At 48.7% G+C, this 60,948-nt stretch overlaps 1 protein-coding gene, 1 long non-coding RNA gene and 1 other non-coding gene across 3 annotated transcripts; 1 reads left to right on the forward strand and 2 right to left on the reverse strand.

Moving 5' to 3' along the window:
- Positions 1-39,737: 39,737 nt before the first annotated feature.
- Positions 39,738-43,448, reverse strand: CAMK2N1 (calcium/calmodulin dependent protein kinase II inhibitor 1). Its single transcript, XM_029066764.2, has 2 exons — positions 42,887-43,448; positions 39,738-41,008 (listed from the first exon to the last, which is right to left on the reverse strand). The coding sequence occupies exons 1-2, from the start codon at positions 43,050-43,052 to the stop codon at positions 40,938-40,940; spliced, it is 237 nt and encodes a 78-aa protein (XP_028922597.1). The 5' UTR covers positions 43,053-43,448; the 3' UTR covers positions 39,738-40,937.
- An 87-nt stretch (positions 43,449-43,535) lies between these two features.
- LOC120638387 lies at positions 43,536-45,434 on the reverse strand. Its single transcript, XR_005660033.1, has 3 exons — positions 45,095-45,434; positions 44,561-44,656; positions 43,536-43,682 (listed from the first exon to the last, which is right to left on the reverse strand). It is a non-coding gene; the product is annotated as an uncharacterized LOC120638387 (long non-coding RNA).
- Positions 45,435-51,489: 6,055 nt separating this feature from the next.
- On the forward strand, positions 51,490-51,627 carry LOC114812308. Its single transcript, XR_003759964.1, has one exon. It is a non-coding gene; the product is annotated as a small nucleolar RNA SNORA7 (small nucleolar RNA).
- Positions 51,628-60,948: the final 9,321 nt, after the last annotated feature.

The raw sequence follows: 60,948 nt of genomic DNA on the forward strand, positions 1-60,948 counted from the left end.
TTCCTTCAGGGTAAGGAGCTCACCCACAGTCCTTTAAAGGAACACAACTCCTATGTAAATGAGGATAATAATAATAATGTTGGTATTTGTTAAGCGCAAACTGTGTGCCAGGCACTGTTCTAAGCGCTGGGGGAGATACAGGGTAATCAGATTGTCTCACCTGAGTCTCACAGCCTTAATCCCCATTTTACAGATGAGGTAACTGAGGCCCAGAGAAGTTAAGTGACTTGCCCAAAATCACACAGCTGACAGGTGGAGGAGCCGGGATTAGAACCCATGACCTCTGACTCCTAAACCCGGACTCTTTCCACTGAGCCACGCTGCTGGATTCCCCTACTACAGGGAATCTGTCCGATGTGGATCCGGGATCCCCAGAAAATCCAGACTTGTGCTCCAGAAATGCCCCAGTGGAAATTCCCAAAATTACCAATGCACTTACCTTATTAATAATAATAACAATAATAATAATTGTGGGGTTCAGCATTTACTGTGTACTGTACTAAGCGTTGGGGTAAATGCAAGCAAATTGGGTTGGACACAGTTCCTGTCCCACATGAGGCTCCTAGTCTTAATCTCCATTTTACAGACGAGGGAACTGAGGCATAGAAAAGTGAAGTGGCTTGCCCAAGGTCACACATCAGACAAGTGGCAGAGCCGGGATTAGAACCCAGGTCCTTCCAAGTACCAGGCCTGGACTCTATCCATTAGGCTGCACTGGGATACCAGGAAACATGGGAGCTTCAAGCCCTTCTCCTGTAACCCTGCCTCTCACGTTTACCATTGAAGGTAGGAAGTGACCCTGAAGGGCGTATTTCATTCATTCCTTCAACCGTATTTATTGAGCGCTTACTGTGTGCGGAGCACTGTACTAAGCACTTAGGAGAGTACAATACAACAATAAACAGGCACATTACCTGCCCACAACGAGTTCCTTAGTATGAGATCAGAGAGAGCGTTCAGCATTACATATGTTCAAACTTTACAATGTCCAACCTTTCAACTTATAGAAAAAATATTTTTTTGCTGCATAAAATTTCAAACTGTCCACACATTTACCTTTTCAGAATTTGAAAGCATTTATAACAATAATGTTATTTGTGAATCGCTGACTACGTGTCAAGCGCTGTTCTAAGCAGGGGGTTAGATACAAGGTGATCAGGTTTTACAAATGAGGTAAGAGGCTCAGAGAAGTTAAGTGACTTGCCGAAGATCACACGGCAAGACAAGTGGCAGAGTCGGGATTAGAACTCACATCCCCGACTCCCAAACCCGGGCTCATGCCACTAGGCCTCGAACCGGGACGTTATTTTTATTAATCCTTACTTTATTCTTTAAGTAATATACTAAGTCATTTCATTGGCAATATAATTTTCAAAAGCACTGCTGTTCAAATATAATACATGGCAGAAGAACACCTGGATGAAAAAAGGTATAAAATCCAATAACTGAGGTAAATGAATTCGCTTAAGTGTATTTCTAGGATCATGAAAGCACACCATGAAATCATTTGACTTTAATAGTAAACAGTCAATCAACCATATTTATTGAGCGCTGTGTGCACAGCATTCATTCAGTCGTATTTACTGAGCGCTTACTGTGTGCGGAGCACTGTGCTACGTGCTTGGCAAAGTACAATACAGTAATAAAGAGAGACAATCCCTGCTCACAGTGAGCTCACAGTCTTGAGGAGGAGCAGTGTACTATTCTCCATCATTTGTTCCATCACTACATATCATAATAATAATGATGACGATGGTATTTCTTAAGTACTTACTATGTGCCAAGCACTGTTCTAAGCTCTGGGGTAGATGCAAGGTAATCAGGTTGTCCCAAGTGGGGCTCACAGTCTTAATTCCCATTTTACAGATGAGGTAACTGTGGCCCAGAGAAGTGAAGTGACTTGTCCTAGTGAGAACTCACCTCCTCCAAGAGGCCTTTCCAGACTGAGCTCCCCCCTTTACCCTCCGCTCCCCTTCCACCCTCTGCTCCTCCCCCTTCCCCGTTCCCCTCCCCTCAGCTGAGCCCCCCTTTCCCTCTGCTTCCCCCTCCCCCCCCCCCCGCTCTCCCCCCTTCCTCCCCTCAGTACTGTGCTCATTTGTATATATTATTTATTACACTATTTATTTTGTTAATGAGGTATACATCCCCTTGATTCTATTTATCATGATAATGTCGTCCTCTTTTTGTTTCGTTCTGTTTTGCTCTGCGGTCTGTCTCGCCCGATTAAACTGTGAGCCTGTCGTCGGACAGCAATTGTCTCTATCTGTTGCCAAATGGTACATTCCAAGTGCTCAGTAAAGTGCTCTGTACATAATAAGCGCTCAATAAATACTACTGAATGAACGAATGAATTGTCCAAAGTCAAACAGATGATATGGCAGAACCAGGATTAGAACCCACAACCTCTGACTCCCAAGCTTCCTCTAGCTGTACAGTTTTGGGGTTTTTTTTGGTTTTTTGGATATTTGTCGAGCACCCGCTATATGCCGGGCACTGTACTAAGTGCTGGGGTAGATACAAGATAATTGGCTTGGACACAGTCCCTGCTTTAATCCCCCCCTGGATTGTAAATTCCCTAAGGATCATGTCTACTATCTCTATTGCGTTCTCCCAAGCACTTAGTAGAGTGATCAATAAACAATATTGATTGATTGACAAAGGAGTCTTTGTCATTTCTGCCTGGATCTTGTACACATCATCAAGAAATAAAACCAGAGAGGGTGTCAAAAGGTCATCTCGTTCAGCTCCCAGCTCCCAAGGCTAATGCAGCAGACATGGTTGTCCATCTTTCCCCTGAAGGCAGACTCTATAACAATAATAATAATAATAATGGAGTTTGTTAAGCGCTTACTATGTGCCAAGCACTGTTCTAAGCCCTGAGGTAGATTCAAGATAATCAGGTTGTCCCGCGTGGGGTTTACAGTCTTCATCCCCATTTAACAGATGAGGTCACTGAGGCCCGGAGGAGTGAAGTGACTTGCCCAAGGTCACACAGCAGACAAGTGGCGGAGCTGGGATTAGAACCCACGACCTCTGACTCCCAAGCCCGCAAAGATACGCTAAAAGCTGAACCACTCATTCCCTTAGCACCTAGGCTGTAGTTTCTGTTGCTACTGCTGTGGTTATTCGTTCAATTGTATTTACTGAGCGCTTACTGTGTGCAGAGCACTGTACTAAGAGCTTGGAAAGTACGATACAGTGATAAAGAGAGACAATCCCTGCCCACAATGGGTTCACAGTCTAGACAGGGGGTCGGAGGAGAGACAGACAGCAGTACAAGTAAAAGGGCATCAATATAAATAAATAGAATTATAGATATATAGATATATACATAAGTGCTGTGGGGCGGTGATGGGGAGAGCAGACCAAAGAGGGTGACGTGGAAGGGAAGGGAGATTCCTAGAGAAATTTTCAGGAAGATAGAAGTTTACCAGTTTGGACACAGTCCCCGTCCCACATGGAGCTCACGGTCTAGGTAGGAGGGAGTAGGATTTAACCCCCATCTTTCAGATGAGGAAACCGAGGCACGTGGAAGTTAAATGACTCGCCCAAGTGACTGAGGGAAGTAAGGGAAGCAGTGTGGCTTAGTGGATAGAGCATGGCCGGGAGTCAGAAGGACGTGGGTTCTAATCCCAGCTCCGCCACTTGTCTGCTGTGTCACCTTGGGCAAGTCAATTCTCTGTGCCTCAGTTCCCTCATCCGTAATATGGGGATAAAGAGTGTTAGCCCCACGTGGGACAGGGACTGCGTCCAAACTGATTAACTTGCCTTTATCCCAGCACTTCGTACAATGCCTGGCACGTAGTAAGTGCTTAACAAGTATCCTAATTATTATTATTACTTGCAGGCAAGTGGCCGAGCTGGGTTTGGAACCCAGGTCCTCTGTCTCCCAGCCCCATGCTTTTTCCACTAGGGCATGCTGCTTCTCGGGGTTGTTGTCGGAGACGGTCCGAGGCCCGCTCTGTAGGAGAAATCATTAATAATAGTGCTGTTGACCCAAAATTCCAGAGTCAGGCTGAGGCAAGGTTTACACGTATACACACACAAGCTCAGCAGCAGTAGCGGCAGCAAAAAGGGGAAATTAAAGTCAAAAGAGAAAAGGAACTAGGAGAGAGGGAGCTTGGCTAGGCAGAGGGCCAGGGGGAGAGCAAACGAGAAGCTTATTGTGCAATAATAATTGCATTTGCTATGGCCCTGGAATCAGGGACTGGAGCAATTTTCATGATCCTCTGCAATTATACAGCAGTGTGGGAATTCCTCAGCAGTTCGCTGAAATCTGGAGGGATGAGACTTGGGGCCAGGGAGCCGAAATGAGAGAGCGGGAGTCTGTGGTACAGGCGATGTGAAGTCGAAGACCCCTGGACAGGGCCCCCCTGGGAAGCTGCCTCTGGAAACCCCGAAGACCTTTCTGGAGCCCTGCTCGGTAGAGGCAGCTGGAGGACGATAAAGCCTAGAGCTTCCTGGACTCCCCGAGCTGCTGGAAGGAATAATGAGATAATGCCTGGAAAGTGGTTTGAGAGGCTCAGAGAAAAACATGGAGGTTGGGGGAGGTGGGGGAACCGGGACACCGCCATAGCCCTATTCCTCCCCTCCTCCACCCAGGCGGCGGAATGTAGCCGGTGGAACTCCAGGCTCTGGTCTGATTTCTGCCACTACAAACTCACTCTGTCGTGCTATAATCCAGCTCTGTTTCCTGCTAGACCTCTCTACCATTCCTCCCTCCATCTCCATTAGAGAAGCAGCGAGGCTCAGTGGAAAGAGCCCGGGCTTGGGAGCCAGAGGTCATGGGTTCGGATCCCGGCTCTGCCACCTGTCAGCTGTGGGACTGTGGGCAAGTCACTTCACTTCTCTGTGCCTCAGTGACCTCATCTGGAAAATGGGGATTAAGACTGTGAGCCCCACGTGGGACAACCCGATGGCTCTGTATCTACCCCAGTGTTTAGAACAGTGCTCTGCACATAGTAAGTGCTTAACAAATACCAACATAGGTAATATTATTATTATTATTATCTCACCCTCCCTCAACCCCCACCAACTTTTCCAAGCCTTAAACGCATGCTCTAGTGGATAGAGCTCAGGCCCCGGGAGTCAGAAGGATGTGGCCTTTAATCCCGGCTCCGCCATTTGTCTGCTGTGAGACCTTGGGCCGGTCACGTCACTTCTCTGGGCCAATCACCTCATCTATAAAATGGAGATTAAGACTGGGAGCCCCTTGTGGGACAGGGACTGTGTCCAACCTGATTACCTTGTATCTACCCCAGCGCTTAGAACAGTGTTAGGCACATAGTAAGCTCTTAACAAATACCATGATTTTATTATTATTATTATTGTTATTAAACTCCCCTCAATCTCCCTCCTTTGCCCTTGATAACCTCAGCAACTTCCTTGTTGGTAAAATTGAAGCGTTAGCTGGGAACTTCCCACAGGGTCCCTTCACTCTGCTGCTGCTTCCTTATCTTTCTCCTGCTTCCCAAAAATTTCTCAAAAGAAGGTGTCCCACCTATTCTCTAAATCCACCCCCACCCCCCACCTGCACCTCTGATTCTATCCCCTTCTCTCCTTCTAAAATCACTGTTTCTCCCTTCCGTCTCCGCTATTTCAACCTCACGCTCTCCGGTGAGCCCTTCCAAATCCACCTTCTCTCCACCCAAGTTATCCTCCTGGCTGTTCTTCATTTTCCACTCTCCCTTGATTTTGCTGTTCCCCCTTCTTGGAACTCCCTCCCTTCCCAAATTTCACAGACCACAGCTCTTCCCCCACAAAATCCCACCACCTCCAAAAAGCCTTCCTTAATTAGTTTCCCAGGGCCCTGTGCTGTATAAACCCATCAGCACCTCCGCCAAACTAATTCTCTTCCCCTCTTCAAAACCCTACTTAAAGCTCACCTCCTCCAAGAGGCCTTCCCACACTGAGCTCCCCTTTTCCCTCTGCTCCCTCTACCCCCCCCTTCACCTCTCCGCAGCTAAACCCTCTTCTCCCCCCTTTCCCTCTGCTCCTCCCCCCTCCCGTCCCATCCCCTCAGCACTGTACTCATCCGCTCAACTGTATATATCTTCATTACCTTATTTATTTTGTTAATGAGATGTACATCACCTTGATTCTATCTAATTGCTATTGTTTTAATGAGATGTTCTTCCCCTTGATTCTATTTATCGCCATTGTTCTTGTCTGTCCGTCTCCCCCGATTAAACCGTAAGCCCGTCAAAGGGCAGGGACTGTCTCTATCCGTTACCGATTTGTACATTCCAAGCGCTTAGTACGGTGCTCTGCACATAGTAATCGCTCAATAAATACTATTGAATGAATGAATGAATGAATGAATGAATGAACTTTAGTATGTGCTGACTTATTTACACCCATCCTCAGCCCTTTTGTATATGTTTGTTTATTTGTAAATGCAATTATTTTAATTACTCCTGTAAATATTTTTAGATTTTTCTCCTCCATTAGAATGTAAGCTCCTTGTGGGCAGGGAACATGTCACTTCCTCTAGACTGTAAGCTCATTGTGGGCAGGGAATGTGTCTATAATATTGTTATATAGTACTCTCCCAAGCCCTGAGTACAGTGCTCTGCATACAGTAAGTGCTCCATAAATACGATTGATTGATTGATTTGTTACATCTTCTTCAAGAAGCCTTCCCTTCTGAGCCCTCATTTCCTCTTTTCCCCCTCCCTTCTGCATCCACATTTAGATTTGCACTCTATATTCATCCATCCTTCAATCCCACAGCATTTCTGTAGGTATCCTTAATTTATTTATTTATTGTCTGTCTCCTCCTCTGGAGTGCAAACTCACTGTGGGCAGGGAACGTGTCTACCAACTCTGAGAAGCAGCGTGGCTCAGTGGAAAGAGCACGGGCTTTGGAGTCAGGGCTCATGAGTTCGAATCCCGGCTCTGCCACTTGTCGGCTGTGTGACTGTGGGCAAGTCACTTAACTTCTCTGTGCCTCAGTTCCCTCATCTGTAAAATGGGGATGAAGACTGTGAGCCCCACGTGGGACAGCCTGATTCCCCTATGTCTACCCCAGTGCTTAGAACAGTGCTCGGCACATAGTAAGCGCTTAACAAATACCAACATTATTATTATTAACTCTGTTATATTGTACTCTCCGTAGAGCTTAGGTCAGTGCCCTGAACACAGTAAGGGTTCAAAAAACACGGTTGGTTGATTAATTGATTGATTCTTCTGTCCTTCCCAAGGACCTAGAACAGTGCCCTCCACCAAGTAGGCATTCAATAAATAATAATACCACTCCTACCTGCTCCTCTCTTTTCAAATACGCTCATCTCCCCAAACTAAAAAAGGTCCCTTCAGCTATCTCCCCACCTCTCTGCTCCTATTCTACTAAAATGGGTCAGATACAGCCACTGCCTCAATCAATCAATTGATGGCATTTCTTGAGCACTTACTATGTGCAGAACACTGTACTAACAGCTTGGGAGAATACAGTCGAGCTGACGGACACGTTCCCTGCCCACAATGAGTTTACAATCTAGATGGGGAGACAGACATTAATATAAAGAAATAATTTGTAATACATAATTTGAAGATATGTACAAAAGTGCTGAGGGGATGAGAGTGGGGTGAGTAGAGAAGCAGCATGGCGTAGTGGATAGAGCACGGGCCTGGGGAGTCAGAAGGTCATAGGTTCTAATCCCGGCTCCGCCACTTGTCAGCTGTGGGACTTTGGGTATGTCACTTCACTTCTCTGTGCCTCAGTTACCTCATCTATAAAATGGGGATTAAGACTGTGAGCCCCATGTGGGACAACCTGATTACTTTGTATCTTCCACAGTGCTTAGAACAGTGCTTAGCACATAGTAAGCACTTAATGAATACCAGCATTATTAATCCCAAATTCCACCACTTGTCTTCCGAGTGACCCCGGGCTAGTCACTTCTCTTCTCTGTGCTTCAGTTACCTCGTCTATAAAATGGGGATTGAGACCGCGAACCCCACATGGGACAGGGACCGTGTCCAACTCGATTTGCTAGTATCTTTCCCAGCACTTAGTACAATGCCTGGCACATAGTAATCACTTCATAAATACCATTATCACCAACATTATCAAATGCCCAATGGTCAAAAATCGAAGATCACGGAGGACGCAGAAGAGAGAGAGAGCCGGGGAAAAGAGGGCTTAATCGGGGACAATGTTCTCAAACCACCAGAGTCAGGCTTTCGACCCCTTCATTCAACTGAGATAGCGCTCCCCAAAGTCACCAGTGACCTCCTCGGAGCCAAGTCGAAAAAGCTAGCATCCATCCTGATCCTCTTCGACCTGCCACAGCGGACCACTCCTTTTTCCTCAGTATATTATCCGGCCCCAGTTCTGTTGACACCCTACTAACCTGGTTCTCCACCTAGCTCTCTGATCGCTCCTTCTCAGTTTCGTTCACCGGCTCCTCCTCTGCCTCTCTCCGTAATAACAATAATAATCGTGGTATTTAAGTGCTTATTATGTGCCAGTCACTATACTAAGCACTGGGGCGGATACAAGCAAATCGGGTTGGACGCAGTCTCTCTCCCAAAAGAGGCTCAATCCCCATTTTACAGATGAGGTAACTGAGACCCAGAGAAGTAAAGTGATTTGCCCAAGGTCACACAGCAGCCAAGTGGCAGAGCCAGGATTAGAACCCATGATCTTCTGACTCACAGGCGCTTGCTCTATCCAAGACACCGTGCTGCTTATCACCGCTCTGTCTTACTGCGGACTCTGTTCTGGGTCTCCACTTCTCGCTCTACACCAACTCTCTCAGGGCGCTCACCCACAAACATGGCTTCAGCTGACACTTCTATTCCAGACTCTCCTAAATCGTTCTCTAGCCCTGAACCCCTTGTCTGACCAGCCCTCTCACTTCCCCTCATGCCTCCAAGACAGAACCCATTGTGGGCAGGGATTGTCTCTGTTGCTGAATTGTACTTTTCATTCAATAGCATTTATTGAGCGCTTACTCTGTGCAGAGCACTTTACCAAGCTCTTGGAATATACAAATCGGCAACAGATAGAGACAGTCCCTGCCCATTGACGACGGGTTTACAGTCTAATCGGGGGAGACAGAACGACAAAAACAATACTAATAATATTAACACGTGTGGAGCTAATGATAATGATAATAGTGTTAGCAGCTAATGATGATTGTTAGCAGCTAATGATGATACTTTCCAAGTGCTTAGTACGGGACTCTGCACACAGTAAGCGTTTAATAAACACGATTGAAGCAGTGAATGAATCTCCTCTTGGGTAGCTCCATGTACCTCAAACTCAATATGTTTTCATATTCCCTAACAAACCCACTCCTCCGCCTAACTCTCTCATCCCAATCAATAGCGCATTCAGCTTCCCTGTCCCAGAGATCTACAACCCCACGGTCTGCAGCCTAGACTCCTCGTTACCTTTCAACTCTCACATTTAATCTCTCACGAACTAGGTCTTCTTACCCAGCGTCTCCCAGATCCTCTCCTTTGCCTCCACCCAAACGGCTACCACCTTGTTACGAGCTCTGGTCGTAGGGCACCGAAGTGATCGTATCAGCCTCTTCTCTGTTCTCCCTGCCTCCACCCTCTCCCTTCTCCAATCTATACTACACTCCACCACACAGATCGTCTTCCTGAAGCGTCACCTCGCCCACTTCTCACCTCGCCTCAAAACCACCCACTGGCTTTCGATGTCCCTCCACATCAAACAAAAACTCTTGTTAATTGTCCACCAACTTGCCCCACCTACCTGTCTCTTCTCCTCACTCAGCATTTCCTTACTTGCTCTCTTCTCCCCTCCCAAACCAGATCTCTAGCTGCATTCTCACTCTTTACTCTCCGGCCTCCACCCACTTGCTCACAATGTTCCCCAAATTTGGAGCTCCCTCCTCCTCAGATATGACAGATCGCTACTCTCCTCACATCCCCACACTGAGAAGCTGTGTGGCTCTATGAAAAGAGCAGGGGCCTAAGAGTCAGAGGACCTGGGTTCTGATCCTAGCTCTGCCACTTGTCTGCTGTGTGACCTTGGGCAAGTCGTTTCATTTTTCTGGGCCTCGGTTATCTCATCTGTAAAATGGGGATTCTCTACCTGTTCTCCCGCCTACTTAGATTGGGAACCCCTTGAGGGCGTGATTATCTTGTGTATATACTCCAGTGCCTGGCATGTAGTAAGCGCTTACCAAATACCATGATTATTACTATTATCATTAATATTATCACTATTCTTCAAAGCCCTCCTGAAATTCTACCGCCTCCAGTCTTCCCCAGTTAATTCCCAGTCCTCCACATCTTATAAACCCATTAGTCACCTCCAACATTTAGGAGCATATTTATATCCATCCTCAGCTCTTTTGCATTTATTCAGTTGAAAAGTCAATTATTTCTTTGGACTCCTCTATCTGTAAATACTTTTACGTCTGTCTCCCCCAGTAGAGTGTAAGCTCCTGGTGGGCAGGTAATAACTCCTTTGTTATGTATTTTCCAAGTGCTTAGTACAGTGCATGGCACCCAGTGGGTGCTCAATAGCTACTTAGTATTAGGGGTTTGCAAACCTGAGCACTGAGGTTTTTTCTAAATCTCAGGGGCCTGTTTGGCTGAAATGTGGAAGAAAAATAGGCCCTCTCCACCTGGTGGATAGAGCGTCGGCCTGGGAGTCAGAAGGACCTGGGTTCTAATCTCTACTCCACCACTTGTCTGCTGTGTGACCTTAGGCGAGTCACTTCACTCTGTGCCTCAGTTCCTTCATCTGTAAAATGGGGATGTGACCTGGGGCAAGTCACTTCACTTCTCTGTGCCTCAGTTCCCTCATCTGTAAAGTGGGGATTAAGAGTGGTGAGCCCCATGGGGGACCGGGACTGCATCCAACCTGATTAAGTCGTCTCTACCCCAGCACTTAGAACAGTGCTTGACACATAGCGAGCATTTAACGAATACCATCATTATTATTATTTAGCCCGCAGGCCCGCTGGGACCATTTCTGACTGGTCTCCCCTTCTCTCTCTCTCCCCGATCAACCTCCTGCCCAGAGCTGTGTCTAGTTATTCCCGACCTGGAAGAAGGCTTTATTTCCCTTCCCTCTCCCGTCCTACTCCACTTCCATCCAGGACATCTGGTGTAAAAACCTCCCCGGGCAGACCCTAACCTCCCTCCGCCATCTCTGCCGCTCCTTCGGCGCTTTTGGAGGGGTGGGCGGGAGACCGAGCCGGCAGGAGGACGTGTTTTTCTCTCTCGCCAGCGGAGCTGCTGTAAATATCCCACCCACCCAGGAGTTTGACAGTTCTTTTCATGGCTTTGGCTAAAGCCACGCTGCTGCCTAACACTCCTCCTCTCTCCGCCACCACCCGCCTCGAGACTAGAACAACTAGTGGAGGAGGGGTTGACACCGGCCAACCGATACATCGAAATGAAGCTTCGAGAAAACCACAGTTATAGCATTCCCTATGGATCCTCCAGCCAGGAACTGCAGGGCGGGGGAGGAGGAGGTGGGCACAGAGGAGGTGGTTGGTGCTCCGGGAGCTGCAGGTTGGAAATAAACTCTAATCAAACAGAGGATCTCTCCCCCTACCTCCAAGGACAGCCTCTTTGGTGGGTATTACTCATAGGTTTCGGGAAGAAATCTTCTGAGACTTTTCTGAGCCAGAGGGAAACTTACAGGGTTGGAAGGATAAGAATCTCTTCTTTTTTTTTTCCTTTCCTCGGATGTCTTGGTTTTAGTATCATTTCTGTTATTGCGAGACTTTCGGGGGGCAGATTGCACCGGGCTTTCTTGTTGTTGTTTTGAAAGGGACAGGAAGCTCCGGGCCCTGAATCTGCCCGAGCTCCAGTGGCGGAGAGCCAGAGGCTGCGGAAGGGCCCGGGGAAATGTACCGGCTTCTCGGCATGTGGCCCTCGGTGGCAGGTCAGAGAGCGGGCCGCTGGTCAAGGGGGCATTTCTGGGAGGCAAGTACCAGATCGATGTCACTGAGGCAGAACCATGCCACGTGTGAGGGGCTCAGAGGACTCGGGCTGCTCAAAAGAGGAACTGGAGCATGGAGAGAATGAGGCCTCGGGGCCGGCAAGGATTCTGTTTAATTCCACGGGAGCCGATGAGCTGACGATGGACCCTTTAGGGCGGGAAGGCTGAGCAGTGGGGGACAGAGAGTTAATGTCGGGCAGCGATGACGAGGCATTTTATCCCAAGACGAAGTGGTCCGTCAATGGGGTTTCAGGCCATTTGTTCCCGTTGGCCATTCCCGGGGCTCTGTCCTTGAACATTTCAGTAGAGGGTGAGCTCTGGGCATTGGTTTTCAGGAGAGAATGCCTCAGGCTATCATTTTTTCCAACCCCCTTCACCCCCCATTTCTAAAGCCTCTTGAAAACCCCAGGGTAGCTGTCTTAGGGACCTGTTGTTATTCCCTGTGTTAGTTCTGGGAGATCCCACAACACAGCTGCAAAACATTGACTATTATTACCTGGGAAGCCCGGATCTGTAATGTGGAACGTGTTTGAACATTTTGGTCACCCATGGGTGAATTTCACCCCCAGTGCCTCTTTTTCAAGTACGAATATAGTTAGGGCTTTGTTGAATGGCCATGGCTAGGCCCCTTGGATTGTTAGAAAAACTCGGCCTTGGGGAGACCGTTGGGGATAATAAGATCCCCTGCGCTTCCTTGGAAGATCGCTCCCCGGAAAATAGACCTAATGGGCACTTGAGAAGGGAATTCGAAGCTTCTTTCGCAGATTGTAAGCTCCTTTTTTATAGTATTTGTCAAGCCTTGACTATGCGTCATACACTGTTCTAAGCACTGGGATCGTCTTGTCTTGTCTTATTGTCTTGTCTAATCTTGTCTTAATTCCCAGTCCTCCACATTTTATAAACCCATTAGTCACCTCCAACATTTAGGAGCTTATTTATATCCATCCTCGGCTCTTCTGTATTTATTCAATTGACAAGACATTTATTTCTTTCGACTCCTCTGTCTGTAAATACTTTTGTGTCTGTCTCCCCCAGTAGAGTGTAAGCTACTGCTACCGACCCATAGCGACACCACAGAAACATCTCTCCCACAACGCCCCGCTCGCCATCTGCAATTATTCTGGGAGTGAATCCATAGAGGTTTCTTGGTAAAAATATGGAAGTGGTTTCTCACTGCCTTCTTCTACACAGTCAACCTGGGTCTCCGCCCTCGACTCTCTCCCGTGCCGCTGCTGCCCAGCACCGGTGAGTTTCGACTTGTAGCAGATGGCCTGCCACTCGCTAGTCCTGGTCCAAGCTAGGAATGGAATGGACAGGCCTCTGCTCGACTCTCCCTCCTGTAGCCGAGACTGGTAGAGGACTGGAAACTCCCCAGTTGCGACCCTGAGAGGGGAAGCACTGGGATAGGCACAAGTTATTTAGGTCGGACACAGTCGCTGTCCCGTACGGGGCTCACAGTCCAAATAGGAGGGAGCACAGGTATTTAATCCCCATTTTCAGTTGAGGAAACTGAGGCACAGAGAAATTAAGTGACTTGCCCAAAGTCACACGGTAAGCAATTGGTAGAGCAGGGATTAGTACTCAGGTCCTCTGATCCAAGGCCCGTGATCTTGCCACTAGGCCATGTTGCTTCTCCTTATGGGTAGGGATCGCATCTCCCAACTCTACTGTATGGTACTCTCCCAAGTGCTCAGTACAGTGCTCTGCACACAGTAAGCCCTCAATAAATAGCATCGATTGATTGGGTCTTCACAGTCTGGGAAATTTCAGGTGGGCCTCTAAGGAATTTCAGGGCTGGGGGAAGCCCAAGCAGGAATTAGACATATCACTTGCGATGTGTCCAGAGAATAATAATGGCAATTATTAAATCTCCATTTTACAGATGAGGTCCAGAGAAGTGAAGTGACTTGTTCAAAGTCACCCTCCAGGCATGTGAAGCAGCGTGGCTTAGTGGAAAGAGCAAGACCTTGGGAGTCAGAGGACGTATGTTCTAATCCCAGGTCTGCCACTTGACTGCTGTGTGACCTTGGGCAAGCCACTTAACTCCTCTGTGCCTCAGTTACCTCATCTGTAAAATGGGAATTGAGACTCTGAGCCCCATGTGGGACAACTTGTTTACCTTGTATCTACCCTGGTGCTTAGGACAGTGCTTGACACATAGTAAGGGCTTAACAAATATCATTACTTTAGAGAAGCAGCACGGCCTAGTGGATAGAGCACAGTCCTGGGAGTCAGAAGGTCATGGGTTCTAATTCAGGCTCTGCCACTTGTCTGCTGGGTAACCTAGGACAAGTCACTTCATTTCTCTGGGCCTCGATTAATCTCATCTGTAAAATGGGGATTGAGACAGTGAGCCACATGTGGGACCGGGACTGTATCCAACCCGATTTGCTTGTCTCCACCTCGGTGCTTAGTAAAGTGTCTGGCACATATTAAGCGCTTAACAGATACCATAATTATTATTATTATGATTATTATTAAGCGGAAGAGCAGGGATTAGAAGCCAGCTCCCCTGCCTCCCACGCTCATGCTCTTCCCATTAGGCCACGCAACTTCTCAAGTCCACAGGAAGTAGAAAGCAGAGAGAGAAGCATCTTTTGGATCAAGCCATTCCTCAGCGTTGGCATGATTGGATCTCCATGGCTGTTCCGCAAACAGAGCAGGATTTGGTTAAGTGCCCTTCTAGCAGCTCTGAGAAACAAACTTAAGGGACCAATTGCTGATCTAGGAGGACTTCTGGGGTCACTGGTCAGAGAAAAAAAAAATCCCACAAAGAAGGAGGGTTTGGAAACCCTACCGGTGAAGTATTTCAAACAAACAAAAGAGTTGAATAAATAGCCTCCGTGAAACCCAGTCTCTTTCCCAAAGAACTTTATAATTTAACAAGCCTGAAGGGGCCAGCGGGGACTTACCCAGAAGAGAAGGCTATCGCCGCTGGAGTCATCTTACCGACTGTTTCATCCTGCAGAGGCAGGAATGGAAGAACGTGTGAGGGTGTTAAGTGATGCACCTTGATATACTCCCAAGTCAGTGTAGCAATAAAGGAGATATACTGAAAAAAAGGTAACCAAACCAACTAGAGGGCCCTTTATCACACTCCTGGATAACAAACACACCCACGAAAAGTGCAGTGACAGCATCGAAGCAGCTCTGTCACCGCGAGGAACCTTACCAATAAGGGCCGATTCAGAGGGGAGCTCTTCAAGATACTGGGGGTTTTTTCATTTGTTTCTTGTTTAATGGTATTTGATAAGACACACTATGTGCCAGGCACTGTACTACGCGCTGGCGTAGATACAGGCTAAACAGTTTGGACCCAGGCCGTGTCCCACCTGGGACTCGCAGTCTTAATCCCCATTTTCCAGGTGAAGTAACTGAGGCACAGAGAAGTGACTTGCCCAGCAGACAAGTGGAAGAACTGGGATTAGAACCCAGGTCTTCTGACTCCCGGGCCCAGGCTCTAACCGTTAGGCCACGCTACATCTCAGCCAGACATCAAGACCGAGCCCAGCTGACACCCCTGAGTTCGGTGTTCCAGAAATTAAGAAAATACAAAAAAGCAAGCAACCCATCATCGGCTCAGTTCAGCACTTCTTGATCGTGACCCAATAATATCAGTAATAATAGTATTTGTTAGGTGCTTAACTATGTGTCAAGCACTACACTCAAACGTTAAAGTCGATCCAAAATAAGCAGGTTGGACATAGTCCTTGTCCCACGTGGAGCTCACAGTCTTGAAGAACATATTTGCCATGAATTTCTGGAAACACAATCTAGCTTTACGCTGCAAAGTAGAACAGCAGACTTAATCTTTCCTGGATATCAGAAACAAGAGCAGGGCAGCATCTCCTAGTGGAGAGTATACGGGCCTGGGAGTCAGAAGGACCTGAGTTCTAATCCTGACTCCACCACTTGTCTGGTGTGTGATCCCGGGAGAGTCACGTCACTTCTCTGAGCCTCAGTTAACTCCTCTGTAAAATGGGGTTTAAGAATGTGAACCCTCTAGGGGACATGGACGGTGTCCAACGTGATTACGTTGTATCTACCTCAGTGTTTAGTTTAGTGCTGGCACGTAGTAAACATTTAGCAAGTATCATTAAAAACAAACCAGGACTAGAGCAATGTTTTGGGGGACCCTACGAAAGTACTTGACGGAAATGTGTTTGATGTTATATCGTACTCTCCCAAGGGCTTAGTACAGATCTTTGCACACAGTAAGTGCTCAATAAATGCGATTAATAATAATAATTAGCAACTCTTAAGGAAATTTGGCCGCCCCCAGAATTCCAACGAGATCTTACATCTACGCCCGGGAGTTGTGGCTGGAGCGTCAGAATTGAAGGTGCCTTTTCACTAATGAAATAAAGCAGGCTGGGTGGTAGGTGCAATCTTAGCCGATCTATTCTATTCAGCCACGGTTGAGGGCTCAACAAAAGAGCTGGAAACTGACGTTAGAATCCGTTTCCAATTCTCTGGGAAGCATCCAATTCCATGGACGACAAGCAGCACAACAAATCTTAGAGACCCTTCTTCGGGAGCAGCTGAATGTTGCCGAGAAACTCACGGAGAATGCAGAGGAGTTGAATTGTGGTATTTTTTAAGGCCAAACTATGTGGCTAGCGCTGTACTAAGTGCTAAGGCAGATACAAGATAATCAGTTCGGACACAGTCCCTGAACCACATGGGGCTTACGGTCTAAGGGGGAGGGGGAACTACCATTTAATCCTCATTTGACAGAAAAGGAAACTGAGGTGCAGAAAAGTTAAGCGATCTGCCCAAGATCTCACACCATGAAATCTTAAACGAATACAAATATTTCCATGGGTGAATCAAAGCTGAAGCTCTCCGTGAGTTCTGCTATTCTGGCGGCAGACGGATGAAAGAAATGGAAGAAATCGAGAAGGCAGCATATCCGGTGGGAAAATAATAAGCAGATATGGTGACCACGAGCATCAAACGCCAGACCTAACTGAAATCCAGTACGGCTAAAATAGCGTCCACGCTTTGAATGATTGTGAGACCGACTGCAGACATCACAAACGGTTTCCCCTGCAGGGTCATCAACATCACCGACAAGCTGGGAAAAGTCAGAATCGCAGCGCAGCGACCTTTGCAACACAACTTTGTTAGTGGGACATGTCTCAATAAAGAACAACAGCAGTGTTCCCAAACAGCTACTGTGGGATGAGTTGAAGTGGAATTCATTACAAGCTGAAAAGGCAGGATAAATATTTCAAAGGCTCAGCGAGGTGCCATACCAGCGGCCTCCTAAACAAAAAATTTCAATTGTGGTACTTTTTAAGCACTTACTATGTACCAGGGGTTGTTCTAAGCGCTGAACTGGATACAGGCTAATCCGGTTGGACACAGTCCCAGTCCCACCTAGGGCTCCCAGTCTTAATCCCCATTTTACAGATGAGGAACTGAGGCCCAGAGAAGTGAAATGACTTGTCCAAGGTCACATAGAAGACGAGTGGTGGAGCCGGGAGTAGAAGCCAGGTCCTTCTGACTCCCAGGCCTGTGTTCTATCCACTACGCAAGTGGCGGTCGGGACAACTCTCTCGGGGAAGATCATGAAAATAACGGGGAGGTTCTAAAACAGTGTCGGAGCCTGTAAAACAGCAGAAGACACATCATGTAAGAGCCCGTTGTTATGGGGATGCTGCAGTGGGGAGGGGGCAGGGGAGGCAGCATGGCCTAGTGGAAAGAGCAATAGTTTGGGAATAAGAATAAGAATAATAATAAGGGCATTTGTTAAGTGCTTACTGTGTGCAAAGCACTGTTCTCAGTGCTGGGGAGGATACAAGATAATCAGGTTGTCCCACGTGGGGCTCACAGTCTTAATGCCCATTTTACAGATGTGGTAACTGAGGCACAGAGGAGTTAAGTGACTTGCCCAAAGTCACACAGCTGACAAGCGGCAGAGCCGGGATTTGAACTCATGACCTCTGACTCCCCAGCCCGGGCTCTTTCCACTGAGCTACGCTGCTTCTCCTAATCAGGAAACCTGACTTGGAGTCCCATCTTTGCCTGCTGGGTGACCTTGGGCAAATCACTTAACTTCTCTGGGTTTCGGTGTTCTCATCTGCCAAACGGAGATAAAATACATTGTAAATCTTTCTTCCTTTTCTTTCTTTCAGTAGTATTTATTGAGCGCTTACTCTGTGCAGAGCACTGTACTAAGCTCTTGGAATGTACAGTTAGGCAACAGATAGAGACAATTCCTGCCCAATGATGGGCTCACAGTCTAATCCCACGTGGGATAGGGACTGTGTCTGATCTCCTCACCCTGTATCTACCCCAGGGCTTAGCGCGTAGTCCCCCTCCCCTCCCCATCACCCCGATTCGCTCCCTTTGCTCTACCCGCCCCCCCCCCGCCCCCCAGCACTTGTGCATATATGTACATATTTATAATTACGATTGTCTTTCTTTTTACAAATGATGTGCATATGTCTGTAATTCTTTTCATTAATAATAATGCTACTGATGCCTGTTTACTTGTTTTGATATCTGTCTACACCCTTCTAGACTGTGAGCCCGTTGTGGGCGGGATTGTCTATGTTGCTGAATTGTACTCTCCCAAGCGCTTAGTACCGTGCTCTGCACACAGAAAGCGCTCGATAAATATGACTTAACGAATGAATGAATTTAGTAAATGCCATAATTATTTTATTCTTATTTTCAACCACAATCATGCCCATGGATAAAGTTCACCAGCAGTATGATTGATTGATTGATTGATAGGAGTAGCATCAAGTTCTTACACAAAGGGAGCTCTAGAGACACAAATGCATGCTTTGTTTTATAAAGAGAAATCCAGTATAGGGTATTTTGGCCACATCAATCAATCATTGGTATTTATAGAACCCTTACTGTGTGCCGAGCACTAAACTGAGCACTTGAAAAGTACAATACAACAGAATTGGTAGATATGATCCCTGCCCACAAGGAGTTTACTGTCTACATCTGCCTTGATTCTGCAAGATGACATCCCCTACTCTCCCCCCAAAATTCTGCTTCCGCTTCCCGCTAGCCAATGGGCAAGAGAATTCACCCCGATCAGGCTCACCCATACTGATTGCAGTGGAGAAGACCGGTAGATAAGAGATTCCTTATTCTTGTCCCTTCACATAGAGAAAAGGGATAATTTTCCATCTTCAGTTGCTTCCTTAGATTTGCGTAAAAAAATGCGTAAAGGAAACTACTTGCTTTGCTCGTTATGGACAGGGAACCTGTCTGCTAATTCTGTTGTATCGGACTCTCCCAAGAGCTTAGTACGGTGCTCTGCACATAGTAAGTGCTCAATAAATATCATTGATTGATGGATCGACTGATTTACTTCTGTCCTATCTAACACACTCAGTGACCTTTCTCCCCTCTGGGTTCTGCATGACAGGATACTGCTTTGGAGGTTCCATGGATTAGTCTTTCAGGGTGTGGAAGCACTAAAATAATACGACTGACAGACCCTCTGCTCCTCCCCCTTCCCCCTTCCCCTCCCCTCAGCAGTGTGCTCATTTGTATATATTATTTATTACCCTATTTATTTTCTTAATGAGGTGTACATCCCCGTGATTCTATTTATCTTGATAATGTTGTCTTGTTTTTGTTTCGTTCTGTTTTGCTCTGCTGTCTGTCTCTCCCGATTAGACTGTGAGCCCGTCATTGGGCAGGGATTGTCTCTATCTGTTGTTGTATTGTACATGCCAAGCGCTTAGTACAATGCTCTGCACATAGAAAGCGCTCAATAAATACTACTGAATGAATGAATGAATGAATGAAAGGCTTTCAAAGAGGAGTGAAGCAGTGTGGCCTAATAGAAAGAGCACAAGACTGGAAGTCAGAGATCCTATCAATCAGTAAATGTTCAATAAATATCATTAATTATGTGCAGAGAACTGTACTAAGCACTTGGGAGACGTCAATACAACAAAGCAAGCAGACCCATTCCCTGTCTACAGTGAGTTACAGTCTAGATGGGGAGACAGAAACTAATGCGAATAAGTAATTTATAATGTGTAATAGAAAGATATGTACATAAGTGCTGTGGGGTTGTGGGTGGGGCATAGATCAAATGCCTAAAGGTCACAGATCCAAGTGCACAGATTTCAAGTCACAGATTCTGGGTTCTAATCCTGCTGCTTTGTGACCTTGGGCAAGTCACTTTACTTCTCTATGCCTCAGGTTCTTCTTCTGTAAAATGGAGATCCAATACCTGTTCTCCCTCCTACTTATGCTGGGAGGCCCATGTGTGATAGGGATTGTGTCCAATCTGATGATCTTGAATCTGCCCCAGTGCCTAATACCGTGCTCATCACATAGTAAGCACTTTATAAATACCACAATCATTATTAAAATCCTGATAAGGGGGAAAAGGAGTAGAAGAAGTACAGTTTTCATTAGCTCTCAAAGTCGGCCCTGGCCATATTTACGTACTCACCCAAGGGCTTAATTCATTACTCTGCACACAGTAAGCGTTCATTAAATAGGATTGATAGAATGAATACATCACCCTTCCCCTTCCCATCAAGTCCTCCAGCTTTGTCTGATTAGTCTTAAACATCGACAGGTGCTCATTTACGTAGCTGGGCTAATGGCCCCAATCCAAGGCCTAAAGTTCAGGACATGACAGGAAGGACTCCATCCATGCCCAAAATACCCACGTTTCCTCCACCTTCTCAAACAATCCATCAAGAGAATTAACTGAGCATCTATTGGGTTTGGAGCTCTGTACAAGTGCTTTGGAAACAGACAATAGCTACGTAAGCTCGTTATGAGCAGGGACTACTGTGTCCACAACTTCTGCTGTATTGTACTCTCCCAAGCTCTTAGTACAGTTCTCTGAACACAGCAAGTGCTCAATAACTGCCATTGATCGATCGATCGATCGATCGATAGGAAACAATCCCTGCCCACAGGGACCTCAGTATCAAGCAGATGGGAGGAAGACCCCGGCTCCACCACTTGTCTGCTGGGTGACCTTGGGCAAGTCATTTAACTTCTCTGTACATCAGTTACCTCATCTGTAAAATAGGGATTAATACTGTGAGCCCCACGTGGGACACGGACTGTGTCCAGCCTTGTATCTACCCCAGCACTAAATACAGTGCCTGGTAGTGCCTTGGCACTTAACAAATACCATAAAAAAGGGAAAAAAACACACTTAAATAACAGAGTATAGAAATAAAATTGTACCAAAGGGCAACAGGTAGCGGCGTGGCTCAGTGGAACGAGCCCAGACTTGGGAGTCAGAGGTCAGGGGTTCAAATCCCGGCTCTGCCACTTGTCAGCTGTGTGACTCTGGGCAAGTCACTTAACTTCTCTGTGCCTCAGTTCCCTCATCTGTAAAATGGGGATGATGACTGTGAGCCTCATGTGGGACAATCTGATTACCCTGTATCTACCCCGGCGCTTAGAACAGTGCGCTGCACATAGTAAGCACTTAACAAATACCAACATGATTATTATTATTATTATTATTATTATTATTAAGTGCTGAGTTGATGCAAACGTGCTGAGATGATAGTTGGCAGTTAAGAACTTGGGGAGAAGAAAAGGTAATTGGGGAAACTTCCTGGAGGAGGTGGGATTTCAAAAAAGGTTTCGAATGGGAAGAACTAAGGCCTTATAGAGAGTCCCAGACAGGAAAAGGGATGAGAGCAAGAGGTCAGAGGCCAGGAAATCAGGAAGGAGGCACAGGGAGGTGAGCTTGAGGGAACAGAGAATGTGAGCTGGAGAGTAGTATAGGAGAGAGTGGACAGGTAAGAGGGAATGAGTTGGCGGGGTGTCTTAAGTAATGTTGGTATTTGTTAAACGCTTACTATGTGCAGAGCACTGTTCTAAGCGCTGGGGTAGATATAGGGTCATCAGGTTGTTCCACGTGAGGCTCACAGTTAAGCCTCATTTTACAGATGAGGTCACTGAGGCACAGAGAAGAGAAGTGACTTGCCCACAGTCACACAGCTGACAAGTGGCAGAGCCAGGAGTCGAACCCATGACCTCTGAGTCCGAAGCCCAGGCTCTTTCCACTGAAGCACGCTGCTTCTTAAAGCCACTTCTCCTGTGCCTATGAAGAGACGGGGAGGAAAAGGGAAGGACAATTGTCAAAACAGGAGAAGAGGAGAGACCAGGAAAAATGTGGCAAGAGAGCAGTGCGGCCTAGTGGATAGAGCAAAGGCTGGAAGTCAGAAGGACCTGGGTTCTAATCCCTGATGTACCACGTGTCTGCTTTGTGACCTTGGGCAAGTCCCTTCACTTCGCTGTGCCTCAGTTACCTCATCTGTAAAATGGGGATTAAGACAGTTAGCCTCGTGTGGGACGTGGACTGTGTCCAACCTAATTAGCTTGTATCTACCCCAGCACTTAGTACAGTGCCTGGAACATAGGACGTAGTAAGCACTGAACAAATACCACGAAAAAGGAAACTCGATAGAATCCCAGATGGGGTACAGGAGGCAAGAGGGAAATACAAGAGAGCAGAAGCTGACCCTGGATGAGAATTGGGAAGGGGCTGGTGAGAAGATTCCCAAAGAAGCCCCCTAGTGCCAGGGACACTGACATTCCCAAGACTAAGGACATGGGAACGTGAAATGGACACCCCCAGGGTGGGTGACAGGGCACATTTCGTGCATGGCGTCATGAGGACACCGAGAAAGGGTAACACCGAGACCCCTTGGGAGAGTGACGCTAACGAAATTCAACCCCAGATCGACTTCGTAACTAGACTCCGGAGAGCAATATCGAGTGCCAGCCTCGGGCTGCTTCGCTGAGCCCTCTCGACACAGGGAAAGTGCCCTGTTCCTGTGAGGTATCACGGCATCATCGACTAGAGAGTTATTAATTATTATTAATCGTATTTATTGAGCGCTTTCTGTGTGCAAAGCATAGTACTAAGTGCTTGGGAGAGTACAGTTTAATATCAAACGCATTCCCTGCCCACAACGAGCTCACACTCTATAGTGTGGAATAGATCCATGGGGCATTGGTGAAATAATAATAATAATTACGGTACTTGTTAAGTGCTTACTACGTGCCGAGCACTGTTCTAAGTGCTGGGGTAGATACGAGTTACTGAGGTTGGACACAGTCCCCGTCCCCCGTGGAGCTCACAGTCTTAATCTCCATTTTACAGATGAGGTAAATGAGGCCTAGAGAAGTTAAGTGACTTGCCCAAGGTCACACTGCAGACAAGTGGTGGAACTGGGTTTAGAACCCAGGTCCCTCTGACTCCCAGGCCAGCGCTCAATCCATTAAGCCATGCTGCTTCAATTGCAGCTGAAATTACAAAGCCCCAGAGGAGAAAAGTAGTTCCATTGCCCAGCTACTTGGGACGCCAGCTTTTCCTATCAAGAACATTGTTATTGTTATTATTATCATTTTTAATGGTATTTGCTAAGCGCTTACTATGTACCAGACACTGTACTAAGCACTGGGATAGCACAAGATAATCGGGTTGGACACAGTCCCCATACCGCATAAGGCTTATAGTATCTGTAAGCGCCTCGTGGGCCGGGAATATGTCTGTTTATTGTTATGTTGTACTCTTCCAAGTCCTTAGTACAGTGCTTTGCCCATGGTAAGTGCTCAGTAAATGTGAGTGAATGAGTTAATTAATTAATGAATCCCCATTTTACAGATGAGGTAACTGAGGCCCAAATAAGTGAAGTGATTTGCCCCAGGTCACACAGCAGACAGGTGGCCGAGCTGGGATTAAAATTCAGATCCTCTGACTCTTTCCACTAATTCACTGCTTCTAGCCTTGGCTTTCAAAGCAAGAAGATGCATGAAACTCTTGAAGCAATTCAGAAGAAAGCGGCTCTGAAGGAATTAGTGCTCTGATCACCCTGATGACGATGGAGATGTGAGTCGGAATTAAGTGAGCTGGGTGGGTTCTCTAAAACTCCGAGAAACCCTGGAGGGAGGTGAAGCTGAGAAACCGCCTGCCTGCTCACCCAGCGTGCTCCCAAACCCTAGCTCCCCTTCGACTCCCAAAATGGATCAATCCATCAATGGAATTCGTCGAGCACTTATTGTGTACAGAGCACTGTACTAAGCGTTTGGGAGAGCACGACATGAGAGAGTCGGTAGACGGGTTTCCTGCCCACAACGAGCTTACAGACTAGAGTGAAGAGAAATCAGAAAGGATCAGAACGAGTAATCTCTGAGCACGAATGTGTTTATTTATTTGGTTGTACTGGAAGGAGGTCCTTCAACAGGGAAGACCAACTGGAACAGAGGAGCAGTTTAGGATCAGAGGCTGCAGGAAGATTGGGATTCTAAAAATCAGAATTAAAACCTGTAATAAATGCCACAGGACAGAAAAGGGCAGCATTTCCCTGCACATAGAATTCCTAGTCACTCGTTGAGCTGGTCTCTGTGTCCAACCGTGTCCAAAACACTCCTACGTCCTCAACCTTCTCCATCAAGAAATCATTCTGGTCACACATTGATCCCTTCGGCCATTTGGTTAAAGATCACTGTCAGGCGAACCATCAATCAATTATTATTCCGGCACTGATTAAGAGCTTACTATGGGTCAAGTACAGCTCTCAGATAATCAGTCCCTGTCCCACTTGAGGCTCACAACCTAAGTAGCTATCAGTGGTATTTATTGAGCTCTTACTGTGTAAAAAGCACTGTGCGAAGCATTTGCACCCCCTCTCCAATAAGGATGGAAATATTTTGGGCTGGGTTGTATACAGGGAGGCCTAAAGGTTAAATCAATCGATCATAATTATTGAGTGCTTACTGCTTGCAGAGCACTGTACTAAGCGCTTGAGAAGGTACAGTATAACAGAGTTGGTAGGCACTGCCCATAACAAGCTTAGAGTAAAGCACAGTAGATTTGGTAATGCCTGTTTAATCTTGGGCTAGCTTGGGGAATCCTCTTTCCACACTCCCAGCCGCACCTAGGTCTCGGGTCAATTCCCTTTCCAGCCTTCCTCCACTCTCCCTTTTGGGTCATTTCATGTCCACAGTGAGGAAGTGGATGGCTGGCTCAGTGGAAAGAGCCTGGGCTTTGGAGTCAGAGGTCATGAGTTCGACGCCACTTGTCAGCTGTGTGACTGTGGGCAAGTCACTTAACATCTCTGGGCCTCAGTTACCTCATCTGTAAAATGGGGATTAATTGTGAGCCTCACATGGGACAACCTTATTACCCTGTATCTACCCCAGCGCTTAGAACAGTGCTCTGCACATAGTAAGCGCTTAACAAATACCATCATTATTATACATTATTAGCATGCCTCTTCCTCCGCCTCCAATTCCTCCTCTGATTCCTCCTCCTCTTGATTCTTCCTCCTCCTCCTGCTGATTCCTCCTCCTTCTCTTCCTATTCCTCCTCCTCCTCCTCCTCTTCCCCCTTCCTTCTCCTCCTCCTCCTCCTCCTGGTCCCAGATTTCTCAGGCAGCTTCCTTCAGTTGTAACTGTCTCTTACAGTGAAGTTGGGATATCACAGCTCCCACCAGGGAAATAGAAGCAGTTGCTGTGCTTGGGGGCCAGAAAGTCTTTTAAAATGCCCCCCAAATGTTCCCAAGCTCACCAATGCCATCCTAATAGTACTCTAATTGGTAATGAGCACCAGGAATCTGAAGATATGCAGAACCACGTTTCGAGCTCAGGGGAGAGAGCCCGGGCTTGGGAATCAGAGGACATGGGTTCTAATCCCAGCTCCACCACTTGTCTGCCGTGTGACTTTGGGCAAGCCACTTAACTTCTCTGTGCCTCAGTTACTTCATCAGTAAAATGGAGATTAAGACTGTGAGGCCCACGTGGGAGAACCTGATTACCTTGTAGCTATCCCAGCCCATAGAATAGTGCTTGGCACAGAGTAAGCACTTAACAAATACCATAATTATTACTATTAATCAAAAGTATTTGTTGAGCACTTACTGTGAGCAGAGCACTGTGCTAAGCACTTGGGAAAGTACAAAGCATCAGAGTCGGTAGACAGATTCCCTGTCCAAAATGAGCTTTATAGTATAAAGTGCCATTTTTTCTACTCTAACCTATCTAGGGATTTTTTAATGGTGTTTGTTCAGCACTTACAATGTGTCAAACACTGTTCTAAGAGCTGGGGTAGATACGAGTTAATTAGATTGGACACAGTCCCTGTCCCACATGAGGCTCACAGTCTAAATAGGACGGAGCACAGGAGAACCGAGGCACAGAGAAGTTGAGGGATTTGTCCAAGGTCATACAGCAAGCAATAGGCAGGGCGGGGATTGGGAGCCAGGTTCTCTGATTCCTAGTCCTGTGCATTTTCCAATAAGCTAAGCTACTTCTAGATCTTTCCTGATAGAGCTAAAAAGCGCATCCCTCACCATAAAAGGGGATAATAATAACTGTAGTATCGGTTAAGCGCTTACCGTGTGCCAGGAACTGTGCTAAGCACTGGGGTGGACACGAGCAAATCGGGATGGACACAGTCCCTCTCCCACAGGGGACTCAGAGTCTCAATCTCCATTTTACAGATGAGGTAACTGACACGGAGAAGGGAAGTGACTTTCCCAAGGTACATAACGGACAAATGGCAGAGCTAGAATTAGGATCTTCTCACTCGCGGACCCACGCTGTATCCACTCCGCCATGCCGCTTCCCCAGAACAACGTCCATGTTCTGCCTGGAGTCACTGACACAGATAAAGTATTGCTTCTGAATGGACCACTGGTCTGAACCAGTAGGACAATTCTGTGAATTGCAGACAGGGAAGTTCCAAGGTGGTGCTTTTTCCCTAGAAAAATAAAACCCCTACCACTGGGAGATAAAGGGAAGAAGAACGGATTTGAGTAGACCGGAGCTGGATTAAGCCTATTGGACTTGCTTTGGCATGTCTTCGTCCTCAGTTGCCCTTGTTGCTAGGTGATTGGTTCTCGATGAGTTAATTTGCTCAGATACCAATCAATCAATCATACTTATTAAGCATTTACTGTGTGCAAAGCACCATACTAAGCCCTTGGGAGAGTACTGTATAGCAGAATAATATAACATAAAAACACAATAATAATGGAATAATATAATATTATTTATTATAACATAATGTTATATAACAAGAATAACAGAAGAATAATACACTATGACATATATTTGTCTCATTTGACATCATAGAGGATTATTAGGCCAATGGCTACTGTCAGGTTTGACAGAATTTGTAAGGGAAAAAGTTTCCTTGGAGCTGTTGATCCAGGTTAAGAATAACACTGGTCAAAGTATTTTCCAAGGGACTTTCTTGTTGGTAATTAGATGGAAAGATTCTTACTGGGGCTGAGGGAGGGGACACAGAGAAATTCACCTCTCCTTGATTATAGGCCGCTCCGCTTCCCATTCTCTGTCCCACTTCCTCGTCACTTGAGCATTTAGACGTAGCTCCACACTGGAAAATTCAGTGCCTGCTTCCGCCTGCTCCCGGATCCGTCATTGGGAGCAGTGATGGGAATTTGACTTCCCAAACGGAACCAGATCCAGGAATTCATAGAGAAGCAGCCTGTAAGCCCGTCAAAGGGCAGGGACTGTCTCTATCTGTTGCCGATTTGTACATTCCAAGCTATTAGTACAGTGCTCTGCACATAGTAAGCGCTCAATAAATGCTACTGAATGAATGGTGTACTGGATAGAGTACTGGCCTGGGAGTCAGAAGGTCATGGGTTCTAGTCCCAGCTCTGCCACGTGTCTGCTGTGTGACCTTGGGCAAGTCGCTTCACTTCTCTGTGCCTCAGTTACCTCATCTGTAAAATGGGGATTGAGTCTGTGAGCCCAATGTAGGACAGGGACTGTGTCCAACACGATTTGCTTGTATCTACCCCAACGCTTAATACAATGCCTGACACATAGTAAGCACTTAACAAGTACCATGATAATAATAATAATAATCTGAATCCATTTGGGGAGAGACAGAGATTCTAAACCCAAGAGGCTTGGCAAATCAATTCAGTAAATGGTTTTCAGGGTTTGCTTCGAGTCTAAAATGGCTTAGCATTCAGATTTGGAGCAGTGAAAGGTTTTCTCCTAATTCGGTCAATTCAGAAATGTCATGCAACTACGCCATCCAAAACTGCAGCTGTTTTCCTACTGGAAACCATAAGCCTTGTAAAGAGGAGGTATATTTACTGGTTCTATCTGCATGGGCCCAGTATTTTTTTGGAAGAATGTTCCTGTGGGCATTTCTAGTCAGTCGGTCAGTCCATCATATTTATTGAGGACTTACTGTGTGCAGAGCACTGTATTAAGCGTTTGAGAGAGTAGAGTTTAATAATTAGCAGATACATTCCCTGCCCACAGCAAGCTTATAGTCTAGAGGGGAAGACAGACATTATAAATAGTTATATATAATTATTTATAAATTAATAAATTACTTCTGCCTGAATCTGCATGGAGACAATCTAATGTTAGGTAACACCCCAGCACTAATGGGAATTTTCCTGTAAAGAAAACATCTCCATTTTTGGAGCCTTGACCTATGACACAGTCAGCTCCCCTCTGAGCCCTCCTAAGGAGCTGATATCTGACCGAAAGGTTGCCCTTAACTCTGCCCGCCATTTCTCACAGAGCCTCAGGGCAGTGCCCAGATTCCAGACAAGCTACGGTAGGGTAAATGGTGGAGAAGAGGTAAGGTAAATGGTGGAGAAGAGAGTAAAAAGAAAGCCACAGCATCTCAGGGCTATAAATGTCAATTGGTCTGAGGCCTAGGCCAGTCCTGAAACATCCTCAATCAGTGAGAAGCAGCATAGCCTAGTGGAAAGAGCACGGGCCTGGGTCTGTGTTCTAATCCCGGATCTGCCACGTGTCTGCTCTGGGAGCTTGGGCAAACCATTTAACTTCTCTATGCCTCAGTTCCTCATCCGCAAAATGGAGATTCAGTACCTGCTCTCCATCCTACGTGGACTTCGAGGCCGTGTGGAATCTGATTATATCTACCCCAGCATTTAGTACAGTGCTTGGCATATAGTAAGCCCTTAACAAATACCACAATTATAATTATTATCATTAATTAATCAAAGATATTTACTTACTGTCTATTAAGTGTTTGGGAGAGTACAAACTAACTGGTCGACACAATCCCTGCCCTCAAGGAGCTTACAGTAGACAGACATTTTAAAAAATAGAATATGAACAAAAGTGTTATGAGGTTGAGGATGGGGTGACTATTAGGTGCTTACGGAGTACAGGTCCAAATACATAAGCAGTGCAGAAGGGAGAAGGAGTAGGGAAGAGGAGGACTCAATCAGGGAAGGCCTCTTGGAGGAGATGTGATTTCAATAAGCCTTGGAAAGTGAGCAGAGTGGTGGTCTGTCAGATATGAAGGGAGAAGGAGTTTCCAGCCAGAAGGAGGATGTGGACAAGGAGTCAGTGGCAAGGTAGGCAAGAATGAGACACGGTGAATAGGCTGCTGTTAGAGAAGCAAAGTAGGCATGTTAGATTGTAGTATGAAATCAACAAGGTTAGGTGGAAGTGGGAGAGATGATGGAATGCTTAAAGTAGATGGTAAGGAGTTTCTGTTTGATGCAGAAGTGGATGGGCAACCACTGGAGTTCCTTGAGGAGTGGAGAAATATGGACGGAATTTCTTCTAGAAAAATGATCTGGGCAGCAGAGTGAAGTATGGACTGGAGTGAGGAGAGAAAGGAATCAAGGCGGGAAATGATGAATGCTTGTATTTCTGAGGTAGACATTTGGGTGAAGAGGAAAGGGCTGATTTTAGAGATGTAATAAAAGTAGTACAGATGGAATCTGGTGACAGATTGAACATGTGGGTTGACTGAGAGTGAGGATTACAGGCTCTCAAGACAGGGAGAATAGTGGTTTTGTCTACAGTATTGGGAAAGATGGGGCAGACGGGATTTGAGTGGGAAGATGAGGAGTTTGGTTTTGGACATGTTAAGTGTGAGGTGTCAGCAAACATCCAAGCAGAGGTATCCTGAAGGCAGGAGGAAATGCAAAACTGCAAAGGAGAGAGGATGGGGCTTGAGACGTAGATTTGTAAATTAACTCCATAGAGACGTTAGTTGAGTGGGAGCAATGACTTCTCCAAGAGTTGGTGTTGCTGTAGACTAGGAAGAGGATTCAGAACTGAGCCCTAAAGGACTCCCACAGTTAGAGGGTGGGAGGCAGAGGAAGAGCCTGTGAGAGAGACCGAGAAGGGGCAGTCAGAGAAATAGGAGGAGAACCGGGAAAGGACAGTGACAGTGAAGCCAGGGTTAGAAAACGTTTCAAGGAGAAGGGGGTGGTCCACGGTGTCGAAGGCAGCTGAGAGGTCAGGGAGGATTAGGATGAGTAGAGGCTGTTGGATTTGGCAAGACAAAGTTATTGGTGACCTTAGAGAAGGCAGTTCTGTGAAATAAAGGGGGTAGGAGCAAAATTGGAGGGAAGTCGAGGCGAGAATTGGAGAAGTGGAGGCAGCGGATGTAGACGACTCACTCAAGGAATTTGGAGGGAAATGGCAGGAGGGAGATGTGGCGATAACTGAAGGGAGCTGTGAGTTCAAGGGAGGGTGCATAAGCATGTTTGAAAGCAGTAGGGAAAGAGATGCTGGAAAATGAACAGTTGAAATTAGCTGTGAGGGAAGGAAAAAGGGAGGGAGCAAGTGTAAAGACAAGATGCAAATCGATGGGGTTGGAGACACAGGTGGAGGGGATGGTTCTCCCCTTGAGTTGCGCTGACAAAGATGGGAGAGTCAAAGAAGGAGCAAGAGGAGGGAGGGATGGTGAGGAGCTGGGGAGATTTTAAGATTAGGCCTAAAGGTTCCAATTTAATAGACACAGTGCATGGCCAGGTCATTTGGGACAAGAGATAAAGTCTGGGAGAAAAAGGGAATGGGGAGTTTGAGGAGGTAGTTGAGAGATTGAAACAACTGACATGCCCAGTGAATATGAGAGTCAATAAGAATGGGGATGTATTGTTGCCAGGCAGAGGAGAGGATACAATTAAAGCAGTGAAGATTAATACGGTATGGATGAGGTTGCCCCAGTGTCTGGATTTCCCCCAGCATCACTCTGCAGCTCAAGAGGCACAGGAGCAGCGAAAATGTACTGTGGAAGTGATCCAGGGTTGTGGATTAGTGATATGAGATCAGTGGAGGGCCAGTGGAGCAAGAAAGTTGAATTTACTCAAGAGCGTGTTGTTGAGGGCATTAATCTGTGAGTCCAGAGAAGGTAATCTGGGTATGGAAACCCAATGGGGCACGATGGCTTTAGAAAATTGGAAGCTGTCAAAAGATAGGCAGTCTCTGTACATGGATAGGGCAGATTTGCAGGGAGTAGGTGTGTGGGAGAGAAGGCAGGTGAGGAGGTTGTGGTCATTAGAGGAATTTCAGAGTTGGTGAGGGTAGAGATTGTACAATGACTAGAGATGAAGAGAGGGTGCGTCTAAGTTGGTGAGTGGATGAGGTGGGCATAATAGGAAGTCAGTAGAGTTGAGGAGCAAGAGGATGTAGACAGTGAAAGGACCATCGTGGGCATCCACATGGATATGGAAGTCCTCGAGAATCAATGTGAGGATGGAGAAAGAAAAAGAAAGTGAAGAAGGCTTCAAAATGATTCAGAAAGTTGGAGGAAGCGCCTTGGTGGAAGTGGGGTGGCGGGGGCTGGTTGGAGGTGCAGTAGATCCTCTAGACTGTAAGCTCAATATGGGTAAAGAGTGTGACTGCCGATTCTTTTGGATTGTACACTCCCAAGTGTTTAGTGCAGTGCTCTGCACACAATAAGCACTCAGTAAGTACCATCAATTGATGACTAGTAACCGGAATGGGTAGTAGAGGGGAATGATAGGGGTTTCAGAAGAAGGGAAAGAGAGGAATAGGGGAGGTGGGATATCGAGAAAGCGGGAGTGGGAAAAAAGAAGGAAACCAACTCCTCCCCTTTTCCCAGAGAGTCTTGGGGAGTGGGAGAAGATGAGGCCTCCTCTAGAGAGACAGCAGCAGAGAAGATGGTGTCAGCTGGGGAGAACCACTTTTCAGTGAATGGGTCAGGAAAGAATCAAGGATGGAAAGGAAGCTTTCCCATGATGGAGGAGGGATTCCAGAAGTTGCAATTGGCTGAGACTGTGGGGCAGGAAGGGGGTGATATGATTTTAGTAGGTCTTTGAAGATGAGGAGATTGGTGGTCTGTGAGATATAAGTGGGAAAGGAATTCCAGGAAGGAGGAAGGACATGAGCAAGAGGTCACAGATGAGAGAGACTAGATCAAGGCACAGTGAATAGGTTGGCTTTAGAGAAGTGAAGTTTGCAGCCTGGGTTGTAGTGGGAGAAGAGCAAGGATAGCTAGGAAGAGGAGAGCTAATGGAGCATCTTCAAGCTAGTGGTGAGGAATTTCTGTTTAATGAAAAGATGGATGGGCAACCATTGGCGGTCCTTGAGGAGTTCCCTTGGATAAATTCAGCGTCATTTTTCTACCTAGGTGATCTCACCCTGATGAGTCTGGGAGATATTAATTTCATCACCGTTCTCGGTAGCCTGAGACCAACAGTAAGTCAGACCTGGGACCAGAATCCAGATCGTCTGATTCCCAGTGCAGTATTCTTTCCTCCAGATCATCCTAATCTTTCCTCCGGGGCAGAGTTGGATCCGTGGATGAGAGTAGATAGGTCCTTTAGGATGGACTGAAAGCGATACTGTAAGCAGAGCTGGGCTGGGAGAAGAGCCAGGATGAAGTCAAGGGTGGCTGGTGGTAAAGGTATGCTTGGAGTGCCTACTGCATGCTATGGTCTGTGCTTCTGTATTCATAATAATAATTATGGTATTTGTTACGTTCTTTCTGTGTGCCAGGCACTCTACTAAGCACTGGGTTGGATACAAGCAAGTTGAGTTGGACAAAGTCTCTGTCCCACATGGGGCTCATGGTCTCAATTCCCATTTTACAGATGAGGTAACAGACATGGAGAAGTGAAATGACTCTCCCAAGGTCACACAGCAGACAAATAGCAGAGCTGAAATTAGAACCCATGACCTTCTTACTCCCAGGCCCATGCTCTATCCTCTTCTGCCACGCTGCTTCTCAAGTGCTACTAAGCACTCTAGGGTCTGAAAGCAGGGCGAGAAATGGGAAGAGGAATGAAGTGACCATCCATGGAAAGGAAGAATTTTGAGTTCCCATCTACTGAACCCAAAATGGCAGTCAAGACTGCTAAAAATCCTGTTTTCAGACAGGTTGGCAGGAGGGCCTTGCAATGATAAAGCAGCAGGTAAAAGGCAGAGCACAGAAAGTCTGCCCTGCTTCCTTCTCCTTCCTTTCCATCATGGCAGCTGTGAACCATTCACTTCTGGGTGTCACCTCCCAGGCCATTCCAGATTAGTTGGAATTGTGTCACGGCATCTGCTCAATAACGGCCAAGGGCTTGTGGTGTGTTTCTATATGTATGTGTATTTTTGTGCATGTGTGGGTGCCTCTCTGCCTGGCTTTTTCTATCTTTTTCTTTCCTTTTCTCTCAGTCTCTCTCTCTATCTTTCCCGTCTGTCTTTCTTTCCCTTTCCGTCTCCTTCAGTCTTTCTCTCTGGCAATTTATGTCTTTATGTTTCTCTCTCCTCTGCTTCTTACCACCCTTTCTATCTTTCGGTCTTCCTTCCCAGTCCCCTCGCCCAAGTTCCCACCCCCTACCTCACTTTGAGCTCCCCAAAATATAGCCATCTCGGGCAGGTAGCTGAGTAGGGAATTTTAGCTTCTCTCCCTAGTTTACCATCGCTGTGTCTTCTGTACATCTACCCAGGCAGGGGTTTCTGTTATCTGAGCACGTGCAGAGTGTGTGACGCAGACCAAATGGGTAGACCTCACCAGGATCCCAACGAAAAAGCTTCATTAAGGCTCAGCTAAAAAATGTGAACAGGAGGGAGGGGGAAAGGGGAAGAGCTAATGCCCAAATGATTTCTGGAGCCAACCAAGAGTAAATGATTTCTAGATAGAAGGATTCAGTAACCAGACGCATGTTTGGGAATAATCTCAGAATCTTCACCCTTTTCAGCGCTCTCAGAGAGTAGGCCTGGGGGGTACCCCTTATAGTGTCTGGACCCAGTTTTTAGAATAACCTCCAAACGCTTGGAGTGTCCTCTGTCCTGGGTTTGAATAGCAGGAGATCAATGTTAAACAATGGAGAGCCTGAAGAGAGAGGCAGGAAGTGAGATGAAGAAAATTAGTAAGTGTACATGATACTGAAGGAAAGAACTCACACTGATGAGAATTAGGTAACACCAGCTTTGCAGGATGAGGGGGGAGAGAAGGTGTTTAAATTCAGCATGGAATTGGGAGGGAGAGTGTGTGTGGGGGGAGAGAGAGAGAGATTGGTGGGGCGGAGGGGCACCGAAAGACTACTATCGCAGGAGGGTTTGAAGCAGCCCGAACTTTTCAATTAATCAATCAATCCGTGATATTTATTGAGCGCTTCTTCTGTGCAGAGCAATGTATCTAGCGCTCCAAATACTACAATACAGCAGAGTTGGTAGACCCGTTCCGTGGCTTTCTCATTATTCCTCCACCTTCCAGTGAGGTAGAGTTAATGTTTCACTTTTGTCTGTACTTCGATCTTCAGAGAAAGCAGGGACAAAGGTGCCAAGGCCCTCCTGGGGCAACTCCCTGGAAGGCTTAGGGAGGTTCTCTTACCTCCTGCTTTCAGAGTACAAGGCCCAGGTTCGGTTCCTATGGCAACAGTCTCTGCCAGGCCCAGTAGTATTTACTTCTGGCTTGTGAGCGGTCTCGGTCCGCGAAGCCTCCTCACTTTCTCAGAAGGAGTTGAAAAGTCTCCCAGTGGGACTCCACTAGCAACTTCCTTTGCGAACACCCCTAAATCTCAAACATCCCACCCCAAATATTCCGGTCACTGTGGTCCTCTAATTTCAGCTGTTTCCTGTGACTCATTGCTAGGTCACCAGTTGTCCAGTTTAGTACCCGACAATCCAGTTTTCAGCTGGCCTGTCCCTTGTCCAGGTCTGACGAGAGTAAAGGATGCTTCTATGTCCTTCTGTTTCTCTTTGCTATTTTTGAGCACCGAGCTTCCCTCTGCTATGATTCCTACTGCTATGTTCTGAGATGTAGATATCAGAGTTCATAGTCTGAGAATTCACAGGGACCTGGAAGGGGAGTGTAAAGTCTCTTGTGCAAGTCAGGGTTTCAGGATCCCGTTGGAGAGACACTGAGGGATCACACAAAGTTCTGCAAAATGGCGGCTACGATATAATTTATGGTATCTGTGGGACGATGTAATGCGTGTGAGGTCAAATGCACTTCTTGGCCCAGTATGCAGGAGAGCCATCGGTGGCCATCTTACACTATGCCCATCCAGCCTGACTTCTTATCCAGGAACCTCTCCTTCCCCCAGCCCACTCTTCCTGTTATTGTGCCCCTCTTCATGTAGATGACTTCCTATTATTATGCACCCTTCATGAAAACCACTTCCTGTTAGACTCAAATGACTTTCTGTACTTTGTAGACTTCTACCAGCGCAATTATTTTACCAGTTTTCAGGTCCCATCCCTTTCACTTCCCTTTCCTCCTGCTCTCCTTTTCCCCTCAGAGCAACCATTCCTAGGTCAAACATTCTCACCACAGCGTCGGTCCAGTTCATTTTGCGTTTCGCTGTCAGGCTGGAGCGGTTGATAATGAAACAAAGCATCGGGATCTTAACAACCTGATTCTGAATCTAAAACAAGAGCAAGGAAAGACGTCAGGAGCGGCGGATGGGTCTGTGTGGTGGGTTTGAGTTGTCCCAGGACAAGTTTGAGTTTTGTGTTCGCAAAATCGTATTTGAGTTATGTCACCTTGTTCCTCCTTTAAACAAAGACACTCTCAGCTCTATCAGAGACACCAGCTGCTGGGATCCCTGAGCTAAATTATCATTGATGTTGACTTATTTTTGCATGTGGTTCGGGAAAGTTATTTCAGCCAGTCTCCAATGCCGGAATCACGACATCCTTTTTTTTTTCCCTAGCACGGGCAGGTTTTATAAACCAGAGCAGCTGTTGGAAGGTTTCAGAGGGAAGAAGCTGCACAGCTTCTAATCCAGGATGACAGTTCCACTTCACAGGAAGTTGTTTGAATAAAATCGGTTTTTATATTTTGAAAAAACATCCATCACGTGTTAGATGGAGCTGAGGTATCTTGGGCATTTTGTCTGCCTCATATGTCTTGGGTTTACACCGACTCGAAGGATGGCATTGATATTCATAACCCCTGCTCCCAGGTGAAGAATCAAAGGCTTTGAGCCTGAAACTGGCTTTTCCCCATACCCAGCCAGTTTTCAAATTCCCCCAGTCGAGTGCAGCTGATTCACCTAAGTCAGCCTGGAAATCAGTCCACCTGCTAGGAGAAGCAGAACAGGCCTGGGAGTCCGAAGGCCATGGGTTCTAATCCCAGCTCTGCCGTTTGTCTGCTATGTGACCTTGAACAAGTCACTTCACTTCTCCGTGCGTCGATTACCTCATCTGTAAGATGGGGACTGGCACTGCATCCAACCCAATTTGCTTGTATCCATCCCAGTGCTCAGTGTAGTGCCTGGCACAAAATAAGCACTTAACAAATACCACGATTATTATTATTATTTTGCAGGAATACTCTGCTGTTTCCAGATCTGCCCTTTTGTTATTCTCCTCCTTCTCTGCTGGCGATGAGGGACTAACCTCTGACCCAGAATGGGATGCTGTGCCCTCCTCATTTCCCTAAAAATTTCCATCTTCTTTGAAGCCTAAGGCAAATTCCGTGAGGTGGAGGAGAAAATAATGGCTTCTTCATCCCCACACAGCATCTATGTACATTTCTATAGATCATGTATTAAAAATTATTTATTTATATCAATGTCCATCTCCCCTTCTAGACTGTCCGCTCACTGTGGGCAGGGAACATGTCTACCAACTCGGTGCATGGTACACTCCCAAGAGCTTAGTACAGATGGAAAGACTTGGGGAGAAAAGTCCACATCAACCCCAAAAAGTTGGCCCATTAAAAATTGGCCAGACTGTGATTTCAATGTGGGATTGGGACTGTGTCCAACATGATTAACTGGTGCCTATCCCAGGGCTTAGAACAGTGGTTGACACACAATAAGCGCTCAACAGATACAATAATAACAATAATAGCTATGAGGAGTACAAGAGGGCTGAAAATTGGAGTAGAACAGCAGAATGGCTCCTCAGCTGACCAGTTCCATCTGGTTCTGGGGAAAAAAGCTTCAGAGACCACCTTGCTTAAGGTCAATCGAGACGACCCTGGGGAGTCACCCCAGGTCTAAAAGACCGTCCCCCAAGGATTCATTCTTATTTGAGAAGACACTTGCATAAGTCATTATCCACCTCTTCCTTCTTTCGTCTTCTTTTTTTGTATGAAGTCCCCAGATGGATCTGTCATCATCATCATCATCATCAGTGGTATTTATTGAGCACTTACTGTGGGCAGGATACTGTACTAAGCGCTTGGGAGAGTACAATGCACAGAGCTGGTAGACATGTTCCCTGCCCACAGTGAGCTGACAGCCTAGAGGGGGAGACGGACATTCATATAAATAAATAATTTATAATATATGATTTCTAGAAATGTACATAAGTGCTAGGTGGGGTTGAGGGTGCTGTCAGAGTTGTTGGTCAGGCAGGAGGCCCGGTTCAAGGAACAGAGACAACCCGGGGCCTAAGCAGCCCAGAACGGATCCACGGCCTTGACAGGAATTCGAGGAAAACCAGCTCGAAGCCCCAGGTCCCTGCCAGTTCAGTTCACTGGCCTTCTTTCATCATCTCTGGGGTCCCTGAAACACCAGCCATTTACAGGTCTCTTGCCTTTTAAAACTTTATTTGCCAATTCCCATTGGAGGCATGCTTTATTCCTCCAGGCTGTCAGCCGTGACAGGCCATATAAAACAGAATCCATAAAGATTTACGTTTATTACAGGCATTCAATTAGTTAGGTTTGAACGATGCAGTCCTTGATTTTCGATCGATAAGGGAGGGAATACAAATCTGCACATCCCCTTCAGATTTTAATAACCCTTTCCATATTTATCGTCACTCAAACAGATATTTCAAACATCCTCTGCCCTTGGCATAATTTGATGTCGGCCCATATTCTTCCCCGTACCCGAAGTGCCTTCTCGACATATGTTTACCTGATATTATAGTATATTTAAAGATTCATATTATATTACACTAAGTAGAGATCTCAGAAGATGCCGAAGCTTAGACGGCAGGGAACATTCACCGGGACCAAGAGCCGGTATCATTTAAGGTGCTATTTCAATATACTGCGCTCGGGCAAAACTGCCCCTTAGCCTGGAAGCAGCAGTGGACCCCGCCGATTCTGACAATGGCTTCCTTGTTGGTTTCCCCGACCCAAAGCCCTGCCTTGAGTCTCCCTTCTGACCCATCTGTCAGAGGTCTATTGTGCAGAATGAGCCTGGTCAAAACAGGAATCGGGTGTGGGCTTGGAAAAAATAAACCCAAAGACCTTTACTTTGGAGAATTCCGAAAAATACCCTGTTGGTCATTGATGGCGGGAAAACGGTTGGGCAAAGTGTCTGCTGCTCTGATATTTTCATTCGTTTTCATGCCTGTCTCCCCCACCAGACTGTAAGATCCTTGTGGGGAGGGATCGAGTTTAACCACGGGGATGTTCACACCTAGGACGCTTAATACAGTGCTGTGCACACGGCGAGCGCTCGCTAAAAACCATTAATCGATCGACTGACTGAGGCTCTGGTGGAAGACTGCTTGCTCCCTGACAACTCACCTCTTGACAGATTATCTCCCCAATATCTCATTACCCCCTTGGTAATTTCCTCGCTCAGGAAAGGACATGGGGACAGAGGGGAAAGAGGCAGACTGGAGAGGGAGAGCGAAAGTCAGCACTAAGACCAAATGGGTTCTAAAATCACCCCGTCGGAGGGCCCTTCCCGTTTCACGATCATCATCGTGGACTGATACGATTATGAAGATCCCCGCTGGGATTATCCTTTCAGCAGCTGGGGCCCACTGCTATCGTCCTTGGCGGGCGAACCGGGTGAGGATGCCAGAGCCCCCTCCTCCCCCTGCCACCCCTTAAACTCTCCTCCTCCGCAGCCTGTCACACCTGATGGCTGAGTCACATTCGGCGCTCCTGTCATTGTGAGCGGTGTGTTGTGACTCTCCAGCCTGACAGTTTTACAACAAACACATTAAAGGCTCCACGTAACAGCAGATCCACCAGGTTCCCAATAACCTAGGAAAACATTTCAGGGTAGGAGCTCGAACCTCTCCTGTCCTCCCCCTCTCAGGGAAACCGAGATGGCCGGAGTGGGCTCCTTCGGGTAGGCGTTGGAGGCGAGGAGGGAGAGAGAGAAAGAAGATAAATCCAGCGGGAACTTTCTTAGGGATGGGGAAATTCTCACCCTTTTCGGCATTGCTTTCAGGGAAACTAGCACCTCGGGGACCTGGCTCTGGGGAGGTGTTTTGGGGACACAATGGCTAGGATTGCAGCTCTCAGCTGAGAGGAAGCTGGCACAAGCAGAAGCAGATATTGCAGGGACACACACAAAGGAAAAAAATATATATATATATGTATATATGTAATCATAATCACGGAAGTCCCATCTTTTCCTCCTCACCCACTGCCGAAGGCTGAAATCCCAAGGAGTGGGAGATCCCAAATCAGTTAAATAATCTGAATCCGAGTACTTCCAGCAACCACCCTGCAGGGAGACCCTGAATAAAGCTGTGTGGCTCCATCATTTTTCCTTTCCTTTCTGGGATCTGCCGGCAGTGACCACCTAACAGCTTTCCTCAGACAGAAAGCCATATGTATCCTCATTGTGTTTCAACCAACCGGCATGCAAGCTGCAGGTTCAGAAGCAAGACAAGAAAAAAGAGGTTAGACACAGGAATGGATCGTTTTTTTATTGTACATTGCAGAAATAGCCCTGTATAGTGGTTAAAGGTGCAACATACACAATATCGAATTAAGAAAAGAAGAGAAAAAAAAACCTCTTGAGGTCTGTCATCCAAAGTTGCAAACAAAAACGGTAAAAGATTTCCTCACGCAAGAGGCATTTTTGCACATATCATGCAAAATAAGCAGCTGTTCTGCCTTAAGAGAGAGCCCTATAAATAACAGAAAAGAGACCAAAAGCATTACTTTACATGGACTCGGAGAGCACAAAAAAAAAAAAGAAACCAAACTGCCTTTTGGCATTTCAAGATATTTGGCACTCTTGTGATTACATTTTTTACAGTCTATTAAAGAGAATAAACTGCCACAATATCGGGAAAAAACAGGGTTGCTCACACAACAGACTGCATGGGAATTAGAAAAAGCTGAGCTTATTTTTAACATATAAAATGTGTCCATTTGCATTAACTTGAGCAGGTTGCTTGCAGCAACAAAGAAATACAAGCTTTACAATTCATTTAAAAATAAAACAATAATTCTTCCTATGTGTCATTCCTTATAAAAGTTTTGTGGTTCACACATTCCATCAATACCTTAAAATGTGCCTAAAATGAAATAGAATATCTATATATATAAGTCTTTTTTTTTTACATCCAAAGATATCAACATAAAAAAATTAAACGGACAGCATTTCACATCCAAGTGCACGGAATCATTTTTGCAAGATTAAATCATGTAAACAAGGTGCTTATTTGGAACAGCCAGATTAGCAAAGAATGCCAAAGTCTCAAAACACCGTGTAGTTGCTGCTGCATTATTTGAGTGGTTTGAAATCCAGATCTAGAATTGTGCAATATTCACTGTATATAAAAAGAAATGGATATTAATTTAGACAAATAGCTGCAACTGATACTTTTTTATTTCATTATGTATATATATATATATATTATTCCTTTTTTTCTTTCTTTTTTTTTTTTGCAGAGGTCCCTACAGCCATGTTTCCTTGCTATCCTTCTCACACCTCTTCTGTCTCCAAGCCTGATAAAAGATACAGGTTGTTGGTTGCATTGTGAATCGCAGGCTAGTAATGAAGATTTCAAAGTGCTTTTTTTTTTTGCCAATAACGTGTTACGTTGTAATCATTATTATTTTTTCTCCCTCATCTCAGTGTCTTTGGGGGATTTAAACACCAGGAGGTGACTTGTCTGTCATATTTTTCAGCACGTCATCAATTCTATCATCTTCAATAACAACTGTAAAGCAGAAAAACAAAATGATAAATACAGAGTAACCTTGTCTGCTCCCTGCGGCTCAACACAACACCCCTCCCATCCGGGGCAGGATTTTCTTTTTGAGGATTTTCTTTTGGTTTGGTTTGGTTTGGTTGGTTTTTGTGCATCGCTGAAAGGGGAAATCTTCTCCCCTTCCATGCTCAGCAAGCTGCCTCTCGCCCCTTTCTGAGTCTACTATCCAGGAAACTGGCTCCAACCCCCTGGAACCTTGCAAAATCCCCCAACCCGGGAAAAGAAAAGAGCAGAGAGATCATAATAATAATAATAATAGGCATCAGGGGCAGCAACAGAAAGAGCAGCACCCCCACCAAGAGCTTAGTTATGTTCATAAAAGGTTCAACAGAGAGGGGTGTGCTGGGGAAAGGAAGCAAAGCAAACAGCTGTATCTGATGTGTCAGTTTTGCTCCCGTATAACGCGGCCAGGGGGGTCCCTGCGGAGCTGGGAGTAAGAAAGCAGTCGCAGCAGGGATTTCTCCCACTGGCCCCGGTTTGGTTGGGCTGGGGGAGCACTGGGAGAGGCCTGGGGCAAGTGGGAATCTCTCATCTCCCTAGGAGAAGAAAAAAATCAGTGGCCTTTGTGGATCTCTCTGTCTCTGTTTGTACGCGGGTCTGTCCTCCTGCATCCATCCTCCTTCTCCCCTCCAACCCCAGGGGGAGAGGGGGGTCACCCTGGGGAAAATTTGGCCAAAAATAAGACAGAAGGAGAGAAGAGGAGGCCACATTCTCAGCTGCCCCTGTCCTTCACCCCTCCATATCCTGGGGGAGAAGGGGGTCACCCCAGTGGAAATTTGGCCAAAAAACAAGACAAAAGAAGGGAAGAGGAGGCCAGATTCTCAGCTGCCCCTGTCCTTCTCCCCTCCATATCCTGGGGGAAAAGGGGGTCACCCCAGGGGAAATCTGGCCAAAAAACCAGACAAAAGGAGGGAAGAGGAGGCCAGATTCTCAGCTGCCCCTGTCCTTCTCCCCTCCATATCCTGGGGGGGAAAGGGGGTCACCCCAGTGGAAATCTGGCCCGAAAACCAGACAGAAGGAAGGAAGAGGAGGCCAGAATCTCAGCCCAGTTGTGGGACGCCCACCCCCACCCCCGCACATCTGCAATGGGGTGGGATTCTCCCCCCGGGGACGCCCCCTCTCCGCAGCCTCCCGGGATCCAGAGCTAAGAGACCTCGGCCACACTGCGCCAAAAAAAAAGCAAAAAAAAAGGGAAAAGTTTGGGGGGGAGGGGGTGACCGGACCCGGCCGAGCCTCCCGGGGGGAGATCGCTGGACGCACTTGGACCAGTGCTCTGCACACTGGGAGCGCTCAATACATACCATGGAATGAATGAATGCCCCCTCCCCACCTTGCCCTCCGCCTCCCGGCCCGGGGGTCGCCCCTTCAAAGCCCCAGGTCGGTCCTCGGGGATGGGGAAGGGGGGATGGGGGGATAGGGAGGGGGAGATGGGGAGGGGAGATGGAGAGATGGGGAGAGGGGGAGATGGGGGGAGATGGAGATGGGGGATGGGGAGATGGGAATGGGGGATGGGGAGATGGGGATGGGGAGATGGAGAGATGGGGAGATGAGGATGGGAATGGGGGATGGGGAGGGGGAGATGGGGAGATGGGGATGGGGATGTGGAGGGGGAGATGGGGAGGGGAATGGGAGGATGGAGGGGGGGAGATGGGGGGATGGGGATGGGGATGGGGGGATGGGGAGATGGGGACGGGAATGGGGGGATGGGGAGATGGGGACGGGAATGGGGGGGCTGAGGAGATGGGAGATGGGGAGATGGGGACGGGAATGGGGGAGCTGGGGGGATGGGGAGGAGGAGATGGGGGGATGGGAAAGGGGGTCACTCACCCCTCTTGCTCCGGCCGATCTGCCCCAGCTTGGGCGGCCTCTTGTTCTGCGCCGCCCCAAAGAAGTTGTTGGTGTCCTGGAGGCGGCAGGTGAAAATCTGACCCACGTCTCCCCCGTCCCCATAGGGCCCCAGCTTCTCCTCGTTATAAGGCAGCACTTCCGACATGTTCTCTCCTGGTGGCTGGGCGCCTCCTCCTCCTCCTCCTCCTCCTCCTCCTCCTCCTCCTCCTCCACCTCCTCCTCCTCCTCCTCCTCCTCCACCTCCTTCCCGGCCGGTGGACAGGGTCAGCGCTGGAGCGTGGAGAGGGGCGGTCCGAGGGTAGCCAGGGGGGTGGGGGGAGACCCCAGAGTCAAAGAGCCAGGGGGTGGGGACCAGGAGACACAGAGACAGAGAGACAGACAGAGAGACAGAGAAGGAGAGGAAGAGGAGAGGGAGACAGCTCTCACGGTCCTCTCTCTGCTTCTGTCTGGACGGCTCACAGCCCTGTGGATTCTTCCCCACCAAGGTTCAGGCACATCTCCTCCTCCTCCTCCTCTTCCTCCTCCTCCTCCTCCTCCTGCCTGTCTGTGCTTGGCTGCTGCTGGAGGGAGTGGAGGGGGCGTGGGCTGCCTTGGGTGGGGGGGGGGGGGGAGGTAAAGGAGAGAGGGGAAGGAGGGTGGGGGATCCCCTCCGAGAGAGAGGAGGGAGTGGGAAGGGGGGGATGTGCCAACCCAGGGGGGGAAAGCTGGTGGACCCGCTTCTCCCGATGCTCCTGCTGCTGCTGCTGCTGCTGCTGCTGCTGGTAGTTAGGGGAAGCTGATGGAGAGGGAGAGAGAAAGAGAGATGCACAGGCGGAGATGCCAGGGGGAGGGGGGAAAGGGAGGGAGAGAAAGAGAGAGAGAGAGAGAGTGTTATCCCTGGAAGATGAGTAACGTCACGACAGGCTAAACTTGGCCACTTTCAGGCCGAGAGGGAGAGAGCTTCCTGCAGAATGGTCTCCCGGGGGACCCTCACCTCTCCTCCCCACGGCCTGGGGGAAATCTCTCCCTTCCACAGGCTCACTGCATCTCCTTCCCCTCCACCACCCTCCTCTTCTCCCCCTCCCGGGGCCCCGTCCCCATCCCCACCCCCTTCCCCAGCTCTGGGCTCTCCGTGTTTATTCCCGGCTCCGGAAAAGACCGACTACCAGCCACCCCGGCCTCCGCCGCTGCCAAAAACTTTGGCCTCTTTTACACGGCCTGACCCTGGGCCGGCCTTCCGGGCTGGGACACCCCTGCTCCTCAACAGAGCCAGGCCCCGTGGGGGTAGGGGCTGGGGGAGGCTGCCGGCCTTTCCCTTGTGACCTTTCCTCTCTCGCTTTTGGGGGTCCCCAGGGCCCGGCAGCGAAGGCGCCCCAGGAAAGGGCCGGCCGAAAGAAGCAGAACAGACCCAGTCGGTTCCTGCCGAGGCTTAAACGAGAGGGCCTTCCGGTGGGTTGAAGAGGAGCCCCGGGAGATAGCTAAGGCAGGAATCGATCGATCGAACGATCGGTCGATCGGAGGATTTTATCGAGCACTCGCCTCACGCAGAGCACTGTACTAAGTGCTTGGGAGGGTACAGTACAACAGGGTTAGCAGGCACGTTCCCTGCCCACAAAGGGCTTACAGTCTAAGAAGGGGTAAGACCTGTCAAATTCCAGCCCCAGTGGAAATCACCGAAATCCAGAGGGGCGTAGTTACGCTCCGTATTCCCATCCCCAGTAGACCTCGATTATGGTCTGTGGAGACCAGCCACCGAATCCGCCAGCACCCCTGCAGATCAAATGCAAAAAGGCACAATTGATTAATAATGATTAATAGCGCTCTCTCCTCCCGCCCCCTCCCGCCCAATCCTTCCCAGCACCGGCTCATCGGTCAGCTCGGAGCCAAAGGGAAGGGCGGCAGCCGTACCGCTGGAGTCCCCGGCCCACTGCGGGCTCTGCCCCGTGCCACCCAAGCCGGCCAGCTCATCCCACTTCTTCCCCCCACGCCCGGGCTCAGGCGAGGTCAAAGGTCAGCACCCAATGTCCACACCCAGGCTCGGGGGAGGTCAAAGGTCAGGCCTCAATGTCCAACCGGTCCGGTGAGAACCCCAGGACCGCCTCCTCCGGATGGGGCCGACGCGTCTCGGTTCCTGGAGGTGGCCACGTCCGGCCCCTCGGAACCTGGGTACCCGAAGACCACTAGATGCTTCTGGGAGATGCCAGTTACCTACAGTAGGTTGAGTCTTGAGGAAGGCAAAGTCTCTCGTAGCTTCTCCAGGGAAAGTACACCGGAAAGTCCCCACTCCCAGCGTGCACTCAGTTTCTGGGAGCCAGAACGGCCTCAGGGGAGAAGAAGGTTTCCCTCACGGGGGGGGGGGTTGATCAGAATCCTCTCCTGGCGCCCTCCTTCGTGACCCACCTCCCTCCGGGTCCGGAGGAGAGGCTGGCAGCAGATGATGCCAGCAGGGGGTGCCCCGATCCCGCCAAACACCCCTTACCTCGCCGATTTCCTCCTACAACCAGCCTACGCTCTTCCCTCCTCTAATGCCAACCTACTCACTGGACCTCGAGCTTGTCTATCTCGCCGCCGACCCCCCTCACCCACATCGTCCCCCCGGCCTGGAACTCCCAACCTCCTTCATACGCAGCGTGGCTCAGTGGAAAGAGCCCGGGCTTGGGAGTCAGAGGTCATGGGTTTGAATCCCGGCTCTGCCCCTTGGCAGCTGTGTGACTGCGGGCGAGTCACTTCACTTCTCTGGGCCTCGGTTATCTCATCTGTAAAAGGGGGATTAACCGTGAGCCTCACGTGGGACAAACTGATTACCCTGTATCTACCCCGGCGCTTAGAACAGTGCTCTGCACATAGTAAGCACTTAACAAATACCAACATTATTATCATTATACGCAACAGACCACCACTCTCCCCACCTTCAAAGCCTTATTAAAATCACATCTCCTCCAAGAGGCCTTCCCCGACTAAGCCTTCCTTACCCCTTCTCCCTCTCCCTTCTGTGCGCTTGGCTCTGTACACTTTAAGCACTCATTCATGCATTCAATCGTATTTATTAAGTGCTTAGTACAGTGCTCTGCACATAGTAAGCGCTCAACAAATACTATTGAACGAATTGAGCACTTACTGTGTGCAGAGCACGGTACTAAGCGCTTCGTATTCACCTCACCCTCAACCCCCCAGCACTGAGGTTAATTTCCCTCATTTATTTCAACCTTTGTCTCTCCATCTAAGCTTTAAGCTCTTCGTGGACAGGGATCGTGTCTACCGACTCTGTTGCGTTGTACTCCTCCAAGTACTTAGTAACACAATAATACTCGCGGTACTTGTTAAGCACCTACTGTGTGCCAAGCACTGTTCTAAGTACTGGGGAAGTCGTAAATTAATCAGGTCGGACACAGTCCCCACACAGGGCTCACACTCTTAATCCCCGTTTTACAGATGAGATAACCGAGGCCCAGAGAAGTGACTTGCCGAAGGTCACACAGCAGACATGTGGTGGAGAAGGGATTCGAACCCGTGATTCCCAGGCCCGTGCTGCTTCTGCTCTACACCCTGTAGGCACTCAATGAATTTCACTCATCGATCGATTCGGACTCCCTATATAACACTGCCGTTTGCCCAGACATCAGCGGTCCCACTTACCCTTGGTCCCCGGTGCCCCCGGGATGCCCGCGACTGCCCCGGTCCGCCCCCTCGGAGCATCTCCCGGCCTGCTGGGTGCGTGGAGGGGGGCGCGTGCCTCGGGCCAGCAGCACCGTGGAGCCCTCGCCTGTGGCAGACACCTGCTTCTGTGCCACCACGAGAAAGCGGGTTGACAAGGACAGAGAGGAGGGGGAGGGAGAGTGGGTACTTCCTGACGGGGAAAGTCTCGACCCCTGTGACCGAGGCTGGAAGGTCAGAGGAAGCAGGGAGCCCCGAGGCCCCCGTCCCAGGCGCAGATGGCAACTCCGAGGCAGCTGAGCTCAGCGACTGCTAGCGCAGCCTGATAATCATCCCTTAGTTTCCATAGCACCTGTTCTCCGAGGAACTCCGAGCGCGTGGCGGGCACAGTGGCCGATTCATCCTCACAACAGAGAGAGACGGTGACTAGCCCAAGGTCACACCAAGTGATGCTGGTGGTCTCGTGATCTCGTCCAGGGCTAGCGCACCCCGCCTCACACCGGAACGGGACTCTCCGGAAGCAGCGTGGCCCGGAGAAGCGGCGTGGTCTAGTGGAAAGAGCACGGGCCTGGGAGTCAGAGGACCTGGGTTCTAATCCCAACTCCACCACTTGCCTGCTGTGTGACCTTGGGCGAGTCACTCAACTGCTCTGTGCCTCCGTTGCCCCAACTGCAAAATGGGGATTCGATACCCTCCTACTTAAGACTGTGAGCCCCATGTGAGACGGGGACTGTCCGACCTAATTGACCGGTACCTACCCCAGCACTTAGAATGGTGTTTAACACACCGAAAGCGCTAACAAGTACTATAAAATAAACAAAAGAACACAAACAAATGGCCCAGACTATGCTGCTCCTGAGTTAACAGATCCAGAAACTTTGGGTGGGATGGGAGCAGTGTGGCCTAGTGGAAAGAGCACAGGCCTGGGAGACAGAGAACCTGGGTTCTCATCCTGGCTCCGCCCCTCGTCCGCTGTGCGACCCTGAGCAAGACACATAACGTCTCCGTGCTTCGGGTTCCTTCTCTGTAAAATGGGAATTCAATACCTGTCCCCCCTCCTGCTTAGACTGTGAGTCCCAAGAGGGACAGGGACTGTGCTCCGTCAGATTGTATTGAATCTAGCACAGTGCTTGGCAAATGGTAAGCGCTTAGCAAATGCCATGATTATTATTATTTAGAATTCTCTCTGTAGAACCCTAGAAGCAGGGGACTGGAGCAGTGGAAAACGGAAGGGTGGCCCCTGAGTATCACTTCAGCCGTAGCGAGATGCCTCCCCTGTTTTTCTGACTCCTACTTCTCCCTGTCCCCTCCCAAGCCAGATAAGGGTGCCCCTCTCCCAATCCCCCTCCCCTACACACCTCCCAGCTTCTGCCTCCTGGATCCCTCCCTCCGCCATCCCTTTATTATCTTGCTTTCTCGTGGCGGCACTGAAGCAGGTGTCTGCCGCAGGTGGGGAATGCACAGTGCTGTTGGCAGGGTACGCACCCCTCCTCCGGGTTCCGCCAGCTTCCAGCGGGCCAGGAGGGGCAGGTGCGGGCATCTCAGGGGAAGAAGGCACCGAGGGCAAGTGGGACCACTGATGTGTGGGCAAATGCTGGTGGCATAAGGAAGGAAGGATGGATGGATGCTTGGGAGGACTGGGGCACCCCCAGCCAGCATTAGCTGCTCTCAGCCTTTCCTTCCTCTGGGGCCGGAGGTGGGTCGTGAAGGAGGAAACGGGGAGAGGGTTCGAATCCCCGGATGAGTGAATCCTTCTTCTGCCTTGAGGCTGTCTGACTCCCAGAAGGTGAACGTATACTGGGAATGGGGACTTTATCATTAGTATTACTACTAGTCATTAATAATTATTATTGTGGTATTTCATTCATTCAATCGTATTTATTGAGCGCTGTGTGCCGAGCCCTGTACTGAGCGCTTGGAGAGTACAATTCAGCAATGAAGAGAGACAATCCCTGCCCACAACGGGCTCACAGTCTGGAAGGGAGAAGACAGCACTTACTCTATGCTGAGCACTGAGGTAGATACAGGATAATCGGGTCCCACATGGGCTCCCAGAGTAGTAGGAGGGAGAACGGGTATTGAATCCCCATTTTGCAGATGAAGGAACTGAGGCACAGAGAAGTTAACTGACCTGCCCAAGCTCACCCAGTCAGGTGGCCGAGCCGGGATTGGAACCCAGAGTCTCTGACTCCCGGTCCCGAGTTTTTTTCCAATAGGTCATGCTGCTTTCCGGCGTAGTTTCTCCGAAGGGGCTACAAGAGACGCTGCCTCCCTCGAGACCCGTCCGACCGATCTCCCGGAGAAGCCGAGTGGTCATTTGGGGTCCGACCAGCCCTGACCCTTGGTGCGGTCAGATTCCTGAAGGTCCCACCGCTGGCCAGAGCCACACCTTGGGCTGGATTCCAAAGACCTTGGCTCTAGGCGGGAGCGAGTTCTCGTAGCCTCTTGGCTAGGGGGCCCTGGAGGCCGAGGGCAATGAGAGATTATAGGATGTGACCCCCCCCCCAAGACCCCTGCTGGTGCAGACCACCCTCCAGGAAGGGGACCACCCCAAGCCTGGGCCAATGGCCGGGACATCACACATTGTGTTTCCTTAGCTTCTTATTTTTCACTGGATTTGTCAAGTGTTTATTATGTTCCGGGTACTGTACTAAGCACTGGGATACATACAAGCTAATCAGGTTGGACACAGTCCTGGTCCCACGTGGGGCTCAGAGTCTAAATCCACTCCTTCGCGAGGATCTCCAAGCACATTAGCAAGCTAGCGGAGATCCCCATTAGACAAGAGAGGAAAGAGAAGCTATTTTCCCCCATCGCACATGGCAAATTAGGGGGCAGAGCCAGGGATGGATCCCAAACATCCTGAATTCCCAGATCAGCAAACCACACTGCCCTCAACACAACCTCCAGCTGAGCCAGGGCAGCGTCACAGGCTGCAACATCTCTCCCGCAGGGAAATTTGAGGCCGGAGGAACAGACGAGCCGAGATTTAAGGCATTCGATGATTCGGACTAGAAGCATTCAATTAGCTCTCTCCTCATTACCTATTTTTGCTCCTCTCCCACTTCAAGTCAACATGCGCGCTTTGCTCCCGCTTCTCTAACACCAACCTACTCTTTTTTTGATCTTGTCTTTTTTTTTAATGGTGTTTGTTAAGCACTGTGTCAAGCGCTGTTCCAAGCGCTGGGGTAGATACAAGTTAAGCAGGTCAGACACGGTCCCTGTCCCGCAAGGGGCTCCCAGTCTAAGTAGGAGGGAGAACGGGTATCGGGTCCCCATTTTGCAGTTGGGGCAACTGAGGCACAGGGCAGCTGAGTGACTTGCCCACGGTCATACAGAAGGCGAGTGGTGGAGCCGAGATTAGAACCAGGTCCTCTGGCTCCCAGGCCCATGCTTTATCTGGTAGGCACACTGCTCTTTTGCCATTGACCCGTTGGTCGCCTCTTTCCTCCTGCCTGGAACTGGGAGTCAGAATACCTGGGTTCTAATCATGCTTGCCACCTGCCTGCTGTGTGACTTTGGGCAAGTCAATTAACTCGGGTCTCCGTTTCCTCATTTGTGAAATGAGGATTAAATACCTGTTCTCTTTCCTTCTTTGTTCGGGAGCTCAAAGAGAGGCAGGAAGTGTGTCTAACCTGATTATCTGTATCTACCCCGGGATTTACTACTTGGTATACAGTAAGGACTTAATAAATAAGACTATTATTATTATTATCATCCAACAGACCACCACTCTCCCTACCTTCGAAGCCCTATTAAAATCACATCTCCTCCAGGAAGCCTTCCCTGACCAACCACTCATCTCCCCCCTCCCCCCGACATTTTCCATTCCTACCGCATCATCGATGCACTCGGGTTCATACCTGCTACGCACTTTGGTACTCATCCCACCCCCATAGGATTGATATCCATATCCTTATACTCCGTTACTTCCCCTAACTATAATTGATTTTAATGTCTGAATCCCCCACTAGAGCCTAAAGCTCTTTGAGAGCAGGGATCATATTTACTTACTCGATTCTGCTCTCCCAATCAGTACTGTGCGCTTCATACAGTAAGCGCTCAATAAATACCATCGATTGACTGAGATGCACTGGCTCGTTGGGGGCAGGGACGGTGTCTATCGTTATACTGTACTCTCCCAAGTGCTTAGTACAGTGCTCTGCACACGGACGGTAAGCACTCAGTAAACACCACTGATCAACTGATTCAGATGCACTGGGTAAGAATCCGATGCCCACAGCATCAGGCCCCAGTTTGTGTTTCCCCATTAGTCACTCTCCCCTGCTCGGCCTCAGATTGAAGGCCCTGAGGAAGACGAGATCTCATGCCGTCCTACTGCATGAGCACCTGGTGCCTCTTGGAGGGTCAGTCTCCTTCGCTGGGGCCTGGGGATAGGCCAAGGCCCCTTCCTCAGCCCTCAGTAACCGCCCAAACCAAAAACATCTCCTCCAAGAGGCCTTCCCAGACTAAGCCCCCCTTTCCTCTTCTCCCACTCTCTTCTGCGTCACCCTGATTTGCTCTTTTTGTTCTCCCCCTCCCCATCCCCACAGCACTTAAGTACAAATCTATAATTTATTTCATTTATATTAATGTCTGTCGCCTCACGCCCTAGACTGTAAGCTTACTGCGGGCAGGGAATGTATCTGTTGATTGTTGTATTGTACTCTCCCAAGCGCTTAGTACAATGCTCTTCACATAGTACATACTCAATAAATACAATTGAATGAATGGATGAATGAAGGGGTGGCGCAACTCCGTGTGGTGTCAGAGAAGCTGAACCAATGAACGTGACCCAGTGAGCACCAGAAGCCCCTAGTTCCATAGTACTTATGCCCATATTTGTAATTTCAATTTATTTATATTAATTTCTGTCTCCCCCTCTAGCTTGTAAGCTCATCTGGGCATGGAATGTGTCTGTTATATTGTTACATTGTACTCTTCCAACCTCCCTCTCAAGGTCGCACCTGGAGAGTTTCCAGTACTCTACCAGTCTCGGCTATGGGAGGGAAAGTCAGGCAGAGGCATATCCACTCCATTCCTAGCTTGGCCAGTGGCTAGCGAGTGGAAGGCCATCTGCTACAAGTCAAAACTCACCCGGGCTGGGCAGCAGCGGCATGGGAGAGAGTCTAGGGTGAAGACTCAACCTTACTGGGCCGAAGGAGGCAGTGGTAATCCACTTCCATATTTTTACCAAGAAAACTCTCGGGATCCACTACCAGATCGATCGCAGATGGAAATGGGGCGTTCTGGGAGAGATGTGTCCGTGGCGTCACGATGGGTCGGAGATGACTCGACAGCATAAGACAAGACTCTTCCGACTGCTTAGTACGGCGCTCTGCACACAGTAAGGGATCAATAAATATGATTGAATGAATGAATGACCTCAGCTGAGTTAAGGGGTTTCCCTCTCCCCCGTTCAAGGATTCTCCCCACTCAAATCCCCTCACTGCTTTAGGTTTGAATCTGTGCTTCTTTCTCTCTCTTTTTTTAATGTTTTTTTTAAGCGCTTACTATGTGCCGGGCACTCGACTAAGTGCTGGGGTAGGACTACAGGCTAATGAGAAGAAGAAGAAGAAGAATGTGGTATTTGTTAAGCGCTTACTATGTGCAAAGCACTGTTCTAAGTGCTGGGGGGATACAAGGTGATCAGGTCTTCCCATGTGGGGCTCACAGTTTTTAATCCCCATTTTACAGATGAGGTAACTGAGGCACAGAGAAGTTAAGTGACTTGCTCAAAGTCACACAGCTGGCAAACGGTAGAGCCGGGATTCAAACCCCTGACCTCTGACTCCCAAGCCCGGGCTCTTTCCACTGAGCCACGCTGCTTCTCTTCTCAAGTTGGACCCAGTCCCTGTCCCGCATGGGGCTCATAGTCTTAATCCCCATTTTACAGATGAGGTAACTGAGGCTCAGAGAAGTTAAGTGACTTGCCCAAAGTCACTCAGAAGATAAGATTAGAACCCAGTTCCCTGTGACTTCCAGGCTCTCTTAGGCCACACGGCTCCTGCCCTTAAAAGAACCTGTGAAGGGGCCCCCGACTGAGAAGTCCTCCCCGGTTCTCTGCGCGGTTTCCAACTGTTCTCATCTCCCCCTCTAGTCTCCCCGCCTTTCCGACGGGGAAACCGAGGCCGAGGAGGGCGAGCGACGAGGCAGGAACGGGGCCAGGAGGAGGGAGCCGGAAGGTCGGCCGCACGCCGTCAGCCGTGAGGAGAGGCCGCGGAAGGACAAGCGGCATCCCGTCCCCGCGTCTCCGAGGCCCTGTGTCCGATCCGGGACGGGTCAGCCGGGGGATGGGGGCAAGCTGTTACCGATCAGCTGGACCTGAGGGCCCCGCTGGAAGCAAGGGCTGTTTCAGTCCTGGCCTGCTCCTAATGGCCAGCTGTCCTCTCACAGTATGCACTAAGTGGCCGCCTTGCAGGGTACTGACAAGAGAGGCCAAGGATGAATAGGAAAACCACCCTCCCCCCTCTTAAAGCAACCTCTACACCCTCCTAAACGGGCCCTGCTCCTTCAGGTTTTTCACGCCGCTCCCAGAAAAGGTTCGGGGACTTGGGACCCTTTCCAACGGCGCCCGGTTCAGAGGACGAGTTGAGGCCCTCGAGACCGGGAAATGCTTCAGGGGTCCGAGCCTTGGGAGGAGCGAGAGGTCGGGCTATCGGTCCGTCTGCCTCCCGGACCGCCAATCGCTGTTTTAGGCTTCATTCAATGGCCCCGGCGGGCCCCGTCCCCCACTGCGGAGAAGCTGAATGTCGTAGTGGCTAGAGCACGGGCCTGGGAGTCACAGGGTCACGGGTTCTAATCCCGGCTCCGCCACTTGTCTGCTCTGTGACCTTGGGTAAGTCACTTCACTTCCCTGGGCCTCAGTTACCTCATCTGTAATTAATGGGGATTAAGAGTGTGAGCCCAGTGTGGGACCGGGACTGTGTCCAACTCGATCTGCTCATATCCACCCCAGCGCCTAGTATATTGCTTGGCAATTAGTAAGGGCTTAACAAGTACCATAATTATTCTTATTACTGTTACTGATGATTGACCCGCATTGATGACAGTAATAATAATAATAAGTATGGTATTTGTTAAGCGCTTACTAGGTGCAGAGCACTGTTCTAAGCACTGGGGTAGATACAGGGTATTCAGATTGGACCATGTGGGGCTCACATTTTTTTAATCCCCATTTTTACAGATGAGATAACTGAGGCACAGAGAAGTTAAGTGACTTGCCCAAGGTCACACAGCAGACAAGTGGCGGAGTCGGTATTACAACCCAAGACCCCTGACTCCCAATCCAATGCTCTTTCCACTAAGCCACACAGCTTCTCTAGTAGTCTTCTTAATGACAGTATTCATTAAGCACTTTTTAGGTACCACGACACTGTACTAAGCGCCGGGGTAGATAAGAAGAGAATCAGACTGGTCACAATCCTTGCTCTTCACTAGGCACATATCTAAGAGGGGAGGAGAGCAGGTTTTGAATCCCCATTTTACAGTGAGGAATCTGAGACCCAGAAGAATTGTGACTTGGCCAAATTCACCCAGCGGGCTCGGGGTGGAGTCAGGATTAGAACCCACGACCTTCAGACTCCCAGGCCTTTGCATGACGTAGCGGGTAGAGCACAGGCTTCGTAGTCAGAAGGTCATGGGTTCTAATCCAGCTCTGCCACGTGTTTGGTGATTGGGCAAATCATTTCACTTCTCTGCACCTCAGTTACCTCATCTGCAAAATGGAGATTAAGACTGTGAGCCCCATGCGGGACAGGGACTGCGTCCAACCCGATCTGCTTGTATCTACTCCAGCGCTTAGTACAGTGCCTGGCACCCTAATAAACGCTTAACAAATACCATTTTTTTGCAACTGGACGTCGCTATCTCCACTTGGGTCAGTGGGTGTGCCCTTACCAAGCTAGGAGGGCAGCGCTGCCCATCACGTGGGGCCAGGAACAGTTCATACCAGGTGCGAAGCAAAATGTGTTTGTATTATTTGCCTATGTTGCTAGGTGAATAGTCAAATAGATTTGATCATCTATATATCTCCTGGGGTGGGAAGATACAGAGCAGAGTCAGATTCCAGCACCAGTACCCTGGGAGAAGCCCCTGTTTCTAGGACACTGTCTTGATCTGGGTGGGCGTTAGGCCTGTAGGAGAAGGCCAAAGAGGCGGCTGTCAGTCTGTGCTTATAATAATAATGGCATTTGTTAAGCGCTTACTATGTGCCAAGCACTGTTCTAAGTGCTGGGGGGGTACAAGGTAATCGGGTTGTCCCACATGGGGCTCACAGTCTTAATCCCCATTGTACAGATGAGGTAACTGAGGCCCAGAGAAGTGAAGTGACCTGCCCAAAGTCACATAGCTGACAAGTGGTGGAGCCGGAATTCGAACCCTTTCCACTGAGCCACGTTGCTTCTCTTCTACATCTCCTCCCTAGTCTTGAAGGGGCAACGTGCTCTAGCAGAGAGAACCCGGGAGAAAAGCCTTAGCCTTACTGAAGGCAGGTCTCCTCCAAGAAGCCTTCCCCGACTAAGCCTTCGTTTCCTCTTCTCTCACTTCCTTCTGTGTCCCCCTTGCGCTTGGATTTTCGCCCTTTATTCACCCTGGCCCTCAGCATTTATATACAGATCTGTAATCTGTAAGGCCCCTCTCAGGGTCGCACCTGGAGAGTTCCCAGGCCTCTACCAGTCTCGGCTACGGGAGGGAGGGTCAAGCGGAGGCCTTTCCGTTCCATTCCTAGCTTGGGCAGCGGCTAGCGAGGGGCAGGCCATCGGCTGCAGTCAAAACTCACCCGTGCTGGACAGCAGCGGCCGGGGAAAGAGTCGAGTCGACTCATCGGCATAAGACAGCGGTAAGGCGTCTGCCAACTCCGTATATCGTGCTTCCCGAGGGTTTAGTGGAGCGCTCTGCACATAATAAGAGCTCAGTAAACATTATCATCATCATCGATATTAACTGAGCACTTACGATTGATTGATCGACTGACTTGGTGTCAGAAAACTTGTTTTGGGTTCTAATCCGGGCTCGGAAGCAGCGTGGCTCAGTGGAAAGAGCACGGGCTTTGTAGTCAGAGGTCATGGGTTCAAATCCCGACTCGGCCACTTGTCAGCTGTGTGACTTTGGGCAAGTCACTTAACTTCTCGGTGCCTCAGTCACCTCATCTGGAAAATGGGGATTAAGACTGTGAGCCCCATGTGGGACAACCTGATTCCCCTGTGTCTACCCCAGCGCTTAGAACAGTGCTCGGCACATAGTGAGCGCTTAACAAATACCAACATTATTATTCAGTCAACCGTATTTATTTAGTCATATTTACTGAGCACTTACTGTGTGCAAAGCACTATACTAAGTGCTCGGGAAAGTACAACACACGATAAACTGTGACGTCCCCTGCCCACAACGAGCTTACAGTCTAGAGGGGGCTCTGGGTGACTTTGGGCAAGTCATTTAACTTCTCTGTGCTTCAATTTCCTCATCTGTAAAACGGGGATTAAATATCTGCCCTCCCTCTTTCCTAGACTGTGCATTCCCCATAGGACAGGGACTGGGTCTAAGGTAATTAATTTGCATTTGGCCCAGAGCTTAGCTAAAAGCTTGACTGAAAGGAATTGTTATCATTGTTATTATTATTATTATTACTATTATTATCATTCCCCCAGGGGGCACATTACCGGATTCAGCCACTAGTCAGGGCAGGTGTGTACCCGAGGCGAGACGCGAAACTATTAGCCACACTGTTAGCTTCTGCAGAAACAAGCCAATTCCCTACGCTCCTTAACGGGAGACCTACTCATTGGGAAGGACGGCAGCCGTTAGACCCCCGGCATTTATATAGCCGATTGCGGCACTGGACAGTTGGGAGAATTTTTCTCCCCTCTGGCCCAGCCCAGGAACACTGCAGTGGTGAAACGTCCCCTTTCTAATGATCCAAAGAAGCCCCAGTCCCAACAAATTTGGATAATCACCTTTCTGAATCGAAGAGGAGGAACAGCTCCCACCCTTATGGAATAAATTAAGCGCTCACTACCTGCCAAAGAACTGAACAAAGCGCTCAGATACAGGATCATTAGATCCGACAAGGTATCCGTCCGGGAAGCGGCTCACAATCAGAGCGGGTGTCTAATCCCCATTTTACAGACGAGGAAACTGAGGCACGGCGAGGTTAAATGACTGTCCAAGTTTATCCAAAAGGTTAATGGTGAGCTGGAATTAGAAACTGGGTCTTCCGACTGCTTTTGCTTGCTCTTTCTACCGGGCAACCTTTCTGGCTCCTTTCTCTGCTTATCTCTTGTCTCTATCTCTGGTACCTCCTCTCTGTTCACGGCTCTTACCTGTCTCTTCTCTATCCCTCTGGATCTCTCTAGCGTCCTTTCTTTTTCCTCCATCTGACCATCTCTCTCTCTCTCTCTCTCTCTCTCTCTCTCTCTCTCTCTCCCTCCCTCCCTCCTTCTGCAGTTCTGTGCAGCATAGCCCAGAGAGAACACAAAGGCCTGTTTTGTGCATTAAAGCAGGACAGTGTTCCTGTAGGGCCCTGCACTGACGACGCCTTTCATTCCTTTTCTTCCCCTTTCTGAGCTGACCTAGCCCAGAATTCACACCAGAGGCAAGGGAGGGTTGGGCTAGCTAAGGCAGAATCAATTAATTGCATTTACTGATCGCCTATTGTGATTTCAGCATTGAATTCAATCCTTGGGAGAACACAATAGAAGAATAAACTATCCCTACTCAGAAGGGACTTACAGTTTAAATGGGTGACAGATTTAGAATAATTTACAAATAGGAGGACAAGTTCTCAGAGAGTACACAGTGTTGTCATATGCCAACAAGAAGATGGGAGCGCAAAAGTGTTGAGATGAAAGGAGGGAGGTTGAGACCTGGGAAAAATAATAATAATAATTGTTAAGCACTTACTATGTGCCAGGCACTGTTCTAAGCGCTGGAGTAGATATACGTTAGTCAGGTTCGACACAGTCCCTGTCCCACGTGGGGCTCTCAGTCTTAATCCCCATTTTACAGGTGAGGTATCTGAGGCACAGAGAAGTCACTTGCCCAAAGCCACACAGCAGACAAGTGCTGGAGCCAGGATTAGAACCCATGACCTTCTGACTCCCAGGCCCATGCTCTATCCACTAAGCCAAGCTGCTTCTCCTAAAAAAAGTGAATCAGAGGAGGGGGGATTTCAGAAGGTGGGGGAGGCTTTGGTCTGGCAGATTTCATTCATTCATTCAATTGTATTTATTGAGCACTTATTGTGGGCAGAGCACTGTACTAACCACTTGAAAAGTACAATACAGCAATAAAGAGAGACAATCCCTGCCCACAATGGGATTACAGTCTAGAAGGGGGGAGACTGACATCAAAACAAGTAAACAGGCATTAATAAAAATAAATAAAAATTATATATATACATACATACATAAGTGCTGTGGGGTGGGGAGGGGAGAGCGAAGGGAGCGAGTTGAGGTGATGCAGAAGGGGGGGAGCTGAGGAAAAGGGGGCTTAGTCTGGGAAGGCCTCTTGGAGGAGGTGCACCTTCAGTAGGGCTTTGAAGGGGGGAAGGGTTAACGTTTGGCGGATTTGAGGAGGGACGGCGTTCCAGGACAGAGGTAGGACGTGGCTCGGGGTCATCAGAGACAGGCAAGAGATCAAGGAACAGTAAGAAGGTTAGCGGCACCAGAGGAGCGGAGTGTGCGGGCTGGGCTGTAGAAGGAGAGAAGGGAGGTGAGGTAAGAAGGGGCAAGGTGATGGAGAGATCTGAAGCCAAGAGCGAGGAGTTTTTGTTTGATACGGAGGTTGACGGGCAATCGCTGGAGATTTTTGAGGAGGAGGAGGGTGACGTGCCCTGAGTGTTTCTGAAGAAAGATAATCTGGGCAGCGGGGTGAAGTATGGACCGAAGTGGGGAGAGGCAGGAGGTTGGGAGGTCAGAAAGGAGGCTGATGCAGTAATCCAGTCATGATAGGATGAGTGCTTGTTCTAATGTGGTAACGGTTTGGATGGAGAGGAAAGGATGGATCTTGGCGATGTTGTGAAGGCGAGACCGAGTTCCAGGCAGGAGGAAGGGTGTGAGCCAGGGGTTGGTGGTGGGAGAGTGGAGAAGGAGGCAGTGAGACAGTAAGCTGGAGAGGAATGGAGCGAGCAAGCTGGGAGGAGTGGGAGGAGGACACGGAGACCGCCGACGGAATACCTTCAAGTCAGTGTTCGGAAGTTTCTGTTGGATGCGAAGAATGGCGGGTCTCCACTGGAGGTTTCTGAGGAATGTTGAGACGTGTGCGCAACGATGTTTTCCAAAGATGATCCGGACAGCGGGGCGAAGTGCAAGACGATGCGTGGAGAGGTCTGGGATCAGGATACTCAAAGACTGGGAGAAAAACGGGAGGGCCGGGGAGAGGGTGAAGCAGTAAGCGACTTGCCCCGTGGCACAACTGGAGGAGGAGGCTCAGTCTTGACATTGCCATTAATAGTGGTCACATTTCTTAAGCACTTGCTATGTGCAAACATTGTCCTAAGCGCTGGGGGAGATACAATAATAATGATGACGATGGTATTTGATAAGTGCTTACTATGCGTCAGGCACTGTTCTAAGCGCTAGGGTAGTCCCTGTCTCACATTGGACTAACGGCTTTATTCCCCATTTTACAGATGAGATAACTGAGGCATAGAATCACAGTGAAGTGACTTGCCCAAGGTCACACAGTAAACAAGTGGCAGAGCCGGGATTAGAAGATAAAATAATAATGACGATGACGGTATTTGATAAGCGCTTACTATGTGGCAGGCACTGTTCTAAGCGCTAGGGTAGAAACAAGGTCATCAGGTTGTCCCATGTGGGGCTCACAGTCTTAATCTCCATTTTGCAGATGAGGCCACTGAGGCACAGAGAAGTTAAGGGACTTGCCCAAAGTCACACAGCTGACAAGTGCCGGAGCCGGGATTAGAACCCAAGCCCGGGCTCTTTCCACTAAGCCACGCTGCTTCTGAGACGAGATAACCAGGTGGGATACAGTCCCCGTCCAAGCAGTGTAGCCTAATAATAATAATAATGTTGGCACTTGTTAAGCGCTTACTATGTGCAGAGCACTGTTCTAAGCACTGGGGTAGATACAGGGTAATCAGGTTGTCCCACGTGGGGCTCACAATCTTAATCCCCATTTTACAGATGAGGTAACTGAGGCACAGAGAAGTTAAGTGACTTGCCCACAGTCACACAGCTGACAAGTGGCAGAGCAGGGATTCGAACCCATGATCTCTGACCAGTGGAAAGAGCATGGCCCTGAGAGTCAGAGGTCTCGGATTCTAATGTGGGTTCTGTCACTTGCCTACTGCGTGAGCTGGGGAAAGTCACTTAACTTCTCTGTGCCTTTCTGTGACCTCATCTGTAAAATGGGTGACTAAGAGTGAGCCCTAAGAGGGACAGGGACTATATCCAACCCGATTATCTTGTATCTACCCCGGCACTTAATACAGTGACTGGTACCTAGTAAGTGCTTAACAAATACTGTCAAAAAGGTGGGGAGTTAAAGGTGGGGAGAGGTACCTCCATCTCTCCCCAACTTGAACCATTCCCGATTTTCAACTGGCGGGAGAGGGGGGTAGGTGGTTGCCCCACTCTAATAATGTTGGCATTTGTTAAGCGCTTACTACGTGCCAAGCACTGTTCTAAGCGCTGGGGTAGATACAAGGTAATCAGGTCGTCCCACGTGAGGCTCACAGTTAATCCCCATTTTACAGAGGAGGTGACTGAGGCACAGAGAAGTGAAGAGACTTGCCCACAGTCACACAGCTGACGAGCGGCAGAGCTGGGATTCGAACCCATGACCTCTGACTCCCTAGCCCGGGCTCTTTCCACTGAGCCACGCTGCTTCTCTATCCACTCTATCACTCTATCCACTAGTCTGTAATGTGTTTGTTTTTCAATGGTATTTGTTAAGAACTTACTATGTGCCAGGCACTGTACTAAGCACTGGGGTAGATATAAGCTAATCGGTTTGGACACAGCCCATGTCCCATGGATGCTCACAATATTAATCCCCATTTTACAGATGAGGTTACTGAGGCACGGAGAAGTGAAGTGACTGGCCCCAGGTCACACAGCAGGGAAGGGGCAGAGCCGGCTTTAGAACCCATGTCCTTCTGACTACCAGTTCTTTGAGAGGAGGGCCCGTGTCTACCAACTCTATTGTGCTGTACTCTCACAAGCATTTAGCATAGTGCTCTGCACACAGGAAATGCTCGACAAATCCCAGTGCTTACTCGAGTTGGAGGTCGGGAAGGAGGGGCGGGATGTGATGCTATCGAGCATCTGGGCGATGGATGGGCCCAGGCCCGGTGGGCCCGGCGACTGGCTGAGGCAGTCCGTCGCATTTACCGAGCACTTACGTGTGCAGAGCACTGTATTAAGTTCTTGGGAGAGTACGCTCTA

Source organism: Ornithorhynchus anatinus, chromosome 5 (assembly GCF_004115215.2).
Source record: "Ornithorhynchus anatinus isolate Pmale09 chromosome 5, mOrnAna1.pri.v4, whole genome shotgun sequence".
NCBI classification, from domain to species: domain Eukaryota; kingdom Metazoa; phylum Chordata; class Mammalia; order Monotremata; family Ornithorhynchidae; genus Ornithorhynchus; species Ornithorhynchus anatinus.

Bases quoted from the DNA above. Each gene is read 5' to 3' on its own strand.
- CAMK2N1 (XM_029066764.2), bottom strand. From the start codon at position 43,052: ATGTCGGAAGTGCTGCCTTATAACGAGGAGAAGCTGGGGCCCTATGGG. The intron at 41,009-42,886 runs GTGAGTGACCCC...TCTGCTTTACAG, and splicing joins GATCGGCCGGAGCAAGAGGG to TTGTTATTGAAGATGATAGA.